General features: G+C 44.1%; 3 protein-coding genes across 4 annotated transcripts; 1 reads left to right on the forward strand and 2 right to left on the reverse strand.

Annotated features, from left to right (window-relative positions):
• Positions 1-4,584: 4,584 nt before the first annotated feature.
• Atpsckmt (ATP synthase c subunit lysine N-methyltransferase) lies at positions 4,585-20,603 on the reverse strand. Of its 2 annotated transcripts, none has more exons than XM_077795388.1 (5): positions 20,583-20,603; positions 15,553-15,842; positions 13,469-13,606; positions 12,243-12,293; positions 4,585-6,373 (listed from the first exon to the last, which is right to left on the reverse strand). In XM_077795388.1, exons 1-5 carry the CDS (start codon positions 20,593-20,595, stop codon positions 6,203-6,205), a joined length of 663 nt encoding a protein of 220 aa, XP_077651514.1. In that variant the 5' UTR covers positions 20,596-20,603; the 3' UTR covers positions 4,585-6,202. The 2 variants fall into 2 exon arrangements, with proteins under 2 accessions (XP_077651514.1, XP_077651518.1); XM_077795392.1 differs by having other exon boundaries at positions 6,257-6,373; positions 13,513-13,606.
• Positions 20,604-20,946: 343 nt separating this feature from the next.
• Cct5 (chaperonin containing TCP1 subunit 5) lies at positions 20,947-33,926 on the forward strand. The gene is made up of 11 exons (XM_026397064.2): positions 20,947-21,128; positions 24,588-24,648; positions 25,134-25,298; positions 26,725-26,923; positions 28,441-28,633; positions 28,715-28,864; positions 30,212-30,331; positions 30,967-31,152; positions 31,609-31,746; positions 32,196-32,376; positions 33,507-33,926. The coding sequence occupies exons 1-11, from the start codon at positions 21,024-21,026 to the stop codon at positions 33,632-33,634; spliced, it is 1,626 nt and encodes a 541-aa protein (XP_026252849.1). The 5' UTR covers positions 20,947-21,023; the 3' UTR covers positions 33,635-33,926.
• Positions 33,927-36,247: 2,321 nt separating this feature from the next.
• On the reverse strand, positions 36,248-54,408 carry Cmbl (carboxymethylenebutenolidase homolog). The gene is made up of 6 exons (XM_026397083.2): positions 54,239-54,408; positions 45,057-45,289; positions 43,100-43,207; positions 41,569-41,711; positions 38,326-38,417; positions 36,248-36,961 (listed from the first exon to the last, which is right to left on the reverse strand). Exons 2-6 carry the CDS (start codon positions 45,269-45,271, stop codon positions 36,782-36,784), a joined length of 738 nt encoding a protein of 245 aa, XP_026252868.2. The 5' UTR covers positions 45,272-45,289; positions 54,239-54,408; the 3' UTR covers positions 36,248-36,781.
• Between the last annotated feature and the right edge of the window lie 16,813 nt (positions 54,409-71,221).

Consider the following 71,221-nt stretch of genomic DNA (forward strand, 5'->3'; position numbering starts at 1 on the left):
TTATCACCTTGCCATTGCTGAAACTGGTTTTTTGAACTTGCAACAGCCTCCTGAGACGCTGGGATTACAGGCATGAGCCACCATGCCTGGCCCCTGTCCTTTTTTGTATTTTATTTAGGGTCAGGGTCTTACCAAGTTACTTAAGGTCTTGCTAAGTTGCTGAGGCTGGCTTTGAACTCATGATTCTCTTGCCCCAGCCTTCCAAGCCACTGGGATTACAGGTATGCATCACCACACCCAGCAAGTTTCTTGTGTTTAATACCTGATATGACAAATGGTATTTTTACTAGTTGTAAAATTAGCTGTTTTGTAAATGGAGTTCTTTGAGGAATAGGTTCATCGGCCTGATTAGACAAGGGAACAGGCTAGGACAGGCTAGGCTCAGCAATAGCTCTGCGGCTCTGCTCTGGGGTACCCAGGTTCCCTGGTCCATCTGTGGAGATGGAGAGTAGAGATGGGGAGCCGCTGGCCAGGGGAGCCTCTCAGGACAGAGGCTGGCTCGCTGAACTAAGAGAAGCCTGTTGTTCTCTCAATGTCTTGTGGCTACCACACCTCTCGCCTCAGCCTTGTGTCCTTAGTTTCTACTTCTCTGTTCCCAAACTGTTCCCTAGTTTAAATTCTCAGTATGTAATCCACATAGCTCATTTTATCTCTTCCTGACAGTTACTTTTTTTGGCCAGCTTACTGCCTGCCTTAGGCTCAGAAGCCCAACCCTAGTCAGATGAATTGGGGATGAATGGGGAAGGCACTTTGGTCCTCATAATGTTGTCCCTTGACAGGGTTATGGAGGGCAGTGCCACTCAAAAGAGCATGAGGTGCCATTAGTGACATATGCCTACCAGGGGCTTCTAGAACAGTCTCCTGGTCTCAATCAGTACTGAGTAAACACAACTATGTCCATTCTAGCTAAAGTGTCTGGAGTTTTCTAGATTCCAACTTTCCACTGAGAAATCACACTTCACAGCTGGGGTTCTGGTACAATTTATCTTCCTTTGTCAGCCTCCCAGTATTTTGACTTCTTTGTTTTGCAATACGACAGTAAAACACTGCCATAGCCTCCTTATGTTTGTGGGGATGCCAAGTTTGTCAGCAACATGTGAATCACCTCCATCATCAAAGGCTGCTTCAGTGCTACACAGACCTCGGAGTTCTACACAGACTCAGGCAACACCACTAGGGCTGGAAAACCCGTCCTCACTGCAGGTCATCCTGGGACTGCCGACTAGCAGGCAGATCCCTTCTGCAACATCTCCACCAAGTGGCTGTCCAGCCTCTGCTCCCCAGGAGCTTGCCAGCTGAAGGCAACACATTCCAGTTCTAACGTCTTACGACTGCACTTCTGGGGCTGGGGTGGTGGCTCAGTTGTAGAAAGCCTGCCTAGCACGTGTGAGGCACTGGGTTCACTTCTCAGCATCGCATATAAATAAATAAAATAAAGGTCCATCAACATCTAAAAAAATTTTTTTAAAAAGACTGCACTTCCTGTTGAACTTAAACTTTTTGTCCCCTTAGCATCTACCCAGTGACCCTGGTTTGCTGCCCAAAGCCAATCAGAACAGATTCCAGGTAAGCGACTGAACACCATAAAGGTCTTGTGCTCCTGTGTCAGGCTGTGACTGAGCGGGTTGGCAATAATGCCCCTTGGATTTAAAAACAACACATTGAAGACTGCACCACCTACCTGAGGATGATGGGAGGAAACAGTACACGGGGCTCCCTGGCACACAGTAACATCCGTCGCTTTCCTATCTTCTGCATGGCAACTGCCTCAAACATCCTCTCATCCAGAGCAGACATTTACAGCCTATTTAACTGTGTGGGGGAGAGGGGGTCACACATCCAGAATTCATTTCCATTTACTGATGAAGCTTCTTCTGTTGCACTTTCTATTTCTATTTTTTTACTTCATCCATCTAATCCATCATTCATGTGGGGACAGATCACAACAGAGGTATCCTCTGTGTGAGCCAGGAAGGAGCCCCAATGACCCAGGTGACCTCCCCATGCAGGCACAGTTCCAGCTGCACCCCCAACTGTCATCCAAAGGTATTGCAGGGGAACTTCTGGAACCCACTCAATGAACTCCCACTATCACTTCTGGGGGAGGTCTACCTTCCTTTCCAGCCAACCCACCAGAGACCGCCTCCCCCCTTGCAACTTGGCTCCCTCAATCCCCCTCCCTCCTGGGTGCCAAGGGAACATTAGCAGAGCAGGGAGAGCCAGGAGAGTGCCAGGTATGGCTCTTCTCAGTTACCAGTTCCTGCACTTGACAACACTACTGTCAGTGTAATAGTTAATTTGAATTGTCAACTTGATTGAATTAAGAGATGCCAATGATTAAGGGAGTTCTGAATTAGTCAATGAGGGTGTGTCTAGGAATGATTGGCATGTGGGATAACCAACTGAAGTGGAGACTCCCTAAGCGCGGGCAACATCCAAATGGCTTGGATGGAATAAAAGTTAGAATAACATGGGCTGGGACTGTAGCTCAGTGGCAAAGTGCTTGCCTAGCATGAGTGAGGCATTCGGTTCAATCCTCAGCACCACATAAAAATTAATAAAATAAAGGCATTCTGTCCATCTACAACTACAAAAACATTTTTTTAAGAAGTTGGAAGAACAAGGAAGCAGCAGCAGATGCAAGCTCAGTTCTTCTTGAATGGGCTCCTGATTGCTGCTGCAATCAATCATCTGAGGATATCAGACTCTCGCTTCTTCACTCTTCCAAAGCAGACTCTGCCAATGATTTTCCAGAGAGTTTCCAGAAGCCTTCAGTCTCAGACTGGGGTATAACTGTTGATCCCTCGTTCTGGGGCTTCAGCCTCTCGGACTGCACAGCTACTGGTTCTGCCAGCTCTCCAGCCTGCAGATGGCCATTATGGACTGTCCAGCTTCTAGCCAACCTAATAAATCCCCTTTTCATAATTCGACTTCCTGTTGATTCTATTCCCCTAGAGAACCCTAATACAGCCAGGCAGCACAGACCCAAGGTGATCTATTGCCTTCATTCCCCTAAGGGTCCCATGAAGGCCAGGACCAATGGCTTCACCTAAGATGATGCCTTGAGGTAGAAGGCTCAGGGTCAATTCACCGGTTCAGCAGCATCACCAGGACCAAATCTTCCTCAGTGGCCTTGCCTTTCATCTCCACATTCCCCCTCATGGTTACAGAATGGCAGCAAAGGCTCCAGCTATTCCTGCCTTATAGGGCGTGTGCAAAGCCAGGAAGGGTACCATCCTTGGAGAGGTACTTTAAGTAGACTCCAGTTGTGTACTCTGCAACGACAGAGGCCTTTCCTGGAATGTGCTCAGCCAGGGCGAGGCTAAGAATATGTCAGAGCACAGCTGAGAGGACTTCCAGCCCTCAGAACGCTCCTTCCTTCACAGCCAGGTCTTTGTACCTCCGGCCATCAGGAAAGGTACTGTGGCATACATGTGGTTTAAATGTCAGGAATCTTGCATTTCCTCTATTCTGTCTGGTATGACTTGCCACAGGGCACATCATCTCCCAGCAATGGTGGAAAAACAGGGAATGTGGAAGAGGGTCTCATTTCTTTACTTGGTTTTACCTGTACTTGGTGGAGCTGAACATTTGAGGAATTCTGAATGCCAGGACCTCAGAGTCTGAGGAGGTCCACCTGCCACACTTGGAGAACACAGAGGTCATGTCCTGGGCATCATGCTGCAGGAGAAAGATTTATTCAGATGTGTCACTGGAAATGACCAGTCTGTTCACCAAGGGGCCTGTTGAGGAGAATCACCCCCACACTGTATTCCTATTTTATTTATTTATTTAGCACTGTTGGAGATCAAACCCAGGGCCTCATACATTCATGCATGCTGGGCTAGTACTCGTATCATTGTGCTATCCACATTATTTCTTCCATAACTTTAAATTTTATCATGTTAGCACTGGCCCCTGGTTTCAGCACATACAGGCACTTATGAATCCTACTTTTGACAGCCAACATAGCAGCTCTCATTCCCAGTCTTGTGTCATGAGCAAATATAATCAGTGTCCTTATTCTAGTAACGGACAAAAATTCAGATCATCTAGAGAAGGCACAATAACCTCTATAGAAAAATTGTTATTGTACCATTTACTTAACAAGCCACAATTTAAAATTTTTTTAATTTTAAAAAAGCAAGATCTTACAGAATTATAACACTTCTATGAAATGGTCCATTTTACTCTGAGATTACAGGAACATTTGTGGATAGCTAAAGGAGAGACTCCAGAAACTGCAAATTGTAAGAGTCAGGCACTTCTAGAAATCCACCAGGAGTACATCAGAGGAGTGCTGAATACTCCCAAAGCTGTTCAAAATCCTGCCTTTGCCCACCGTGACTTCACGGGTCCTTCTCCAAGTATACCCAGAAAAATTATAGGACTGGCTAGAGTGGAAGGTGAAAATGAGAGCCAGACACCAAGAACTACCCTCCCACCAAAGCTACATACCTCAGGGAGAATTCCTTCTCATAGGACCCAGGGTTTGGGGAAGGGGGTGAATGCAGCAGTCAACAGATGTCCACCACTCCTACCCCTCATCCCAAACACACACAGAACTCTCAATACCTTCACAGCTTCTTTATTTCAGAGAATTTTACACACACTACATTTGCTTGCTTGCTTACTTGTCTGTTCCCCGCTTACAGAAGAGGAAGTCCATGAGGCCCAGGTCCAGCCCATCTAATCTCCATGGAATTGCAGGATTATCACAGTAGATGCTCAGTTCAAATATGTGGAATGAACAAATGACTACATGAATGTGTCCCCAGACAGCTCTCATTTAAATGAAAATTATCAAATGCTTCTATTTTTATCAGTTGAGTTAAAGATGCAACCATCTTTTTTATCAAATCTCCATTAAGATAGTTTAGCATTTTTGTTATGATGTGTGACTGGGAGTTTAATTCTTTTCTGTGATAAGCACAGATTATTCAAGCCACCATTCAATATTCATTTTTCAGATATATGAAGGTTGTCTACTCAGATTCAAAGGTTTTCTTTAACTTGTCTTTTATCTAAATCAGTCAAGTCTTTTCTCATAAATGAGAAATATTAAATAAATGGCTGATCTCATAAAATAAAGAAGCAACTAGCAGAAACTATCTGCAACTTCCATGAATAAGCTTTTCCTTAGTGCCTAAGATAATACATACCATTTGCAAACCAAAACTATGTGCTGTGAGCTTTACAAATCGGTCCCCAGTCCCTGTTCAGTGTGTTGTTATCCCAATGCCACAGGAGCACAGTAAGTGAAGGCTCAGAGGCAGCAAGTCACTGTCCATGGCCTCCTGACAAAGCAGAGCTCTGCACCCAGGTCAGGCCACACCAGTACTCACAATTAGTTATTTTACTACTAAGTCATTACCAGTTACTACAGTGCATCATGAATCCTCTCTGAATGTCATAGTTGATCAAATCTAAAATGCTATCAGTTGAAGTTAATGTATAACTTTAATTGGCTATACATTAACTTGAAGTTAATGTATAGCCAATTAAAGCTATGGAACACTTTCAATTGGAAAATATGTCAATTCCAGAAATGTTAAAATGTGTACATACATATATATACACCCATTCACACACACATGCACACATTATAGATTCAATGAAATGTAGCAATCCACTAGCCTAATAATCCAATAGCCAAATTATTCCTAAAAAATGTTATAAAATCTAAAAGCTTCTCTGAAACTTTAGAAAATAAATTTTGCCATAAAGAACAAAAAAGAGAAAAAGCTTAAGAATGAATTAAGCTACAGGAAACTTGCAAACATTTGTTAATACTCTTTAAGAATTGTTTCTCCTGATCTAAAGCAGTAAACCATATAGTTTATAATGTAAAAAGCTGTTAACATTTTTCCTACCAACAAACATGACCATTGCTTATTAATATTTTCATGCATCCAAGTACACAAAAAGGCAGTAAGTACATTTTTTAGAATATTCCATTAAAAGTGGATTTTAAGTCTACCTGTTTTTCTTAACTTCTATTTGTTTTATGTAAAAGCTAAGGAAAATAATACGAATTTCTCATTCCATACCAAAGAACAATATGCTCTGTTGCTAAAGATACTGCTGTAGGTCTCTATAGAATCAAAGACAACCAACGCTTTAAAAAAGCACTCTCAGAAGTCTCCTACTTGAACAACCAGAGAGGCATCGATTCTCATCGATTCTCAAACACATTGTGTTTTCAGGGCCTCTTTTCTCTTCCTCTAAAAGTGCTCACATCATAAACCCACACAGTGTCTATCCCCTCTCCGGTAACATGGTCTGGGATCCAGTGTGGAAAAGGGAATCGGCAAGCAATGACTCTTGCATCATCCTCAAGTTCAAGTTCAAGTTTCTTCTCCAACTGCGGCATCTGTGAAGAATAACAGCCATTATTTCAGTAAGCAGGTAGGCAAAAGAAGTGATTCCAGAACACCCTTTTTTATTCAAGAAGCCCTGAAAACACCTGTGAAAAAAGGTCACTTCAGGTATAAACACATCATCAAACAATCCATTAATACAGAAGACACATTAACCACACTTAAAAGAATATCTTCTAGTATCAATTATAAAATATCCATTTTTGGCAGACATATGTCATAGATTTCCAGTTTCTATCTAAAATTATGTTGTGGCAATAATCAAAACCAGCAACAGCTTCAAATTATTTACCTATTTAGACTTTTCCCCAATAAAAAAGGGTTTTATTATTTGCTAAAAGTATCAACATTTTAACTATATTAACAAAAAAAAAAGCTGCTTAGAAATTTATCTGTAGGTCCTAAAAATATAGTAATACCTCATGTCCTAAAAACAATTTTTTTCCTACTTTCTTCATTTAGCTTGTCATTTTAAGATAATTTTAAATTTACAGAAAATTTGCACTGGGCATAGTGGCACACGCCTATAATCCCAGCAGCTTGGGAGGCTGGGACAGGAGGATTTCGAGTTCAAAGCCAGCCTCAGCAAGCTAGCGAGGCTTTGACCAACTTAGCAAGACCTTACCTCTAAACAAAATATTAAAAAGAGCTGGAGATGTGGCTCAGTGGTTAAGTGTCCGTGGGATCAATCCCCAGTAGAAGGAAGGGAGGAAGGGAGGGATAAAGGAAGGAGGGAAAGGAAGGGAGGAAAGAAAGAAATTTTGCAAGAACAGAACAAGGAAGTCCTGTATTCCTCCCCAGGCACCAGTTTGAACATTCTGTCACGTGGGCTTCATCATGTTTGCTCTCTTCCTCTATGACATTCTTCCTAAATCATTTGAGAAGAAGCTGCATATAGCACACCCTTTTCCTCCTTAACACTTCAGTGTGTATTTTCTAAGAAAGTTTATCATCTTATACACTCACAGCAGCCACGGGATTCAGAAACCTTAACATCATATTCCCACAATAGTTCCAATAATACTCCAAATTTGTCATTGTCCCAGTAGTGTCCTATATCACATTTCCCCCAAGGCAGACTTCAGACCAGACACATTTTGTATTTAGCTCTAATGTTTGTTTGATCTCTTTTAATCTGGACTCGTTCCTATCTCTGTCTTTGATGACAATAAATCAAATGGTCCTCACCTCGGGCTGCTCAAGTTTGTTCCCAATGCCCCAGCTACAGGGATGTGAACTCATCAGGACTCCCCAGATGCTCTTGAGGGTAATGTTAATCACTGGATTAGGATGAAATCTGGGATCTCCACAGTATAGTTACCATTTTCCCTTTTACGACGAGTGAGTAGTATTGAGGGGGGAGACGCTGTGAGATGATCCAAACAAACTGTTGCTCATCAAACAACCTCTACCCTCGCGAAGTAGCACTTGTTGATGATTCTGACCTCACTAGGTTCCATTTTCACAAGTGTTGCAAAGTAGCAACTTGCTAATTCTGTCATTTTTTTCTAAATGTAGAATCAGCTTTCTACTTTAAGAATTTTCCAGATTTCCCCTTCTCCCTGTCTACAATTATCAGTAACTATGAACACCTATGATCTCATCCCATTCATTGAGTTATAATACATCACTGTCCTTGTTTATTCTAATGCTCAAATTGTCCTAATTTGATCACTGGAAGCCTCCCACAGCTGTTCTCTCTGTCTCTTGGACAAGCTCCCATTAAATATTCTGAGTACTTCCTTATATTCTGGCTCAACAAAATGTTCCAAGCTTTTGTATCTTCTCTTTTCCAGCCCCAGATCAGCCATTTCTCAAAGATTCCCAGTTCCTCTTAGTGAAAAATGATACTTGGAAACCAAGATCTGAGCAACAACTGCTTCCTTTAAAAGTAACCAACTATAGCAAGAAGAACAAATCAATAGTGCTTCCCTGAAGGTTTTATTGCTGATCTACATCTTATAAAAGTGACTTGGAATAACTCCTGCACAGGACTTATGGCTGGAGTAAGCCAAATCCTAACTTGTCATTAGAACCAATTCCAAGATAATAAAGGATAAGTCCCATTAGGGATGGGAGGTTTCTGTTCTTAAGAGCCAGTAAGGGTTTTGTTTTGTTTTGTTTTTTTAAAAAGTTTCATTTCTTGAAGGGAAAATTAAGTAAGCAAAGAATGAGACAATGTGTGTTTTTCCAAAATATCAGAGGTTTCTTATGGTAATTTTGCTCATCAAAAGGATAATTGCAAACTTATTCATATTACTATTATTCATTTCTCTTTTATAGTTTCTTTTATTTTCAAATGATTGTCATCTGCTAAGTCAAGATAAACCTAAAAATGAAAGGAGCTATTTCAATCATAAGAAATTAACTGACTAAATTACACATAAATATGCAATGAATCTGGCTCTTGATATCAAACACAAAGAGAAGCAGTGATGTGTCCTGCCTGTAGAATGGAATCCACAATTACTCATACAATTACAGGTTTCAAAGTGACACAAACTCATCTTATTCTAATTACACCTTTAAAACTTTAAACACAAGTTGAACTAGCTCAAAAGCATGAGACAGATCAGCCATGTCCAGCAGCAGCACAGATGTGCTGGACCTATCCCTGCTCTCTGGAGACACACTCCCCTTGCCCACTAGGGTGGGGAGCGCCTCTGCCACCAGGCTCCCTGGGGGGTCCTTGGCTGGTGGCCCTCGTATCCCAGACCTCAGATGTTGGAGTGCAGGGCTCAGGCCACGGTCGGCTCCTCCAGGTCACTTTAGCCTTCCTGGCTTCAGCACCTTCTGCACATTCAAGCCTCACACACTGCTTCCAGCCACTTCTCACCACCCAACCCACCCTGGTCCACACCTGAACCCATGGACACCTTCAAGAGCTCATGACCTAGAGGCCAGCTTCCACTGTGTACAAGTGTACACCACCCCTCCTTTAATTTCAGTTACTGCACAGCACTTATTCCCTTTAGGAACGATGTATTTTATGTATGTGTCTCATTTAATACCTATGCTCCCCACCAGCATAGAACCTCAGGGCAGGGGTGCTCTCTGTTGTTCACTAGATACTCCAAGGGATCAGAACAGAGCTAGGTACAAAGTGGCCATAACTGATGAACAGAGAGTAGAAGGATAGGCATTCAGTCATGAGCCGCTCTTCTTTATCAGAATCAATTCATAACAAAACAAATGAGTGGTTCTCTGAAGTTCACAGTTAGTAGCTTTCTGGGGAAAGTATAGATAATGGGTATGTTTACACCATATTCATTCACTCAACAAGTATTTATTGACAATTGCTCTGCCAAGAGATGATGAGCTGGAGGCATGTATCGAGGACAGCTGAGCCACACCCCTGAGGTCACTATACAGCGTATACACACAAACATGTAGAGCCAACAGACAAGGAGGTGCAGGATGCCTCCTCTGAGGACAGGGGAACAAGTGCTACAGAATGGAAGACAGAGTGCTACAGCTCACCTCAGGTGATCAGGACAGCTTTACAGAGGAAAGGACAACTGGCCCATGAGTGGCCAGGAGGTGCTCACTGGGGCCAGGGTGGAAAACATATAAGTGGAAAGGGATGGCCCCAGGATCTGGCAAGAGAAGCCCAGTGAAGTCCAGAGGCTGAAAGGATAGGGGCTGAACAGAGAGCTATGGGAAGCATGGTGCAAGCCAGGCTGGAGGTGAGCAGGGGCCACTCCAGGCCAACCTAAGGGACACGCACAGCATCCAGGCCTTATCTTGAAAAGCAGCAAGAATTCGGAATTACAGAAGGATGTGGCTGATCTGTTCTGGGTTTTGAAAAGACACACTTGGTGCATACGCTGGTGTTTCATGTGATCTCTGCAAACCTAGACTGAGTCAGCAGATCGGAATGAGAATCCTCATCCTATCAAGTGAGAAACACACTTGTGGGGAAATGCCACAACGGCCTGATGTTAAGCATAATCAGTCGCGCATCAGGAGCAGGGTCAAGGATCTATACAACCAGGTTTCCTCCCTCTGTACCTCTCCAAGGATTGCCCTCGCTCTCCCGTTAATACCTGTGCATCAGCTGCCACAGGAAATGTTTCATGGTGTGCTGGTTTGGCTGAGCCATCATCTGACCATGACTGGAATAATACCAGTGCTCAGAAAATGGGAATGCCTTTTAACAGAAGGACTCCTAGTCAGGCCAAGAGCCAACCTGGCCTCCAGCTTCCCAGTCAGACATTCCCCTTCCCCCAACTCCTCCACCTAGGCAGGGTTGGTGCAGGCTGAAAAGGTGAGGGTCCCACATGTGAAAATCAACCTTCTGGGCCAACAGAAGCCACCAGCACACGCTGCACCCCAATCAACACACTCACATGGGAAATGCAGGAAAGCTGAATCCTCTTACCACAGGGAAGGTTTCAGGAAGAGTGGAACACCACAGGCTCCTGGTTAACATTTCCTATGTACTGAAGATGGGGCAATAATTACAAAAGCACTTATTGAAGTAATAAGGCTCTTACTGCCTTTGAGTGAAGAGCTCCAAACACTGTTTATAATCAAACATGATAGGAAACCCCAGGAGCGGCTGCACAGGTCACACATGACAGTGGCCTTACCAAAGGCCACTGCTGCCCTCCACTGGGTCAAGGCTGCATGGCCTTGTAACCCACAGCTCAGCGCATCATCCCACCTCTCTGGACAGCATGGAATGCCCAGCAAATATTAACTTTCTATTTTTACAAAGTGTGGAATTCAACTTAAAGTTACATATCTCCAAAATGCTAATTATTCCATTAAAGAAGGAAAGCCCAAACATCATAATAAGGAGTGAAACACAATCAAAACTCTTCATCAAATATGACCCCAAATAGTTTTTTTAAATAGTCAGGAATCTGTCCTGCTACCTGGCTTCACTTTCAGAATAGAAGTGCAGAATCCCAAATTCAGTGTCAATTTTAGGTCTAATGAAAATCACAAACATATAAAATGCAGTCCTTTCAAGGATACGTGACAAAAACATTTCTAAATTGTCTTTAAAAATTAAAGAGCATGATGTTACACTGAAGGTTCTAATCGTAAGAATAAATTTCTCAAGCACTAAAACATCTTATTTTATATAAATCTGAATAAAATGACAAAAAAGCAAATTTCCCTTTTTTTAATTACAAGTGGTATCAGTTATATAGTGCCATTTCTGCAAACATCCAATTCCACCCAGATTATTATGGCTACAATTATAGACTTTGAAAAGTAAAAAGGGATTTCTTTCTCTGGTCTGTAAACCAGCAATTACAGCAGAAGCATCCCAGCCTGACCATCTTCTCCAGGGCTGAAGAGGACATTTTCAGGAGAATTCTATGGTATTTTCACTTTTGAAAGCACAAAATCAAAGTTCAATACTCAGTTCTTCAGCAAATCAGTCAATTGAGGTAAATTGAAACTAGTCAATGCTCATCCACCCTGAAAATTATCTTCCTGAAAAATGGGAAGAATGATCAACTCAAAGAGAACATCCCATTAACTTCCTCAACTGACTTCGGCTTGGTCTAAAGTGAGCAGCCATGAAAATCGTGAACTGCATTCCACACTGGGACCTCATAAGGAAGTTTTCAGACTGGAATTTTAAGACCCTGGTAGATCACTGAGATTTTTATCTCAAACAGAGGTTTAAAAATATGACTAAATCTTTTATGGTTAAATATAAGGGCCCTGAACTATTCTATTAAACCGATGAACTGAAATTCAATGTGCCCTAGAAGTCCCTGGAGGCCACCAATCTGCACATGGGTGAGTGGCCACATGCTGACTCTAGAAAGGCCTGTAGCATCCTCCACCCAAGACAGACAGGGGAGAGGGGTTACACTGACCATGGCGGGGTATACTCACCATCTGAGGCACACCGAAAATAACAACGTTTGAGTACGGTGAAAAGGTGACCTAAGTGAAACAGGAAACAACGGGTAGATTAATTCTGAAAAGTCAGACATTAAGCTTGCTTGTTGCATAGAAGGGAGTAGCAATTTGCCAAGCCATGGGCTTTCACAAGCTCCTGAAGAGTGGCCCACTAAGTACGCACAGTGAGCACCATGCTCCCACTTCCATTCATGCCAGTCCAACTCCTGAGTTCTCCAAATGCTCCCCCATAACTATGGCATCCTCAGGAACTCCATGCAGGGCACGCCCAGGGACTCTAAGGCCAGGGACTCCCAGGGTGGTCAAGCCTGGCACCTGGGCCACACATTCCCACTCCACTCTATCAGACACCAACCAGCTCAGCAGAACTCGAGGGATTTCAGAGCCAGAGAGTTTATGCTGAGCCATCATCAGAATTCTAACCCCTCCACCTCTCTAAAATACTATGGAGAAAGTTCAGTACGATGGCTTCTCAACAGCTGAAAACTGGGGGATGTGAGGGAGTGCTTTGCCAGTCAACATTCTATTGCTCAATAAAAACCTTATTTACTCTATGGAGGGAATGTTTAGTTATATATGGCGTGAAAAACAATGCCAGCAAAACTCTAGTGGATTTTTATAAGCTACTGATGAAGATATTACAATGGGAAACTCTTATTTAAGGCATTTTATGGAGCACTCTTACAGGAAAATTACAGGGCTCTTTCTAGAGTAAAAATAAATTTGGAAGTGCCTCACACTTTATGAGGACAAGAAGTAACCCTGACAGTATGGTTAGTGGAGTCTCTGTTCTCCTCATGGCCTAAGTACACATGTACACACACGCGCGCACACAACACACACACACACACACACACACACACACACACACACACACGTGCATGAGACAGACATTTATCAAGACAATTTATAGGATTTCCACAAGATGAAAAAATCTCATTATTCCATAACAAACAAAAGAGAACATTTTAATTTAGTCAATAAATTCTTGAAATTCACATGACCTATCATATTATAAACTTAAAGTTTCTGTTCTACTTGTAAAATTTGTTTAAAATACATCTAATTATGCCAAAATATTCATTGGATTTTAACTATTTTTTTCTTTTAAGACGTTTTCCAGTTGTTAGTCATGGTAATTACAATACAAAAGCTTTTGGTTGGATTTTTCTAGAACTATCCTCCACCACTTTACATACCTTCCATAAATCTGAAATATAAAATCTGGCAGAGCCGTGCACACCTTCTTGCCAAGCACGGTATCTGGAGTACCAAACCAGCCATGGATTCAGTTCATAACCAACAGCTGAAAATCCTTCCTTCGCAGCTGCTATCACCTGGAAAGAGGCCGAGATTTACTAAACAGAAGAAAAAGCTATGACATGTGGTCAAATTATAAATACTTTCTACTTAAGACTTAAAATTCTAAAACACTCCATCAAAAAGCTTTCTTCTTAATAAAAACACCATGTAAAAATGTGTCTCCAGAGTTATGAAACCTGTGGATTTGGTGATGGCCAACCCAGTGAACTCAAGTTTTCTGGCTTTCATCAAATATTTTAATATCAGAACAGACACTGAGGTTTGCTTCAGAAAACTGTGTAATTAAGTCTGGTCTAACCAACCCTAAGAAGCAGCTGCTGAGAACCTACCACCTCTTTCATTCCATCAGCGGGCTACACAGCAGCGTTAAGTGAACAAGCCTGGGAGGATAGTTTCGTGAACAAGTAATAACAATAAAATGACCTGCTGGTGAAGAATCTGCAATCAGTTACACATTTTCCTCGTATTTAACGATCATACAATTTAATTAAAACCAGGGGAAAAAGGTGCTGTGACACACACCTGTAATCTTGGGAGGCTGAGGCAAGAAGATTGCAAGTTCAATGCCAGCCTCAGAAATTTAGTGAGGCCCTAAGAAACTTAACAAGACTCTGTCTCAAAATAAAAAATTTTAAAAAGGACTGGGGATGTGGCTCAGTGGTTAAGCATCCCTAAGTTCAATCCCTGGTACCAAAAAATAAAAAACAAATAATAAAAACAGGGGAAATGAGTGAGTTTAAATAAAAAGTCAACTATGGAATCCTACTGGTTTCCCAAAGGCGGTAAGTATGGTGGAGGTCCTGGGATCTCTCTACCCAATATGCCTTGACCCCACTCTTCAAGGGAGCACCCTTACCAAGCTGTCTCATAAGGGAACTTCCCAAGTAACTACAGTGCCACAAGGCAACCACTTTCTTAGAAACCAGAAAGGTGCCCTTCACATATGTGAAGGATTCAATATGGACACAAACATTTCCTCCTAATTAATACACATCTCCCAATTTCTTAAACACTAGTGGTTGCCAGAAGTTGAAGGAAGTGAATAGGGAACTAGTGTTTAATATGCAGAGGTTCAGTTCTGTGAGACGAAGAGTGCTGCAGAGGGGCATGGTAATGGCTGAACAAGGAGAATGCTCTTGTGCCACTGGGTATACGTTTTTCAATGCTTAAGACGGTAAACGTATTTTATCACAATTTCTAATTTTTTAATTTAAAAAATAAAAAACAAGAGTGATTTCTTAAAGCCTTCCCAATACTCCCAGGTCATGATCACAGAACAACAGGATTTGGGTCTACTGGGCTGGTGAGATGTGTGTAGCCCTGCTGGTCTCCACACTACCTGCTTCTAGCACACCTCTCTGGTTCAGTCTTTCTCTCCAGTGCATCATCAGGATGAAGCCTAAGGACAGTGCCATCTTGCACACTGAAGGCTCATTTGCCAGTCAGTGGCCCTGTCTTTACTTACAAGTTCCACTGGGGTCAAGTTGAGCTGAAGTTGATAAAACCTGATCTTTAGCTAAATGAGATTCTCATTGACTCCTCCTTATTTTAACTCCATGTTACCCCATAGGAACTCAGATTTAAATATGAATAAATGCTGAGAAACACATAAGCAAACATCTGAGCAGCAAATAAGTATGAATTGTGAAACTCGATGATCAAACATGTTTCATCTAATTATGCCACCTTTACTGGCCAAAGAATTCTAACAATTTGATAAATTGTTCTTTTCTACCTGGCATGGTTACAGAGTTCTTCCTCCTTTAAGAAAAAAATAAATCTGAGAAAAATTTCAAACACATGCTAGTGGTCTAACAGTTTAGTCAAACAAACAAAAAATGAAACAACTACTCTCTCAACCTGACAGATCTGGTAAGTCTTTGCATAGGCCTCACAAGAAACATAAAGAGAAATTTTAACTATCCTCATTCCAAACTTAAAATACTGTGGCATAACTCACAATGCGTCCATCACCACTACCAATGTCTACCAGGGGTCCTCTTCTGCATCTCAACATCTTCACGACATTTTCAATCTGCTTTGAAGTTGCAGGCACAAAAGGTAAACAAATTTTCCGCAGGGCTGGTGTGATAAACGGTGTAGCCACAGCATACACAGCCACCAGTGCTCCACCTACAATCCCAGTAAGGAGGAACCCCCACGGGCTTCTCTTCACACTGCTGGCTTCTGAACTTGTGGGCAGAATGTGTCCCAACTTCCTTTCTTCTTTCAGTGCTTCTGGAAGTGTACCTACAGAGAGAAAGCAAAAAACCAAATCTGAAATCCAGGACTATACTGTTTTCTGATTTTTTTTTTTTTTTTAGTATCAGGAATTGAACCAAGATTTACTAAGCTACATCCCTAACTCTTTTTATTCTTTATTTTGAGACAGGGTCTTGCTAATTTGCCTTGAACTAGGGATCCTCCTGCTTCGGCCTCCAGAGTCACTGAGATTACAGGTGTGTGCCACTGTGCCTGGCCTGTAATTCTTATTGACAAATAAAGTAATGCTTTTTAAGAAAGGACAATTTGTCTGAACATAATCTAAATTACAAGGTTAAGACTCCACAATGAGTTCTAGATTTCATTGACAAAATTTAAGTGATTTAGAGAAAATTATCCAATAGAAATGGAGGACTAAAATCTTTTCTTCTCAACATATTGGTTTACTGATGTCTAGGAGTCACCTGAGAAAACAGTGTATTCAAACTTTGTATAGTAATTTATTAATTAAATATCCATTTCAATATCCATTAGTACATGCTTTTTATGTTCTGAACAAAGAAAGCCTCATAAACAAATACACATGAAAATGTCTAAATACTACCTAATTCAAGAAGGACAATTGGCCAGGCATCTATAATACATTTCACAAATGCAATTTTGAAGTAACAGAAGAGACAAATATCAGATTTTACCAAACTCGTAAGTATAGTAATAAATTTTTTAAAAAGCAGATCCAAAAAGAACAAAATAAGAGTCATTTCAATATTATCAGAGTAAAACAAACACCCTCCAATCACTGATCACAGAGATGAGTGTCACTTTAAACATCCTCAAGTTTTGTCCTTTAATGCTCTTAACAGGATGTAAAAGTGATATGGTTTTAAAAATGGTAAATGAGGAGCACAGCACAGGAGGGAGGAGTGTGTCTCCTCTGGAGCCCACTGACCCTGTGACACCAGCTGTCAATTTTCTTCGACCCTGAATCCCTCCTTTCTCATTGCTGAACCTCTGTTTCCTCCACTGTAGGGTGGGGGCCCTAGGTGACTGCAAGGATAAAATGAATGGAGGCAGGTAAAGCACACAGGACAGGGCTGGGCACACAGACAGCAGCTCACTGCATCACCAATCACCACCCTGCTGGAGACACCAAAGCCCACGGCGAACCAGACCATCTCTGCCCTCAAGTAGCTCCCCACGTTGCTCATAGCTATGGCCTAAAACACAAAAATCCAGAGGAAACAGGAAAAGGCAAGAGGGGGAACATCAGATTCTTGCCATTTACAGATGTGACTGTTCATAGCTTCATTATCAGTAAGCCAGTCAAAAGGCCCACTGCTTAGTTTGATAACTGCCCTAAGAAATCACCACACACTTAGTGGCTTGAAACAGCACACATTCATTCCCATGCAGTGCTGGAGCTCAGATGTCTATAAGGGGACAACAGGGCTGTGTTCCTCCTGGAGCCTGAAGGGTAGGATGGGTTCCCTCGGGTTTTCCAGCTTCCAGAGGCTTCCCATATTCCTTGGCTCTTGACCCCACATCACTCCAATCTGTTTCCATCTTGGAATCTTCTTATCTCACCTTCCTGTCTCCCTCTTTCTTTACAGGGATCCCAGTGAAAACACTGGGCCCACCTAGACAACTCAGGATAATCTCCATCTAGAGATCCTTTATTACATCTGCCCAGGTTAAAGTGATTACAGTGTGGACATTATTGGAGGAACCATTATTCTATCCGCTGCATCACGACACCATGTCACCATGAACTGGGAAGATGTATTCTGACCCCAAATGTTGGCATACACAGCAGTGGGTTCCACTTCAGGGAAGTTGGCCAACCACCAGGATTCCTAGCTCAGCATGGCTTTATTCTTCTTGACTTCCGAGGCCCCCTGAGGGGGAGGGAGTTTCAAAACTGGTTTCATAGTGAAAAACTAACTCAAGGGAAAAAAACAAGTCTCCTACTAGCACTAGTGATAGAGGTAAAATAAAATTAAGCTTGAGAAGGTGACAGTGTTTGATAGAAAGCAAATTCTTTAAATGATTTCAGATAAATTGTGGCATTGAATGGAAGAACTGACCCACTATACTTGTGCATTTTTTTACCTAGAGAGGTCAAGGTATGTTTGTCCTGCCCTTTATAGAGTCATGCTATGGGCACTCCAACTGTATAGTACAGTGGCTCAGAGGATTTGAGTCACACAATCTAGAGTTTCAGAACTTAAGTAGGGTAACATAAGGTAAACTGCTACTACAGCATGGTTTGCTTGCCAGTAAAATTGAGAAATAACTGTTATTCTTTTACCCCAATTCAAAATTGAGAAAGAAAAGACTTAATAATACCATCCCCATAGGGTTAGTGGAACAGCTAAATAAATAATACAGACGAAGACTTAGCACAGGCCTGAGAGACTGAGTAATGACTGTTAAACTGCTATTTTTATTCTCAAGACTATAACTTGGGGAAGGGAGCTCAATTTCTTAATAGCTTTACTGACATATACATAGAATTTGCCCACTTAACATTACAATTTCATATTCTATTTTGTATATTCATTGATAATGTGCAACCACCACCAATTTTTTAATATTTTCTTATTACAAAAAGTCTCTTATCCTGCAGCTACCATCCACCCCCACCACCCACCTCCCATCCTGCCCTAAGCTACCATTAATCCATTTCTGTCTCTAGAGTCCCCTATTATGAACTTAGTGGAGTGGAATCAAATCATACAGTGTCTTCAGTGACTACTTTCACTTAGCATAATGTCCTCAAGATTCACCCATGCTGGCTCTTGTATCAGTACGTCATTCCTTTTTATGGCTAATATTCAACCACATGACTATACCACATTTTGTTTACCCATCTGTAGTAAACACACACAAGTCAGTCAATCAAAATTCTACTTAACCTGTATAAACATAAACCTTTCCATGCAACCAGCAAAAGATACAATAAAGAGCTCCTGGTCTTCGGGACCTCCCAGTGGCCTGTGAGTATTAGTGTTGAGGTAGACAGGTGAGGTGGTGAAAAACACTGTAATATGCAGGAAATGCTGTGGAAATACAGGGTAGCAGGAGGGAAGACTGATCCCAATTATGAGACCAGTAAGGTATTGGCAGAGAAACAGAATTTGAGCTGGTGGGCAAATGAAACATACCTTGGAACCAAGGCGTGTGGAAGGTGGGGAAGTCCTGGCTGAGCAGAGTGGAAGATTAATAGGAAAGCAGGTGTTTGAATACAAGGATATGTTTATTTTATTACATGTGGACTAGATTGAAGTTTTTTGAGCAAAGCCACTACAATATTTGGGTTTTAATGGATTTTTAATCCTTTTTAATGGACCATGTTCAGATTCACAGGACTATTTACTAAAATGTAAATTCCAAGAGACTTCTGTCAGATATGCTGTTTTGAAACATCAAGCCATGGTATTAAAGAAGAGCTGTGGTGAGGACTTAAGAAAACTTTCTTAAAAATAGAAGACTGCACAAGGTTAACTTCTGTTCTGTCTCCAGGACCTGTCTACTCAGTGACTTCTGATACTGGTTGAAAAACACAATTTTCAAGGACAGATTCCGTAACTAATGACAGAGACAGGGACCAAGATGTACAAAAAGTTCAAGGAAAAAGGCCAGGAAGATCCTGCTTGTTTGGAATTGTGACCAGCCACATGTTTGAAACAGGGTTTGTATTTGAAGGTCACAAGACTTAGGGCTGCTCATTGTGTAACCACATATGCACACTAGTCTTATACTTATAAGGCTTATGTTCCTTTAGAGGCTTTTCTTGTCTTGGTCCAATGTCACTTGTGTCCTTTTTGCTGCGTATCAGCTATTGATTAGGAAAAATCCTCCAAAAATGCCTGTGTTTCAACAGGAAATAAATTACACAAAGGATGCTATTAGACATTTTCCATTCTTCACAACTATCTAATGAGCAAAATGAATTGCAGGCTTCACCAGTGTGAACAAGGAAGCACCAACTCGGCAGAAATGAGACCCTACTACAAAATCTAAAATGCCCTTGATGTATCACCCTAAGTCTAGACAAAAGGTGGGCCAAGCATTAAAAGAGGTTAATGGACCACCAACCATTCCAAATGTTATAATATATGCATTTATTTCAACGTTCAAGACCTAATAAAAATTGGTAGTAATTAACAGGAGCAAACCCTTGTCCTATAGTAGATGGGGTGAAGAAAACTGGAAACCCACAACAAATAAATCTACCTATAGGTTGCGATTTAGGGATAAGGTACCATCTATTTAAGATTAACAAGAAATATATTTCTGAGGCAGCAGGATCCTGAGCAACAGGCTGTTTAACTTTGCCTCTTAACTAGCTTCTAACTTTGTGCGGGTTACTAGATTATATGTGCAAAATGTGTATTTATTTAGCAAACACTTAAACACCGCGTGCAAAGGACTAGACACTTCTCCTTGTACCCCTACAGCAGCCCTATGAAAGGTAGATATGACTGACATTACAGCCATTTTCGCAGACAGGGAAACTGAGGTACAAAGGCACCAAACGGGCAGTGCAAAGACGCGGCTCGTAAGCGGCAGGGTGACCGCGCTGAGGGCTGAGGCACGTGCCCCACGGCGCTCGCAACAGCCCCCGGCACACAGCGCCGGCCGACCACTGGGGCCCACGACCCCAGCACGGGGACAGAACAGGGCACCCGACTTTTGCTGCCCTCGAGCTCCACAGAGCAGCCAGTCCCACACCAGAAAGGAAGTACCGCGCCGCTCCGGCCTCACCTCCTCCCTCCATCGCGAGACTTCCTGCGGGATGCAGAGAGAGGAAGTGGATCCTACCATGTCCTCCCAGTCGGGGGGGGGGGACTCAGAAAATGATTTAAGTAAATGAGTTTCTCGTTGGGACCCACCGCTCGGAAACTCTATATCGTAAATCTTCAAAGAAGTGACTAAATTTGTCCTACTCTTGGCTCGTGTTTCTAAAAGTCCCCGTCAGTGTCTTCGCACTGCCCCCCTCAACTTTCCTGGATGATAGAAGTTTCCAAAGGCCACTGATTCCAGAAGTTACTGTCTGGCGTAAAACTAGTCTCGGTTGAAAAATAAATCTCCAGCGGTCGCTCTACGCATGCGCGAGGTGTTGAGCCCTCCCGCGAGAGGAAGGCGCGTTCTCAGTTCCGGAGCGGTCTCCATCGGCAGTGGGAAAGTAACTCCTGTGGCTGAATCATGGCGTCCGTGGGGACCCTCGCATTCGATGAATATGGGCGCCCCTTCCTCATCATCAAGGATCAGGACCGCAAGTCTCGGCTTATGGGACTTGAGGCCCTCAAGGTAACGGCTCGGGACACGCATGCGGTGGAATAAGGGAGGGCGGCGGGAGCTGTGGCTCTGCGCCTGCGCAGGCTTAGGCGCGGTGGTGCCATGTGCCGGCCGGAAAGTGGAGACCCTCATCTTCAGGCAGCCCTTCTCGGCCCCGGCCGCGCACCCCGCTTTCTGCGCTCGGGAAAGGCTGCCAGACATCGCCGTTGCTTTCGTGGGGGCTGGGGCGGGCCTCCAGCGCCCCCGGAGCTGGGCGGCGGCCCCAGGTCAGCCCGCGCGGGGAGCAGAACCGCTTTTCGGCCGGCTCTGCAGCCCCCAGAGCTCGCTGACTGCTGGGCGGGGCCACCCGTCTGGTTAAGGCTGTGTGTCCAGCTCTCAGCTGGTGTACCCGCAACAGCCCGAAAGAAACAAGCTGGTTTTCTTTGTCACTCGTAAAGGTTTAGTCGCAGTATTCCACTTCTGGGTGCTTTTATGTGTGCGGCGTCGTGGAAACTTGAAAGAGCGAAAAATAGACAGATATCTATAATTCAGGATGGTGTGTGATTAGAAGGGAGCCCTGCAAACATTTGATAACGGCATGGCATTTGTTCAGGGATTGGATGATACACCGTAGAAGGCAACGTTTTGAGCTAGACTGAACAGAATAAGGCAGAATAAAGAAGTTTTAAGGAAATCAGGGCAAGAATCCAAGTTAGAAAGGATCATCTGAATTGACTACAGATAGTAGCAGAGAAAATGTATAGGAAGGGACATTTTGGGGTGGGGCCCTTTAGGCGTTTTATGTGGGTAAAGCATGGCACCAGGTTCACATAGTTTCTTGTCATTTAAATAATACAGTTCTGACTGTTGGACTTAAGTTACACAGCCTCTCTGGACTGGTTTCCCAGCCGGGCTAATTACTGCCTGAGGATTTGACAGGTATTGAAATAGTGTTATGAAGCCTCAGTGCTTGATCCATGCTGGGTACTCAGAGTTATTTTCTTTCTTAAAAAAAAAAAAAATTTTTTTTAAAGGTACTCATATTACATATTCAGTTCCACTTTTCACCTAAAGGAAACTGCAGATAAAGTAACATCCAGCTCACCATAAATTTAACAATACAATTAAAGGTACAGATTATTTTGTATCAACCATTTTGTGCTAACTATATGGAGTTTTTTGTGTAGTCTTCACCCTATGGGATAGGTACAGTTTTACAGAACTGGAAATTTAGGACCAGAGAAATTGCCCATGTACATAGCTACTAAAGAGCACCACTTTCACCCTTGGTATTGTTGACATTTGGGTGTAGGTCATTCTTTGGTGTGGAGCCCTACACTGTGTAGGGAGACCTAGCAGTTTACCTGATCTCAACTCACTACATGGCAGTAACATTGCCTATCCAGATTTTGTTGGGGGCAGCAGGACTTGTTTCTGTTATTGCGGTACTGAAGGAATTGTATTCTAAAGGTGCATAACCTAAAACAAGGGCCTTGCACACATGCTAGGCAAGCACTATACCACTAAGCCCTCGTTTTTTATTTTGAGACAGGATCTCACCAAGTTGCCCAGTCTAGCCTTGAACTTGCAAACTCCTGCCTCTTGTCTCAGTAGCTATGATAACAGTTGTGCACCACTATATCCAGCCCCCTCTCCAATTTTGATGGCCTAAAACATATTCAGATATTGTCAGGTGTATCCTGGGAGATAAAACTGCTCCCAGTTAAGAACCTCTTCCCTATGATGGTTATCTTTTTAAAATTTTATAAAGACATACCTTTCAAAATGTATTTTAAGGGCTTCCAGTGTTTTCACAGACTGAATGAACTTTATATCTTTTGTAACATGCCAGGTTGACTGAAAAGGTTTTACTGAACATGTGCATTTGAACTGCTTTAAAGAGTAGCGGGGATTTTGATGGGAGGAGGGCTTTCTATGCATGGACACCTTAGAGATTGAAAATGTTTTTAGAGAACAAGCAGAGATCATTTTCACAGAAGGAAGTTGAGTTTCAGATTGTGAAGGGCTTTGAAGAACAAACTGAAACTTTTAACTTGCATGTTGAGGCACTGGAAGTTATTTAATGTTTTGGAAGTATTAAGTAGCTGTTTTGGGAAAATTAATTTAGTTGGGTATGGAATGAACTAAGGGCTAGAAGGCAATATGAGACTTTGAAATTCTGTAGGGAGCTTTGAATCTGAGTTAGGTTGTTAAAGCAAGAAAACAAAAAAAGAAAGGAAACAGCCTTTGGAGGAAATGTGAGCTTAATTAAGTGTAGGGATAGGGAGGGGTATTTACAAGCTTTGGTTATCTTAGCATTCTCATGTCATTGGCATAAGTTTTATTTGCAGAGGGGTGGGAGTCAGCTAGGAAGATTGTTTGCTGTAACTAACACCTCTGAGTTCCAAGGATTTCTCTGCAAATTAATAAACCTGTCCAGATGTTACAGCAAGGCATGTTATTTATTTTCCTAAAATGTAGAAACAAAAACCTAAGGCTTATTTAAACCAGTAACATTAAGTCTTTTAAGAATTTAGAAGCTCTGATTCTGCACACTTTGAGGCTCTTCAGTTTGAGGGTGTGTACCTTGAATCCTCTGATCTCATATAACATCTAGTTGACTTAAGAGAGAACCAAAATGGGAAAGAATAAAGGAAATGTCATTAGCCATAACATTTTCATGGGTAAAGGTTACAAACTCTTTTTCCCTTGTTATTTAAAGCCTTAAAGTTAATTAGTATTTTGTTGAAATTCTTTGGTTGTATAACACGTTGCTGTATAACAGTTTGCCTTAAAAATGCAGGGTAGTTGGCTTAGGAAGGAATTGTATTCTAAAGGTGCATAACCTAAAACAAAGCATGCTAAGTTCTTAGTTCAGCCACCAAAATCCTGTTTAGTCTACAATGTAACTGAATCATGGTGCCTTAAGGTTTATATTTTTCTCTCTGGAAACACAACTGGAAGGTTAAGGAAGAAGAAAGTTTAAACAGGTTAAAATAGAGCAGCCTACCCAATTATGTGCCTCCACAGAATCACTATTACCAAGTTCTTAACCACTATTCAGAACTTTTTCTCTTTGAATTATCTTTCTTAAAACCTTTGACAGGCAAGGGTAACTCCTCTGTTTGGGTTATATGTTATATGTAGAACCCACAGGAATATTTTCACAGTAGACCACAGTATGAAAGTTCAATATGTTGCATGTCTGTAGTTGGACTCCAGGCCCTGGCTGGTGAGAGAATTGACTCATTGACATGTCGAGGGTTAAATGGGATAACAGAAAGCAGTCAAATTCTGTTTCTACTTTCTTTGCCTGCTAAAGCCAGTAATCATAATTGTTAACACACTTAGTATTAGACCTGTCAATAGCCTCTTAAATGTAGAAGCTGCCAGAAGACAGACAGGCAGAGACGGGTGTTTTTTGGAAATCATCACCTCTGCTTCTAACTCTTGAAATGGTTTGTAACTGGGTGTCTTTTCTGTTTTATTTAGTCCCATATAATGGCTGCAAAGGCTGTAGCAAATACAATGAGAACATCTCTTGGACCAAATGGTAAGAGTCTTAACAAATCTGTATTCTTTAGCAAAAGTTTTAAATGAAAGTCAATGTGATATCTTTAGAAAACTGTAGTATAGTGTCTCATACCCTTACACAGCCCAAATGTTTTAGTGTGTTCCAGATTTCTTAAACATGGTTCTGTTAATTGTGTGTGCAGTTTTACATCACACTTTTTTTTCACTTATTATCACTTCTTAGTATTTTCCAAATTATATCTGTTATCTTTTGAAATTCATATATTTAGTGGTGGTCCATAATTTTTTTTCTATTTCTCTGGTTTTAGCCACTTAGATCTGTTTTTCAGTGTGATGTTGCTTTAGGTTAGCCAATCTAAAAATGTCTTCATACAGTATTTTATGTATGTTGAATTATTTGTTTTCTAATAAATTGTATTAATAAAAAGAGCTCCGAGTTGGTATTGGGTTCCCCCTTCTCCAAAAAAAAAAAAAAAGGCCTTCTAAGCATTATTTTCTTTCTAGGACTGGATAAGATGATGGTAGATAAGGATGGCGATGTGACTGTAACTAATGATGGGGCCACCATTTTAAGTATGATGGATGTTGATCATCAGATTGCCAAGTTGATGGTTGAACTATCCAAATCCCAGGATGATGAAATTGGAGATGGAACCACAGGAGTGGTTGGTAAGAAAAGATAGCTTATCCTTTCTCGTGTAAGAGGTTTGAAATCAATCACAGGGCTAACATGCCTTCTGAAAATACTTGCTCTGGATCAAGTCATGAGCAAACAGTGGAATCTAAGCTGAGCATGCCACAAGTGTCCCATGCTTTTTAAAAATTCAGTATCACTGTGGGCTGGAGTTGTGGCTCAGTGGTAGAGTGCTTGCCTGGTATGCATGAGGCCCTGGATTCAGTCCTCAGCACCACGTATAAATAAATAAAACAAGAGATCCATTGACAACTAAAAAAAACCGAGTGTCACAAAAGAACAGAAAGAGGGTAGGAGGACACTCAAGAATGTGAAAGAACAGACAGCTGTAGTGTGTGGCCTTTATTGTGGCTGGCTTTGGGGGGGGGGTGTAAAGGATATTTAGGACAAGCGGGGGATTTAATTATAGATCATATAAAAAATAATGGTATTGTGTCAGGATTCGTGTTTTGTTGTTGTTGCTTGTTGTTTTGCTTTGCTTTGCTTCCTGGATTCAACTAGGGGGCACTCAACCACTGAACCACATCCCCAGTCCTATTGTGTTTCTTTGGAGAGTAGTCTTGCCTAGTTGCTTAGTACCTGGCCATTGCTGAGGCTGGCTTTGAACTCCTGCCTCACTCCCAAGCTGCTGGGATTACAGGCGCCCTGCTCTCTGTTGTGTTATTTTTGTTTGCTTGTGTATTTTTTGTTGTTTTGTACTGGGGATTGAACCCAGGCGTGCTTAAGCACTGAGCCACGTCCCCAGCCTTTTTTTAATATTTTTATTTAGAGACAGGGTCTCACTAAGTTGTTGTAGCGGGCTTTGAACCCTCTATCCTCCTGCCTCACCCTTGTAGCCTCTGGGATATAGGCGTGCACCACCACCACACCTGCAGGATTAAGTTTCTTGACGGTTACATTGGAGTTTTATAGGAAAATGTCTTGGTTCTTGGCCAGATGCTAAAATATAGAATTGTGGCATCATGATTTCTACAACTGATTTTCAAGGACTTGGACAGAAAAAGAGGGTGTATGCATATCAAAATGTTAAGTGAACAGGTGTTCACTTTACTGTTCTTGCATTTGTTTTTCCCCTGACAGTTTAGGCATTTATAGTTTTTTAAAGAAAGAGTTGGAAAAGATTGAAGAGATTAAAAATCTTTCTATCTCCTTATGAAAATAAAAACGTTCTTGCATTTTGTTCTTTATTTGCATTCTTCACATCACTGAGGTTTGAACATTGCTCTGTAAGGAGAGACATGCATGCTATAACTTTGCAAGGACCAAAACAAGGCCTCCCTTTCAAAAATAGCCCAGCTTCTAAGATCATATCCACCTTAATTCTGGGACTATCTTTGATAATTTTACTATACTAAAAGTTTTAACGTTTTCCCAGTCTGACTGTCACTGTCCTGTTTGCAGTCCTGGCTGGTGCGTTGCTGGAAGAAGCCGAGCAGTTGCTAGACCGAGGCATTCACCCCATCAGGATTGCTGACGGCTACGAGCAGGCTGCTCGCATTGCTATTGAGCACCTGGACAAGATCAGTGATCGTGTCCTCGTTGACATAAAGAACCCTGAACCACTGATTCAGACTGCAAAAACCACTCTGGGCTCTAAAGTGTGCGTGTTATGTTGGTAGAATGTTTCCCTGTTTCTAAAGGCAACAGTATGATGGCCAGTTTGTTACTGATTTGATAAAGTTTTCTGTTTAGTTTTGCTTCTATTTAGTGTGGATATAGACATAGGCATCTTGTGTTGTAATTAGAAACTAAATTTCCCAGTTCAGTTGCTAAATTTTGACAATGTTTGTGAAATATATAGTCCTTTAATTTAGCAGGATAGGCTGATTTGAAATCAACCTAAAAGGGTCTTACTTCTATCATTTCTTTGTTAGGAAACTGGAGAAAGGGAGTTTCTAGTTTTCATTTAGCAAGCAAGCAAATTTACTAGTCCAGAATTTTAATTTAGTAAGGAGGATCAGTCGTGAAATTGACTCACCAGGTGTTCGTATAATGCCTTCTATTTGACAGGCTTACTGCTAAGTATTGTAAGCACAAACACAGTTTTTTGAACAATAACAGAAACATGGTTGATTGCCATAATGTAGAATAAAAATCTAGTGTAAGGTCCTTTATTACACTTTTTATTTAACTCATAACAATGCAAGAGGCGGCTATACTTTAATATGTGAGAAAACAATGTTTCAATTTTCTGTATGTGTGGTAGTTTAAGCAAAAAGGAAGTGGTCTCAGTACAGAGGGGTCAGGGGAAATGCAGCCCCTGTCTGCTGCCTTCTCTCCAGGGAAGACATCCTGGCAGCTGAGAATAGCTTCTTGACAAGGTGCTGGCTGCCTTGGGTGGCCCCCTCCATGGCCTATCATGATTTTCTCATGAAAGGAAGACAGTTGTGTGACCTGAACTATATAAACCTTACTTAATTGTTGCTTTATAAGTTGAACTTGTTCAAGTGTGTATGGTTTTTTACTACAAATGCTTAAATGGACTGATGGTAGCCAAATATAAAGCAGAATATTGTAAGTTACCTACTTAGGATACTAACATTTTCAGTTTCATGGTTCTCTTATGACTTGGATTTCAGACACTATTTGTAGTATTGAATTTCTCTTGTGGTTTTTTCTAGCCTCTTAAGTTTATTGACCAGTCTTTAAGTATTTCACAGCTTTCAAAAAGATGACATCCCCCATCTGTAACTGATGCTGTAGAGGGAATTCTCATAAAAGTAGACTGCCCCATCTAGGCTTTTCACTTCTCAGTAGGTGCCCGACTCTCAGGGATAAGATTTATTACTTTTCCTGGGTGATTTATCTTTCCCATTCTACTTTGAACTTCTAAAGTAGCCATACATTTTTTAAAAGTAGTGCACTCTGAAAAGTCTCAGTGCCATACTACAGTGGTCTTTTATGTGCATTCGTAGTGGAAGGAAATAGTAAATTTTAGTGAAAATAAAGATGCACATTTTCCCCCATGCAACTTTATGGTCCCCTTTGGAGTCTATGAATCCCAGGCTGAGAACCTGCCCCAGATGGAAATGAGGTTATAATGGCATTCCTTTCTAGAAAACTCTAAACAACATGAGTTTTGAAATCATTGTGAAAAAGTTCTGTTGTTTTCTTCAGTGTTAACAGCTGTCATCGACAAATGGCTGAGATTGCTGTGAATGCTGTCCTCACCGTGGCAGATATGGACAGGAGAGATGTTGACTTTGAGCTCATCAAAGTAGAAGGCAAAGTGGGTGGGAGGCTGGAGGACACCAAACTTATTAAGGGTGTGATCGTGGACAAGGATTTCAGTCACCCCCAGATGCCAAAAGTAAGTCGTTGCTTTTAAAGCTTCACACCATGTTTTAACTCTTAAATCTGCCAATTTAAATGTTTTTATTTTTCCCCATAGAAAGTGGAAAATGCTAAAATTGCAATTCTCACATGTCCATTTGAACCACCTAAACCAAAGACAAAGCACAAGCTGGATGTAACCTCTGTGGAAGATTTTAAAGCCCTTCAAAAATATGAAAAGGAGAAGTTTGAAGAGATGATTCAACAAGTAAGTCTTTATATAAACTGTTATGAAATTTAAACTCTCAAAGGATGGAATTAATTAAGTATGGTTAATAAAATACATGTGGAATTGACCTGAATTATCCTTTGATATATTGATATAATCAAGGTAATTATCAATTACCTTGATACTCCATTATGTGGCTACAAATAATGTATAACATAGTATTTGTTCAGTTTTACTTCATAAAAATAATAAACACAGAAAAAAGCCAAATGTCATATAGAAAGACATAAAATGAAATGGTTAGTGTGTTTTGAAGAGTAAGCACCATTACCTAGAGCTGTACTTTTGATTGTGCTATTTTCTCTCCTGGGACATTTCATGTAATTTTTAGATGAAAGTTGCTCAGTCAAGTCAGTATGAGTTTGTAAATATCTTAATGTTTTCCCCTGGCCCCTGATAATGAAGTGTGCATGTTACCTGTCAACAGTTTTTGGTGACAACATTGATAAACTCCAGGGTGGCCAAGGGAATGCTGGATGAGGTGTGCTGGAAAAGACAAAAACCAATATAGATGATTTGGTCATTTGCAGGCTGCTAAGATGAATAGAATGGTGTTAGGGCTAGAGACTAAAATGTTAAAGAATGAGAGTGACCTAAGAGGAACATCATAGGCTACTGTGAGAAGCAAAAGGGACTCTCTTCCCATTTTGAGCACATCTTAAGGAAAAATCGCCTCCTCTTAAAGAGGAATGCAGGCATTTTAAAACAGACAGTCTGTTCACAGCAGATGTGACAGAAACATTGCATACGTAGTCTACTCTTGATGACCCAACTTCCACAGAGGGAGGGAAAAGAGATGGATAACCAAGGAGTGGTGGGTGGTCTGAGAGGCTTTGGTCAAAATGGGACCTTGGAGGAATGGTTTGTTGTGTCCTTTCCTTCTTGAGAAAAGGTACTCAGGTGTTTATTTACATGCTTTCTAGAGCAGAATTGCCTTTTTGGGCCCCTAAATTTTCTGTTGATCCTCAGATTATCCGCTCAAATGAGACAAGCAAAGAATATAGATGAGTGTGTGTTGTAACATTTGGGTCTTGTCCAGGTACACAAATGAAACCACTTCATGGGTATTTATGCCAGGGTAGAGCTATTAACCTTTGGGAGAGGTTAATATTGGTCTTTTGGCAAGTCTTGTTTTGCTTCACTCTTAACAGTGGGATTCAGCATAAATTATAGATTGTGGTTTCAAAGCACAGTATGAAAAATGAGGTGATTACTATAGATACTTGTAGTGACATTCATGTAGTTCCTTATTAGTTTTCTGTGTTACTTGTTTTTGGTTTTGTAATACCTACTTTTTACTAGTATAACTGGTATTTCTTTTTCTAGATTAAAGAAACTGGTGCTAACCTAGCCATTTGCCAGTGGGGCTTTGATGATGAAGCAAATCATTTACTTCTTCAGAATAACCTGCCTGCGGTGCGCTGGGTAGGAGGACCTGAAATTGAGGTAGGAAATCCCATGCCAAGAGCTTTCCCTGTACGTAGGGGTTGAGCTTGCAATGTATTTAGAGGCTGTTTTGGTAGGAGTTGCTTTAAATAACCACATTATGCCAAGGATCCACCAATTAGAAGAGAATGAGCTGGGGGAAAGGAAAGTGCTAGAATCCTTTTTGATTGGATAATGGTTCTGTGTATTTCTTGTGTTTCATGCCATATTGAAATGCTTTTCCCTGGTTATTTCACTTGCTTCTCATTGACTTTCCGAGGCAGGAAGACTGGGCTCATCCCTTTCTGTGTTAGCCTGATACCAACAGCTGTCCCAAGCCCTGTTGTGCACAGCAGATATGCACTGTCTCTGTGGTCCTCCCTTTCCTCCACTGCAGTACACATTCCCGGAAGAAAGACAGGAACCCTGCCTGGGTTGTTATAGCCACGTAGCAGCAGAACCAGACCAAGAATCCCAGGTCTTCAGAACCTATTCATTCTAGCAGGGCACTTTGCATTGAACTTGAAATTATTTGTCCAAAGAGGTGCAGCAATTCTAGTGAAGAAGGTGGTTCTAGGTTACATTTAGCTCTTTTTTGGTCCAGTTTGCCAACATTGACCTGTGTTGTCTTTGCCTCCCTGGTGCACCCCAATTAGCTGATTGCCATTGCAACAGGAGGACGGATTGTCCCTCGATTCTCAGAACTCACAGTTGAGAAGTTGGGCTTCGCTGGTCTGGTACAGGAGATCTCATTTGGCACGACTAAAGACAAAATGCTGGTCATTGAGCAGTGTAAGAATTCCAGAGCCGTAACCATCTTCATTAGAGGAGGAAATAAGATGGTAAGAGTCAGGTTGTTTGTCCTGGATTTCCTGATTTTGGTACATGGTTTGGCTTTTTTTTTTTTTTTTCCAACTAATACCATTACCATTAATCATTATGCTCAGTTACAGTGGTGAAAAATTACTAAATGACAGTGTTAACAAGGTACAAAGGCCTTTTTGCTGTCCCTTTGGTGGGAACAAGAAACCTATATAAATAACCATTAACAAATCTCTGTTCTTCAAGAATAAATTTTTAGCACGTTGTGATAAATGCAAATCAATATGTTTTACCTCATAAAAGAGTATCTGAATATGATAACATACCCTCACCATGTGTTTTAACCTGGATGGCTCTAATAAGGAACTGTTAAGACATATTTCAGTACCCAGCAAACTCTTATTAAGCAAAACTAGATATTTGGCTCTAAATGAATAGACCTTGATCCCATTAATTGACACAGAACTTTTCCCTAGATCATTGAAGAAGCAAAACGGTCTCTCCATGATGCTTTGTGTGTCATCCGGAACCTCATCCGTGATAACCGTGTGGTGTATGGAGGAGGTGCTGCTGAAATATCTTGTGCTTTGGCAGTTAGCCAAGAAGCAGATAAGGTAAAAGACACAAAAGATTTAAACTAGAGGTTTGTGGTATGCGTAAGAGTAAGGCTGTGGAACAGAAGCATCGTGAGCTTCATGAGTGTTTAACCTTAGTTCATTCACAGGACTTTCTTACAAGCTCCAACTCACATCACCATAACACTAGCATTACTTGGCCATTTTCAATCATTACAAATCAGTATTTCTAACTTAAAAATAAAGCAGTGAGACCTGCTTCGTTGTAAAAACATTTCTCAGACATGTGTTTTATAATCTCCACTCTTATTCTGTAAAACCTTCTATTCTGGTCAGTGAAAAAAAAAATCAAGACAACTTATTCAACTCTTTAAAAGTAGTCTTTTCAAAGTATATAATAATATAATTGTTTGCAGATTACTGCTGGATGGTGTTGGTTGGGTCTGGTTTTTCCCAAATGCACTTACTATACCCTTGTGCCCTTCCAGTGCCCAACCTTGGAGCAGTATGCCATGAGAGCTTTTGCAGATGCATTGGAGGTCATCCCCATGGCCCTTTCTGAAAACAGTGGCATGAATCCCATCCAGACCATGACTGAAGTCCGAGCTAAACAAGTAAAGGAGAAGAACCCTGCTCTTGGAATTGACTGTTTGCACAAGGGTACAAATGGTAAGGAACTGTCATGATTCTTTGTGTGGAGCTTTAAGTTGAAGAATAATGTTACTGTTCAGTATGTTATATATGCTATGAGATTTATCATCTCTTTAAAAACTTAAACACGCTTTGGCTATTAGTCCTGGATTTTAGAATGTTTTAAACTGTAAGAGTTGGTTAGCCCTAGCAACGTGAAACTCATTACAGTAACCATAAGATACTATATGGAATTTCTAAGGATGGCATATCTTAATCTCTGCTTTTAAAAAATAATTGCCTTCCTTTTTAACACAAATGTCTTATCAGTGAGTTCTGGATGTCATAAAACAGCTCTGAAATGGACTTTTAGTTCACAGCTTACTGTGTGGTTATATGCCCTTAGACAAGTGAATGTTTTGTAAACCAGTGCACGGGAACTTCTCTTGCTGTTGAACAGATGGAGAACTTTAGCTTGTTGCATCATTGGTCTCATGATTTCTGTCTAATCAGGCCATAACTGGATTCTTGCAAACAGTCCCAACCACATAATGTGACAGTTTTTACATAGAAGTGTAGGTATATTTCTGTTTTTCAGGTTCAACATGCCAGGGATTTTAGTAACAATAACTCCTTGACAGACAAGTATTTAATGTTTTTAACTTGAAGGACTGTGTGTATTAATATAAGCATTTCTAGGAAACATTTCAGATACCTTCAAGATGTACTAAGTTGGGTTGTGGATGCTTTGTAGGATGCAGTGTTGCTGATGATTTGTTTTCAGTAAGTTACTGAGAATCCTCTCCCCTTGCAACTGTTAACCAGATTCAAATTCCAGAATGTCCTTGGGAGTAATGAAATTCATCTGAAAATTAACTGAGATTAATGACCACTTGGGCACCACAGTTTGATTTGGATTTTTTTGTTCTTGTTTTGTTCCATTTGGTTGAGTTTGATTTTGAGATGAGGTCTCGCTGTGTACAGCCCACTAGGCCTCAAACTTTTGAAGTCAGGGGATCCTCCTATTTCAGCCTCCCACTAGCTGAGACTGCAAATGTACAGCACCACACCAGCTGTATTTAAGTTTCACTGTGATTTCATAAATTTAAGCTGCTTATTGATTGGCTATGTATGCTGTTTTGGGGTAATTGATTTACTTTATTTTTCAGATATGCAACAACAACATGTCATAGAAACCTTGATTGGCAAAAAGCAACAGATATCTCTTGCAACACAGATGGTTAGAATGATTTTGAAGATTGATGACATCCGTAAGCCTGGAGAATCTGAAGAATAAAAATTTTAAAAGTTTAGAATAAAATGTAGTAGCAAGATTTACTACTGTGATTAAATAAATGGGTGTCTTGTGATGCAGCTACAGTTATTTATTATTACTTCCCTTTTTCAGATACTGTAGATGCTATAATAAAAATAGTTGTTTGGTAACCATGGTTTCACTTGTTCAGAGCTGTGTAATTGTAGGGATACTGTCTCACAAGCTTTTGTATTCATTAAAGAGATCTCTTTAAACATAATCTTAATTTTCTTCAAGAAACATTTAGTGTACCATTAATTAAAAGCTGCCTTAATTGAAGGGGTTTGAGTATATTTTTTCCCCAAAGAAGCTGTAGAAATTGTTTCAAGGAGTTTAAACATTGCATTTGTTCTTGGGATACATTACAGCATTAAGACGAGTGTGGGCTTGATCTCATTCCTCATCGTAGATGAGTATTCCAGCATCTAAAGTCCTGTTAACTGGGTTACAGTAGCACAAGTGGATACTTTTTCATGGTGCTGATAAGACCAGTGGTAAAGGATTTAATGCTCTTGTTGTCCCCTTTGCTTGATTTTGGTCCTGGTCACACTCCAGCATGCAAAATCAGAACCAGTGTGGGCAGTTGTACCACCAGCAGAGGCTTAGAAGACAGTTCAGATCCAATTGTTTTCTTCTTAAAAAGGAGCAAAATTAATTGAGATTAGGACTCTTTGGCTCTAGTGAGCCTTGCAATTACCAGGTATAATAGACTGGTATTAATTCTGCTTTGTAACAACAGCCACAGCCCTTCATAAGGACTAGGCCTTGATCTGAGAATTTCACCTGGGTTGTCTCAGCTCTCAACCCAGTCTTTGCTGTTCACATCTCAGGTGAGTTGGTGTTCTGCTGCATCTCATTGCAAATAGGAGAGGCAGTCTGTTTAAAGTTCCCATCTTATCCCCTATTTTGTTCCTACTTGTATTTGGTTCCCATATGGTAAGAGTTTACTTATATGCCACCAGTGGGAGAGAATATGCTGAATTAAATCCCATAGAATTAAACTGGATTCCTAAATGGCCTAAGTAACATTCAGGTTTGTGAGCCCAGACACTAGCTATTGGGTGTTCTCTCTATTAAGGACTTTTAGTACTTGGCTAAATAATCTGTGGATTTAGGAATAAGTGTTAGCATTCATAAGTTTGGTGTGTAGAACTGCAGTTGGATATTAAAAGCATTATTAAAACTTGCACCACACATTCTGGGTACACACTGGAATGCAAATCAAATCAGACCTGCCTAGCAATCAAATTTTCGTATACTAATCATGGAGACTCAACTACCTGCCCACATACTCACCAGGTACCTTGACAGGTATTAACAAACCAGCATATCTCAGGTCCTGGGAGACTGGATGAATGAGAAAGGTGTCCTAAGCACCCTGTGTGTAAGGCTGTAACTAAGTGCAAACAGCCTGTGCTCTGACTTTAATGCTCAACCTAATGCAAAATGTTTTCTCATCCCCATTTGGTAAGATGTAAAACAGGCCCAGAAAAGTCAAGTGTAGTGAACTTAGGATTTTATGTTGTCTCCACATCTGCTCCGTGTAGATTCAATAATCAACCAGAAGCCAGGCTGAGTTGCTTTTGACAATTTCTAGTGCTTCATCCCCTGGTTCCTCAGGGTGGTCATTCTGGACTTAATCTCACACAATCACCTCCTGGTGACCAGCTCCCTATGGGACACCTAGAAACCTATGTGACACCTCACTGACTCCTACACCCCATGTGAACTGTGCACATGTGCCAGTAAGCTGTCAGTCAAAATTTTACCCCACACAACTCAAGCCTGTTTGCTCTAAATCCACCAGTTAGAATTCCCTGTGAGAAGCTGCTTGGGTAACACTGGAACCCCGTGAAGTCTTCAGCCCACCGGCTCTTGTGATCTGCACTGGTTGGCTGGGCATGTATGTCCTGGACGGCTCCCCACTGCCTTCCGCTGAGAAGCATGCTACCCCTGTTGCAGGATCTGTTGGTAATGCTGCTTCTGCTATCCAGTGCTTTACTGAACAGTTCATTGCCTCTGTCATCTACTGACTGAGCCTAACTGCCCTCCGGATCAGCACTCTCCTTCCTAGAGGAACACCATCTCAGTAGTAAGCAGCAGGACACATGTGAGAGCCCAAGAACACAGGTCAGACAGGTATGCATGAGGTCATCCTGCAAGGGCACAGGAACCTATCTGAAGTCCCTACTACTACAGGCTGAGACAAGATGATCACCTGAGCCCAGGAGTTCAAGGCCAGCCTGGGCAACATAGGAAAACCCTGTTCCCACCCCACCCCCCCAAAAAAGTGCCCTGTGAAAGGCACACTGAAAACATCTGTGACCAAGACCTCTGGAGCTGGGTAGAGTTTATTGCCACTTCCATGAAAGAGACCCAAGACCAAATTAGAAAACAACCCAACATGTCATTTGCCCTAAGTCATAACAGTCCTGAGGAGGAGCAAGTACACACTAGGGACTTCACTCTCCACCATCACAGTAAGCCCCAGCCCCAGCCCCAGGGTCGGGAAACCACTGCCTAGAAAACTGCAGGATGGTTACTCTACTCCATCATTCTGTTTAGAAATAAACTAGGCACAGAGAATCAAGAGTCTAAAGCCAGCCTCTGCAACCCAGAGACATCAAAGTCAGTTTATTAGCTTGATATAGTTCGATCCATGGGAACATTTTAATTATAACACTTCTCATTACAACATAAATGTGACAAATTCAGTTCTCTTAAGACAAAGTCCAAGTGTATCTTACTCTGCCCCAGCTCACAGTTAAGTTTCTTCACACCTTAGTCATTTTAAAGGATGTGTTCAGTTAAAGACCAGAGAGGCCACACTTGTGCTCTCAGCTGGTTCCCTGGAGAGCCCAGGTGTTTTCTAATAGCTAGGGTATTGATCATTCAGATTCTCCAGGTACAGAACTTTTTTTTATTTCTTTTTTTTTATTTCATTTTTATTTTTTATTTAAACATGTTAAAATTATTTTCATATATTAACATTTTCCATTGAATGTATTTTAGATTATATAAAATAAATGTTGGAATCTTGAAATTATTTAAAGTAAAAAAAATCAAATGGTAAGTATTGGAAGGCAACCGTTTGGATGAGTCTTGTTTTGAGAGTGTACCTGTTCACTACTAAATGTACTTGTTCAGCCACTCAATTAAATTCCTTCTCGCCTCATCAATGTAAGGCTTGTCAGCAGGTAGACAATCTTCTTTCTTGCGATGCACAAAACCATGGGTTTGCCCAGAAAATGTTTTAATTTGATATTCAACCTTGCAGTGTTCTTTCAACTTCTGCGTCAGCAAAGAGACCTGGTATGCAAAACATTTTTGTGATGACGTGATTTTAACTTGTTAGCAACATTTTTCATTCTCTAAATCTTCAGTGAGTGTTCATAAAAGAGATTTTAACATCAATTCTTTAAATTGTAAATGGGTTCCACAGCTATTCTAAATTTTAACTATAATTTATAATCAACACAATTCTTGCTGCTGGCAAAGATTTTGGAGCAATATAAATATGATACAACAGCAATTACAGGCTTATATGGAATCATGTCCAAATAAACACATCATGAATTGAAAATGTGGGAGGCTAGGGGTAGAGTACAATGGTGAAGTAATGCCTGGGTTCAATGTCCAGCATTAACCCCCCCCACCTCAAAAAAATGCATTGAGTACACCTGACCTGATGCCCAGCCTGTCTTAGCAACACAGGGCACACCACGCAGTGTTGCTCTTTCCCGCCTCTTGACTGCAGGGCTAACCGTCCCTGTCTACCCTTACAGAGGATCATGCCACATATTGCTAGCCCGGAAAAAGATCAAAGAACAGGTTGTCATTTTCACACCATCTTGAGTTGAAAATTCCTAAGGGAGACCACCATGAGTCAGGGACCATCTGCATCTAAAATCACTTGCATTAACATATCAGTTACTACTAATAATTGGCAAATGACGGCTTTTGAATCATACTTCTCTTCTGCTTTTTCTTTATCAATTTACTGGATCTAACACATCCATCTTTAAGGTAAAATACCTTATGGTGACTCAAGGGTCACCATGGAGTGGTCAGAGGCAGGACCCATTTCTTTGTCCAATGACCAGGCCATCTGAGAACACTTGATGTCATGTTAAATAAGCATATTTAAGGAAGTTACAATTAATCCTACTCGTGTGTGTGTGTGTGTGTGTGTGTGTGTTGGGGAGGGTGTACTGGAGATTGAGCTCAGTAGCACTCAACCACTGCGACACACCCCCAGTCCTTTTTTGTATTTTATTTAGAGACAGGGTCTCATTGAGTTGCTTAGCTCCTCAAAGTTGCTGAGGCTGGCTTTGAACTCACAATCCTTCTGCCTTAGTCCTCCTTAGCCACTGGGATTTCAGGTGAGCATCACCACACCTGGCATAATTCTACTCTTTTTTTTTTTTTTTTTTTTTTTTTTTTGGTGTTAGGGATTGAACCCAGGGCCTTGTGCTTGTGGGGCAAGCACTCTACCAACTGAGCTATATCCCCACACCCACTACTCTTAATCTCTGGTAAAACTCATCTTTTAAAAATGTCTATGTTGGAAAACATCTGGAACAGCAATTAATGAATGCTTTGAGACTTCTCCCTCAAAATGTCAAGACCTGCTCTTAAACACACAAGTGAGAAGAGGAAAGGTGCCAACTTACTTGCTCCAGGGGAATCACAGCATCATTTTCAGCAAAAATGAACAACGTGGGGTTCTTCAAACTGTAAACATCTTCAGAATCCTTGACGATGCCTGAAAGATGGGTTCAGGGGCATGACACTATGATTTCCACAGTCACGCCCCAGAAAACTGCCTCAATTTGGTTTGATTATTCAAAGTAAAAATGTACTTGGGGGGCTTTGTTTATTTTTTGGCAGTTCCACAGTAGTGGCCTGGCCTACAATTAGTGTAACAGCCAGACCTGGCCCTCTGGCTCACTCACTAGAAGTGAAGCCATCAAGGTGAGAAATCAGGCCTTGCAGGCTGCTCCGTGAAGACGCAGAGGGTCTAACGAGTATCCCTCCTGGGATATTCTTGCACAGAAGTGAGAGCTGCCAAACCACTGTTCTGGAAGTTTCCCTCTGCCCACCCAAGTCCCACAGGTTCTGACTTCAATGCACCCGGTGGTTTAGAATGGGCCTTTACGCTCAGACAAGCCCACAGCCTGCGACCGCCTGGTCCTAGCAAGTCATTCTCTGAAAAATTAGTTTCCCCCCTTGACTCGGAAGGTTAGAGACTGATCAGTCAGAAACATGCTCCGCCCAGCCCAGGGGTTCTAGACAACCCTCAGGAACGCCCACTTCTGTGGAGAAAGAAGTCAACCTAAGTTATCATTTTAAAAGAGAAAAAAATAATCTTTTTCAACTTCGTGACAGCAGCACAGCAAAGCTATGTGGCTGGACAGCAGCTGAAAGTCCCCTGGACTCGCCCCCACCAGGCTCAGCAGCTCACGGTAACTCACAGCAGCAGCCAGGAGGTGGCGCCAGTGAGGCGTCCACACAGGCACCTTCTGCTAATTCACACAAAGGCACCTTTGGGCCTAACAAGAGGTGGCCCGGTGCTCTAGCCCAACTGGTCATTTACTGAGTCTGCTTTCTTTCGTAGAAGTTAATATTTAAAGAGTTTTTTTTTAATGCCAAATGTAGGTGAAAATACTACAGTGAGGAACCATTAAGCCAAATAAGAATCGTTGGTACAGGTATTACTTCATGACACTCTGATGTAAAGAACTTGGTGACACACTAGTATAATTTGATGACTTACTAGTCAAATTTCCTTGTGTCTTTATATTTTTTTTTTCCAAAATGTTTTAGTCTCAATGCTTTTTTGGGTAGGAGTGGGGGACAGGTACTAGGAATTGAACTCAGGGGTGCTTTACCACTGAGTTACATATCCAATCCTTTTTTTATTTCATTTTGAAACACAGCCTCACTGAGTTGTTGAGGGTCCCAGGAAGTAGCTCAAGCTAGCCTTGAATTTTCTTTTTTTTTTCTCTCTCTCTCTCTCTCCTTTTTCTTTTTTTCTTCTTTTAGTACTGGGAATTGAACTCTGAGCCACATCCCCAGCCATTTTTATTTTTTGATTTTTGAGACAGGGTCTCACTAAGTTGCTCAGGGCCTTGTGAAGTTGCTGAGGCTGGCTTTGAACTTGTGAGCTTCCTATCTCAGCCTTCTCAGCCGCTGGGATTACAGGTGTGTACCACCGCACCCCACTTGGCCTTGAACTTTCTATCAGTCTCCCAAGTCACTGGGATCCCAAGCATGCACCACACACCCCGTCCGTTCTGAGTGCTTCTGTAGCACATACTTGGTGTGTAGTGTCTACATACAGACACAATGCTTTCATTTCCTTGCTATGATGACTCTGGTTTGTTTTGACTAAAATGTAGAAGCTGCTGGGTCAAATGGCGGTTCCATTCCCAATTTTCTTAGGAACTCCACACTGCTTTCCATAGTGGTTGCACCAATTTGCAGTCCCACCAGCAACGTACGAGTGCACCTTTTCTCCACACCCTCACCAACATTTATTGTTGCCTGTATTCTTGATGATTGCCATTCTGACAGGAGTTGAGATGAGATCTTAGAGTGGAATGCAGGATGCTCACTCCCCAGGATACCTGTGGTTACCATATTACAAACCTACAACCTCCAAAATTATTTTCAAATTTCTAAAGGTTTTTTTTTTTGAGGCAAGGTCTTGCCATGTTACCTAATCTATATATATTTATATATCTATATCTACATACAGATAGACATAGAGATATAGATAGATATAGAGATATAGATATAGGTATATAGTGGGTAGACACAACACTTTGTTTTTATATTTTTACATGCAGTGCTGAGGATGGAACCCAGTGCCTCCCACGTGCCAGGCAAGTGCTGCACCCCTGAGCCGCAGCCCCTGCCCAGCCCCTACCTCTGCCCAGCCCCTGCCCAGCCCCTGCCCAGCCCCAGCCCCTGCCCTGCCCAGCCCCTGCCCCAGCCCCTGCCCCTGCCCCAGCCCCAGCCCTGCCCCAGCCCAGCCCCTGCCCAGCTCCTGGCCCAGCCCCTGCCCAGCCCCTGCCCTGCCCAGCCCCAGCCCCAGCCCCAGCCCAGCCCCAGCCCCTGCCCCTGCCCCAGCCCCTGCCCCAGCACCAGCCCCTGCCCAGCCCCTGCCCCAGCCCCTGCCCAGCCCCTGCCCCAGCCCCTGCCCCAGCCCCAGCCCAGCCCCAGCCCTGCCCCTGCCCCAGCCCCAGCCCTGCCCAGCCCCTGCCCCAGCCCTGCCCCTGCCCCAGCTCCTGCCCCAGCCCCTGCCCCAGCCCCAGCCCAGCCCCTGCCCAGCCCAGCCCCAGCCCCTGCCCCAGCCCCAGCCCTGCCCCTGCCCCTGCCCCAGCCCCAGCCCTGCCCCTGCCCCAGCCCCTGCCCCAGCCCCTGCCCCAGCCCAGCCCCTGCCCCAGCCCCTGCCCCAGCCCCTGCCCCTGCCCCAGCCCCTGCCCCAGCCCCTGCCCTGCCCCTGCCCTGCCCCTGCCCTGCCCCTGCCCCAGCCCCTGCCCCAGCCCCTGCCCGAGCCCAGCCCCTGCCCCAGCCCCTGCCCCTGCCCCTGCCCCAGCCCCTGCCCCTGCCCCTGCCCCAGCCCCTGCCCCAGCCCCTGCCCCTGCCCCTGCCCCAGCCCCTGCCCCTGCCCCTGCCCCTGCCCCAGCCCCTGCCCGTCTTCACCCCTGAACCGAGCGCTCCTCCCACCTCAGGCCCACGGTCAGCACCGGGCACCGCCTGCCCATCTCAAAGCCCATGCCTCCACGGGCCTGGCCTCGCACCACGGGTTCTGGGCTGCCCCCGGGGAGGGGCCTGTGGCGACCGGGGCTCACCCAGCGCCCTGAGGGCACAGGAGCGCGCCACCGTCCCGCACACCGAGGCGGACTCACCGTAGACGGACACCCCCGCCCTGAGCTCTGGGTACGTCATCATCACGTGGTGCACGGCGACGCCGCCCCAGCAGAAGCCCACGACGCCGACCCTCCGGGCCTGGCACTGCTGCTTCAGGTACCGCAGGACAGCGTCCAACTCCCTGGAACCGAGAGAAGCGCTCAGGGCCGGGCGGGGGTGAGCGGGCAGCTTCGGCCACTGTCACCTGAAGTTGTCATCTGAAGTTGCCCAGGGTCCCCGCTCCCGAGCCCCAGCCTCAGCCCCTCCAGCGTGCACCTCCCCGGCGCCCCCAGCCCAGCCAGGCCGGTGCACTGTCCCCCAGACACACGGCGCCCTTCCCGGCCTCGGGAGAGAGAGAAGCTGCTGTGTCCCCCCATCTCCCCTCAGGGAGGTGCTGGTCTGACTGAGCCGGTCCCACGGGCTCTCTGATCCTTTCCTAAGACCCATCGCTCTGCGTCGCCCCTGCCTCCTCTGCCCAAAGAGCCGAGCTCCATTTGGAAAGCCACCAGGGCTATTGAAGAGGGCCCTGTCTTGCAATGGTTCATTTACAAAGTGCAGCTCGGGGTCCAAGGCCAGCCCAGAAAGTTCTATCGGATCTGATGGGAAGAAGTGCTATATATTTATGATTTTTTAAAAAACAAAAGAACAAAGCAGCTCTGTCACCGCATTCTTTTAAACACAACGTATGTTTGAGCACATTTAAACCAACGCGTGACAGCCTGCTGTGTGCATTCAGTGGTCTTCATAACATGACAAGAGCAGTAATGAAGTGATTCTGCAAAATAAAATATCACAAGAACAGTTGGGGCCCTTCAGGTTTTTTACTTTCTTGAATGCTTTCATTTTAGGAATGAATGCCTTCATTTGGGGAGATGAGAAGGAAGGCATTTCTATAAATATTCTTCTACTTGGGTGAACACTGGATGCTTCTTGCTGCTTAAGAATCCAGCTGTGGATGAAGTACCCCTCCATCCACACACATTAGAGGGCTCTGCCCTCGGTTCCAGGAGTAGAATAGGTGAGTCATCTCCACAGCAGAGCAAACTCCTGGCCACAGTGATTACTTGGAGGAAGACCTTCTGATCCAGTCATAACCCAAGAGACAAAATGAGGCTTGCTGGGTTGTTGGGAGAGAAGCAATGGAAGGTTAGAGCTGCTGCAGCCACTTTGCCACCCAGAGGCAAGAGCTACCTGAGAATGAAGCCAATGCCTACCTTTTCTCAGTTCTATAAAACAGTAACTCTCATGACTGCTGAAGCATTCAGGATGGGTTTGTGATGGATGTAAATGAACACCTGATGGGACACAAAGCTTCTGCCCACCCCTTCCAATCCTCCCTCTGAGAAGGAAGCCCCTGCACCAGCTCACACACTGCAGCAGATCCAACCTTCTGCCTTTATGCTGTAGGACGGACCCTCTGGGCCAGTCACGGAGGTCCTCCGGGGAGGAGGGAGGACTCGAGGCCTCTGAGGTGAAGCCAGGCCCCTCTCCCCTCCCGCTGCCCCGTGCGCCGTGCCTGCGGCGACTCACCTATTGATCTTCCTGGCATTTCTTGTTTTCAGCCACTCGGGGAAGGTGGCCCAGTCACCAGTGGGGCTCCACGGCTCTTGCCCCACAAAGAAGTCGGGGACGATGGTTCTGTGAAAGGTGGACGTCAGTCAGCCCTGGGTTCACAGTGGCCTGGACACAGCATTTGTTTACGTCTCTCTAGCCACTTGCTCAGGTGGCAGCTCTGGTCACAGAGAAGGCAAACTGGTGGCCACAAAGGCCAACTTTGATGGCAGCAAAAAAGGCAACTGGTGCCAAGTCCCAGTGTCTCAGATTTCACAACCGCAGGCACTTGGCCTCCCGTCGGGGAGCCACCCGCCCCGGGCAGGACAGGATTGGGCACTCCCCTGGGACACTCCAGCACTAGACATGAGGGCCTGTGGCTGGCAGCTGGGGGGGGGGCTCCTGTCCCCACCCCCAGGGCTGCACCTCTCTGCAGGGCCAGGAGCCCCCTGGACTCTCCCACTGGCCTGGGACACGTGGACCGCATGGCCAGTCACTATGAGCAAGCAACTTCCCAGGCCTCCACCCAGGCTCCAACAGGACACAGTTTCCTGCCCAGAGAGTAAGGTCCACCACGGGTTCTAGAAGAGGCCAGGCAGGGAGAACAAGCCAGGTTCCAGAGTCCAGGTCGTTCCCCCCCATCAAGCCAGGAGGGACGGAGCCCTTCCCAAAGTCGGGAGGTGGCCGTGGGGAGGAACCCAGCCCCTCCCGCAGAGGAGGCACAGCCCCAAAACCTGGCTCAGGAAAGTCCCACTCGGGTGTGACCCACCCACTATGGTGTGACCCCAAGTCACTGGGCCACTCTCAGCCTCTCTCTCTTGATGGACCAATGGACGGCACCCTGTGCCCAGCCTCTGAGGAGAGCCTTGAGGGTGGAGTGAGTGGGGTAAATGCCAAGGTGCCTTGAAGTCACAGACAGACAGCCTCGCTGCTCCGACTCCAGCCAAGGACACCCTCGGGACTCCAGGAGCCCCGAGCCCACTGGGCCCCGTCCGCTGGCTCTGGCATCAGGGTGCCCATGACTGCAAACCTCCATCTACGCCCTGGTTTCCTGAGCTGCCAAATGGCCAGGGGACAGTCCTCCTCCAAGGGCTGCTGGCAGGACTGGGGGCCCCCGCTCCCAGTCACGCCTGTGGCACTTGTGCCTAAGCCAGAGGCATCAGGACTGGCCGCTTATTGTCGGTCTTGCCCTAAAAATCGAGGTGGCTTCATCCTCCAGGGAGTCTGGGGACATGAACGGTGACATCTTTTCATGCCCCAGCAGCTGTGGTTCCTTTTAGTCAGTTTCTCTACTGAGGAAAACAAGGTAGGTTCCCGTCAGCTCTGCAGCCTCTCCTTTAGAGAAGACAAAGCCATCTCATGGTGACCCCAGCTCAGGGCCACTGGGCTTTCCGCTCTCTGAAGCGGGAGGAGAAGGATGGTTCTACTCATCTGCATACTTTCCTGAAGCTTCTACCAAGGGTGGCCATGGCGTAAACGCAGAGCGATGAGCCCAGTCTCGCTGTGCTCTTTCTGGAACCCAGTCTAATTCGGATACAGCCAGGAGGGGACACGCTGGGATCAGGATGAGCCAGGGGTACCTCCTGTCCACATGAAATCTGACCCAAGGCTGACATGCTTCAGGGGCCAAAAAATGGGTCCATTTGAGAGCTGGGGATGTGTGCAAAGGTGTCCTGTCCTGTGTGTGGTGAGAGGACCCTGTCCCAGAGTCTATAGGGCCAGGAACCCCCAGGAGGACCAAGGCCCAGGGCCTGGGGTGTCTTCCACGAGGCAGCTGTTCAGGACCCCTTGGCAGCTCCCCTCCCCTCCACCACAGGGAGGGGAGGAAGCAGAGAGAGTGAGGAGAAGGATTTCGCTTTTGTTTCTCTTTCTGAAGAACAAAATGGACCACAGAAATTTACATGAATTAAGCCAAGGAACAGGATTTTGTACTCACGTGTATCCGTTTCCTGCAATCAGGTCAGCCATGTACCTGGTGTTGGGCAGCTGCCACCCAAATATGTCTTGAATGACAATCACGGCTTTGCCGGCATCGACTGGGGATCTGGTGACATAAGCCTTGATGTGTTCGACTTGGACTTCCTGCCCCATGCCTCCATACTCCAGTCTGTGACCAATGTCACAGGGGCAGGGATGAGCTTCGTTAGCCATCGGAGACCTCAAAGTCAGCTACAGAGAAAACACACAGTGTCGGCTGGATGGTTCAGATCTAAAGATCACAAATAGTAAACGATAATCAAGAGTATTGGAAACAACCAGGCATGGTGGTGCACCCTGTAATCCCAGAGGATGGGGAGGCTGAGGCAGGAGGATTGCAAATTCAATACCAGCCTCAACAGCTTAGTAAGGCTCTAAAGCAATTTAGCGAGACTCTGTCTCTAAATGAAATAATAAAAAGGGCTAGGGATGTGACTCAGTGGTAAAGGGCCCCTGGGTTCAATACCTGGTACCAAAAAAAAAAAAAAAAAAGAAAGAAAGAAATTACTGGAAAACATTATTTTAAATCCATCTGTGGTATTTACTGTAAAAGAAATTGATGCTGCTGGGTGTAGCGGCACACCCCTGAATTCCCAGTAGCTCAGGAGGCTAAGACAGGAGGATCACGGGTTCAAAGCCAGCCTCAACAACAGCGAGGCGCTCAGCAATTCAGTGAGACTCTGTCTCTAAATGAAATACAAACACAAGGGCTGGGGATGTGGCTCAGTGGTTGAAAAAAAAGGAAGAAATTGATGGTAATTCTGGCTCTGGCAACATAGAAGATGAGGGCCCAGGAGGAGCCATCCCCACTGCAGACAGGAGAAATGCCAGATTGAATATAAACACTAATAACGATAAAAATGGCAGAGCTCACAGGAAAAGGGGTCCCGGGGGCCAGGGGTGGAGAGGAAACTGAAAGTCACACAGCAGATGGTAAAGCAGCACAGTGATGGCAGGCACAGAGCCAGACAATCAGGGGCTTAGGATTGGTGTCCAGTGAGGCCCAGGACCACCCCAGATGGGAATCTGTAGCCAGGACACACCTCTGCAAGGTCAAGCCCTGGAAGTTCACAGGGCCGGGGGGGGGGGTCTCAAAACAAAACAAGAAAAGCTCTATCAACCAGGATCAGAAAGGCAGACTAGAAGCTCATCTCACCTTCAGCTCTGAGTGGAAGGGGACAAGCACCCCCACACTAGACGGGACTTGCAAAGCAGGCATACTTAGCAGCCTGAGAAACGAAGGTGACAGTGGCCCTGGGTCAGGAAGCCGCTGGAGAACCTGGCAGAAGCACACCAGACCCACTTCACCGTAGGACGGCCACGGTCCAGGCCGAAGAGCATTGCCCTGTCCAGGAGGGGAGCTCCGTAAATACCACCCACAGAAGCCATCCAAAGAAATAAAGACCAGAGAGAACAGCCCAGTGAGAGGGGGTTTGAGAGGAGAGCAGACCCTCAAAGCTTAAAGAACAAAACAGAAAACTCGCTCACCACCACAGTATGGAATTATGTAGCTGAAAGAATCCAAATAAATGTAAACATGTTAACTCACTCATCGAGACAGATTCTCATGCTGGATTTTTAAAAATTTAGTGTTCCATCAGAAAGAGGGAGCTAGGAACACTTAACCCAAAGATATACGTAGGCCCGTCACTAACAATTAGCCAGCAAAGCCTCTCCAAGCAGATGTGAACACTTAGCAAACTACCTGCATACTAACCACCAAGCCACATCCCCAGACCTTTTTTGTATTTTATTTAGAGACAGGGTCTCACTGAGTTGCTTAGGACCTCACTAAGTTGCTGAGGCTGGCTTTGAACTCATAATCCTCCTGCCTCAGCCTCCTGAGCCACCGGGATGATAGGGTGTACCATGGTGCCTGGCCAAAATGCAAGTTTCAACAATGATTTTACATAAAAAAATGTTCTACATGTATAAGGAAATCATAATAGGAAGTCAAAAGGCCTAGAACTGAATTACAAAGAAAATACTACATAGCAAAAAATGATAAAAATTAATACTTAGAGAAGTCTTTACAATGTAGATGGCATATATTAGACAAGAGGAAAAAAATGAAAATAAACTAAGCATCAAGAAGTTAAGAAGTGGTGCATGCCTGTAATCCCAGTGGCTAGGGAGCCTGAGGCAGGAGGATCATGAGTTCAAAGCCAGTCTCAGCTACTTAGCAAGGCCCTAAACAACATAGCAAGACCCTGTCTCAAAAAAATAAAAAGGCTAGGGATATGGCTCAGTGGTTAAGTGCCCCTCGGTTCAATCCCCAATCCCCCCCCCAAAAAAAAATGAGTTAAGGAAAATAATTGAATAAACCCTGTCTTCGTGTATTCATCTTGTAACAAAATACAACTACATGACTCATAAACTGAGGCGTGGTTCTCCCAGTTCTGGAGGCTGAGAAGCCAAGAACAAGATGAAGGCAGGCTCAGGTCTGGTGGGGGGCACTTTTTGTCTCACAGTGGGTGCCTTCTCCTGTGTCCTCACACCACGGAGGGAGGAGGCAGCTCCCTGGGACCCCTTTTAGGAGGGCACTAATCCCCATCATGAGCTCTCCACCCTCACGACCTCTGCACCTCCCAGAGGCCTCACCTCCCAATATCATCATCACCCGAGGACAAGGGGTCCACACATGAACTGGGGGGATACCAGCATGCAGACCACAGCAAGCCCGACACAGAGAAAACGAGGACATGAAGACATGCACTGGGGAAAACCCAAAAAGATTAAAATTGGCTTCCTTGAAGAGTCATGAACTAGGCACAGCTCCAGCCCCACGAGTTAATCCAAAGGAAACAATGAAAAACACATGGCAACCAGAAACCAGGTCCCAAAGGAAAGGTATCTGAAGATGCTCCGTTTAGCTGGGACACCCAGCTCAGGGGCAGAGCACAGGCCCAGCAAGGCCTGGCCCTGGGTTCCGTTTATTTACGTAAGTAAATGGATACATAAGATTTTTCTCCTGTGGGGGCTGGGGTTGTAGCTCAGTGGTAGAGCACTGGCCTAGCCTGTGTGAGGCCCTGGGTTTGATTGTCAGCACCACACACAAATAAATAAAGTTCTATCAACTACTAAAAAAATAAAATAAAAAGGATTTGTCTCAGAAAAATATTACTATGAACAACTTTAGGCTAATAAATTTGAAAACACAAAATTGATTAATTGGTAGCATAACAAATATGGGAATATTTCTCACCTGTTTTATATGCCTAACACCAAAACTCAAAATGTAAAAAGAAAAAAAGGCAGTGAGACAGTTCTAGATTAAGAGACACAAAAGAAAAACAAATTCACCTAGGTCGTGGTTCAGAATTAAGAACAGCTATAAGAGACACACAAAGACAAGCAGGAAAGTGAATTTGGATGACAGCTCTCATCACTTTATACTATGCATTAGTACCCATTTTATTTTTATTTGTTTGTTTTGTACTAGAGATTGAACCCCTGGGCACTTAACCACCGAGCCACATCCCCAGCCCTTGTTTGTATTTTACTTAGAGACAGGGTCTCACTGAGTTGCTCAGGGCCTTGCTAAATTGCTGAGGCTGGCCTTGAGCTCTCAATCCTCCTGCTTTGGCCTCCTGAGCCATGGTGCCCATCTTGGTATCAGTTTTATAAGGTGTGATTAAGGTGCGGTGACCGTGGTTATATACAGGAATGTTCCCACTTTAAGAAAATGTTTGCTCTTAGAACTAAGAAGCAGAGTCAGCCGCTCAGGGTGAGAGTGGGACTGGACCTGGAGAAGGGAGAGGCAGAGATCCAAGGCCCAGAGAGAGCACGTTCCCCAGCCAGGGCCGCCGTGGGGCCAGACTCTGTGGGTTCTGAGAGTCCTTCCAGGAAGCCAGAGGGCACTGTGGATCCACAGTGGGAGGGTGGACTGGCCAAGGCCACAGCGCACAGCTGCGAAAACAAATCACAAAGGATTCCAGCCAACCGCAGCCAGCAAACCTGTTGGAGGTCAGAAACCTAAGCAGGAAAGAACTGAACTGTTGGGAGGAGATGTAGGAGAACTCCTCTTTGTTCAACCGTGAAGTGAGGCCCAATTTCTTAAAGGAGCCCAAAATAACATATGCCATAAAGGAAAGGATTATTTCTTTTAAGTAAGATATTGTAGAAAATTGAATACTGATGACCACAGAAGGACCCTGGGAACTATCGCCAGCCGTGGCAGGGAGGAGGCTGGTGGGAGCTACGCTGCAGGGTCCTTGTCTGTTGTAGATACATCATCGTGATGAACGGGCAGCTCTCTGGGATCTGCCTCCAGTGGGGTGGGGGCGGGGAGGTGATGCCCGAGTGCTGATAGTGAGGCCAGGAGCATCCCCCCCAAACTTGAGATCTTTCATCACCACAAAAAAAAAAAAAAGCTTTGTAAATTTTCATCTTGATAACTAAGACAATGAGGTGAATAAGACAATAACAGTTACAACAAGATAAAAGACTTCCTAAACAAATTGGAAAAACAACATAGACTAGGATAAAATATTACTTTTAAAAAACAGGAGACTTAGGGCTGGGGTTGTAGCTCAGTGGTAGGGCACTTGTCTAGTCTGTGTGAGGCACTGAATTCAATTCTCAGCACTGCACATCAATAGTAAAAATAAAGGTCCATCAACAACTAAAAATATTTTTTTAAAAAAAGGAGACTTAGAATAGAGATAAAATACACGAGGTCTTTTTAGCAAGGCATGGTGGTACATGCTTTTAATCCCAGCCATGTGGGAGGCTAAGACAGGAGGATGGAGGCCAGCCTCCACAACTTAGCAAGGTCCTAAGCAACTTAATGAGACACGGCCTCAAAATAAAAAATAAAAAAAGGGTTGGGGATGTGGTTCAGTGGTTAAGCACCCTGGGCTCAGTCCCTAATACCAAAATCAAAGGAAAAAGAAAGGGTAATCTGGACACAGAATCACACTGGAGAGAAGGCCATTTTAAGACGGCGATAGAGTGGAGAGAGGTGTCTACCGCTCAAGAAATACCAAGGACTGCTGCGTTGAAACTGACAGAGGCAAGGGAGTGCTCTCCCCTATGGGTGTCAGAGACAGCATGGCCCTGCTGGATGGACTTCCAGCCTCCAGAACTGAGAGAATGCACTTCTATCCTCTGTTTTGAGGAAATTTGTTACAGCTGCCCAGGAAATAAATCACATGTCAGAATGAATGAACTGCATTTATATTTACCAATATGGTGTCTCAAAAACAAGGCTATGTAAGAAGATAACAGGTATTTTGATGCTAAGTAAATGTTAATGACAAAACAATGTATATATTATTAATAAATATACTGTAATAAAAATGTCATGCACAGGAAAGAAACCAAGTGGTTGCTAGGCAGGAATTATACTTGCTACATTGTATCTCCTTAAAAAGCTTTGACTTGAAGTCCACAAGACAAGATGGTATCTTTTAAATCTGGGTGAAATGAAAATGGGTGGCTGTTTTATTATTCCCTGCATTCATTTTCCTGAACATTCTCAGTGTTTCATAATTACAAATGGGATACTTTTTTTTTTTTTTTTTTTTTTGGTACCAGGAATTAAAGAGGCACTTAACCACTGAGCCACATTCCCAGTCCATTTTATTTTTTTATTTTGAGATGAGATTTCACAAAGTCATTCTGGGCCTGGCTGAGTTGCTGAGGCTGCCTTTGAACTTGCGATCCTCCTACCTCAGCCTCTCAAGCTGCTGGGATTCGAGGTATGCACCTCCGGCTGTGGTAACTAGATTTTACAAGAAAATAAATTAATAAGCAGTTATTCAACCAAGGAAAAATTGCCTCTTGTTTTCTCGGTTTTGATTTTCCACAAGCTCCTATGGAACTATTATTAGGAAGAGATGTCTCAACAGTTGAGCAGCAGCCCAGTGCACATGGGCTGAGTTCTCACCTGAGCTATCCTGTGAGGACCTAGGACGACGGGAAACACCGGCTGTTCCAAAGCAGACTCTGATATGAATCGTTTGCTGATCTTCAGTTGTTGTCCACGTTCCAGAAGAAATTTTTAAAGCCAAAGAGTGGCCTTCTAGATGGGTACTTCAAGTTGACTATTTCTCAGAAGGGGCAGCAGCCGGGAGAGGGCTAGGTGTGCCAACTGTGGCAGGCTGGACTCTGGCCCAGACCTTTCACAGCTGCTAGCCCGAGCCCATGTGTTGGGGCCAAGTCCTGTAGCAGAGTTGCTGTGGACTGGCCTGCCTGGAGTCCCAGCAAGTCCCAGGGAACATGCCCTTGACTGTCCGCTAATTGTATGATAAGTACATTTTTCTGTATATGCCTTCCAGGATTTTTGCCTCCCCCCATGATTAATTTCTGAAAAGATAATTTCCAGAAAAAATATGAAACCGTCACTCTCATACAGATGGTCAAGCTGGGTTCGGTAGTGGATACCTGTAATCCCAGTAGCTTGGGAGGCTGAGGCAGAAGGATCATGAGTTCAAAGCCAGCCTCAGCTACTTAATGAGGCCCTCAGCAACTCAGAGAAACTCTGTCTCTAAATAAAATACAAAAAAAAAAAAAAAAAAAGAGGACTGGGGATGTGGCTCAGTGGTTGAGCACTACTGGGTTCAATCCCTAATGCAAAAAAAAAAAAAATCAAGATCACAAATTTATATGCAAATAGAGACAAAACAGTCTTCCAGAGGAGGAAGTCAATCAATTCTCTACAAGTCAAGACAGATTTTACAAAATCTATCAGTCTATCAGTTACACATGACCTAGAAAGAGTTGTGAAATGATCTGAGTACAATGAGCAGGTCTAGAATCAGATAGCCCAGGAGGGTAAGCATAAATGGTGATACTTTTCCACTGAAGCAGTTTCTCCTAGATGTTACAGGGTCTTCATAGGAGCGATGTGGCCAGTACAGGGCCAGGACTGTAGCCCTGACATACACAGTGGGGCCCTCAGTATGACAGTCCTCAGGTAAGACAAGGAAGACGTCTCTACTGCATGCAGGTGTGTTTGGGGCCACACCCTAACCACCCTGATATCAGCTCTGTGGTCTCCACTGGCAAAGCCTACAGGAGTTAGGGCACTCTTGGTAGCACCAGGGATGGCTAGGACATGCCCCTACAGAGGACACCTTATTGCACATTCTTTGGCAAGGTCCCCATGGCTGGCTGCAGAAAACACATGATTTTCCCATAAACATTCATGCAAGATGCCGCATAGATGTGAATGATCACAGGCCCACTCACCCACAGAGTGGTTCCTGTGGCCCCTTCATCTCTGCCTCACACAGTTCCTTCCTCAAAAGTACAAGTCAAAATCCACGGGGATCTCTGTTGAGGGTGTGATCTGCAATCGCCTGGGCTCCAGGTTCTCCTCCCTCCTCCCTCCTCCTCCTCCTCCTCCTCCTCCTCCTCCTCCCCCTCCTCCCCCCTCCTCCTCCTCCCCCCCTCCTCCCCCCCTCCTCCTCCTTCCCCCCCTCCTCCTCCCCCCCTCCTCCTCCCCCCCCTCCTCCTCCTGTACCTTCCTGGGGCATCCCTGATCCACATACATTTGCACTTCTTGACTTCTTTCTTGAACTAGTTAAGACATCTACCTGTTTCCCTATTTAGTGAATATGAATAAAATACAGTCTTCACCTGTGCTGCCTTTTATAGCTGTATGGAAAAGTCATAGATTTTATCTTTTGCTGAAAATTATCTTTCAACAGTGTAACCAAACACCAGTGGAAATCAGAAACGGGTAGTAAAGAATGGTCAGCATGTGCTTTTCCTGCCATGGTACCCCAAGGATTTAAGTAACTCAGAAGTCAAACTTCCTCACATAATGAACAACAGAAATAGAGAACAAAAGATTTTTTTTTTTTTTGGTGGGGTGGTGGTTACTGGGGATTGAATTCAGAGGCGCTTGACCACTGAGCCATATTCCCAACCCTATTTCGTATTTTATTTAGAGACAAGGTTTCACTGAGTTGCTTAGCACCTTGCTTTTTCTGAGGCTGGCTTTGAACTCACAATCCTCCTGCGTCAGCCCCCTGAGCCACTGGGATGACAGGCATGTGCCATGGCACCTGGCTAGAAAACGGATATTTTTACCAACAAAAATGAGACTGTAACAAGCAAAGAACTCAAGAAATGAAGTGCTGGGCATTTTAGAAATTGAGAAACAGAAGCCAAGTGTGCTGCAGAAATTGAGAAACAGAAGCCAAGTGTGCTGCCACAGGGAAGCAGGATTCACGAGGACATGGGAAGATAATACAGAAAGGCAGAGTCCAACAGGGAAGGGCTGGTGTCTTACTAGTTGAACATTGTAGGAACTTGCAGGGCAACTGATTTCCAATCTTTCAGGGGCAGGGCAGGGCAGGGCAGGGCCAATACTTATCCTTAGGTGACTGTATGAAAGTCAACTCCTCCAGGTATGGACTTGTTCAGTAATCGCTCTTGTATTTTGCTTAGGGTATGTGATTTCCAGGCATGGATTAGAAAGCTACAGGGGCTGAGAACACACCGGCCTCAGACCTGCCTTTTCTCTCGCTGTTCCCAGGCCTAGACAGGCTTCCTCAGTTATGTGCAGGGCTCATTTCTGACCACCTTATTTTACATGGGCTCTGAAAACAACAGGTGGCCGTTTCCATCAGCAAGTGGACATAGAGGGCAGTACCCAATGTTGGCACGGCCTGGGTCTCACCCAGGGTGTGCACTGTACTATCTTTTCTGTCCAGACCTATCCAGTACACACGATGTCCGCGCCTCCTCCTTTGTGCGCACGTGAAGGAAACATGGATAGTGAGTCCACGCAAATACGCTGTTTCTCCAGTTTTATATTCATAAAAACCATACGACCAAAATGTCCAACCTCAGGGAAATAGCTGCAAAAACAGCATTCAGCGGCACAGAGGAGCAACCACTGACGCTGTCTTCAATGGCAATAACCAACACGAGTTGGTAAACAGTGTGATTTCCCTGCGTTTAGGTGTAGGGCCAGCCACCTATGGGAAATGTGTCGCCGGTGACGGCGGGTTTAGGGCGCTGCTTCTTTGGAGGGACAACGTGCCACTTTAAGGAGAACCCGCTTATGAAATGCACTTTGGTAAGGTCCCCACCTGCGCTCCGCGAAGCCCTCTGCCACAATGCAAACCCACCGCGAGTCCAGCGGACTCTGTCCCCGGGGATTCTGTCCCCAGCGACGGCACCTACCTGGCGGCGCGGCCTGAGAACTGCCCTGCACCCGAGAGACCGCAGCAGGAGCCGGAGCCCAGGGAGCCGAGGCGGGAGAGCCAGCGCCGGGACGGGGAGGAGCCTCGGCCCCGCGGGAGGCCGACGCGGTGACGGAGGGCGCCGGCCTCCCGGCGGGGCCGAGGCTCGACCCGGATTCGTGGGCTCCAGGGACAGCCCGAGCCGAGGGAGGGGACAGGCGGGAGTCCGGGGGCACCCGAGCGGGTGGGGGGAGTCGGGGGAAGAGCGTTGTGCAGGCAGGGGGAGGGGCGCGGGCAGCGACACGGGGCGTGGGGGGGCGACAAGGTGTCCCCAGGGCGGGAGGCGGGGAGGCCCGGGAGTTGGGAAGTGCGTCCCCAGAGCAGGTGGGAGGGAGGAGGTCGGGAGGCCCGGAGGAGGAGAGAGACTGACAGCCAGGGACGTTTAGGTAGTGCCCAGCTCCTGAGACCTGTAACTTCTCAGTTGTAACTCAAAATCAGCGGTGCACTCCTGTAATCCCAGCTGCTCTGGAGGCTGAGGCAGGAGGATTGCAAGTTTAAAGCCAGCCTCAGCGATTTAGCGAGGCCCTAACCAAGTTGGCGGAACTCTGTCTTTAAAAATAGATGATAGATAGATAGATTAAAAAAAAGAGCTGGAAATGTGCCCCTGTGTCCCTGTGTGCAATCCCTGCCACATACTTGGGTGTCAACATGACTCATATACAAACAAAGATACGAAAAATTGTGCTCTATATGTGTATTAAGAATTGTAATGCAAAAAAAAGAACATGTATAAAGGCATAAATTGGCGTGAACATACTTTATATACAGAGATACGAAAAATTGTGCTCTATATGTGTAATAAGAATTGTAATGCATTCCACTGCTATCGTGTATTTTAAAAAATAATAAAACCAATAAAAGATTTTTTAAAAAGAAAGAAAAAGAAAATAGAAAGAAGAAAAGTAAGTTAACAGTGCAAAAAAAAAAAAAATAAGGAGCAACTTCCCGATGCCATAAGAATTTCACCCAAAATCTTGTGGTCCTAGGTGGTGAAGCCATATTAACTTAGCTATGCTTAACAGGAAGAGCTGTGGATCCAGGCTGAGACCTTTCCCTGGGGACTCTTGTCCTGAGAAGGGTGGCAAGCAGGTTAATAACAGCAGAGACCAGGGGTAAGGTGTGTGATACTTAATCACAGTTCCATAGGGTACTTTTCACAGAAAGCTGGAATCATAACCCTTATCATCTCCTGTGTACCTCCTGGAAGGGCGGAATTGCTTCTCTGTTGATTAAGTGCAAGCTGCAAAGTTGCCCAATCCTTGGAAGAGAACAGCACAGCAGGTGTTGTTCTAGGCAAGCGCAGTTTTCTACTAAAACCAAACTATTTCTATGACTGTTTTTAAACATCTTTTGTTGTTGCTGTTGTTATTGTTGTTTTGGTACTGGGGATTAAATCCAGGGACAGTTTACCACAGAGCCATATCCCCAGCCCTTTTTATTTTTGAGATAGGGTTTCACTGAGTTCCTTAGGGCCTTGCTAAATTGCTGAGGCTGGCCTTGAACTTGCAATCCTTCTGCCTCAGCCCCACTAACCCCTGGGATTACAGGAGAGTATCATAGTGCCCAGTGATCTTTCAGCATCTTTAAAGCTCCATTTATGTGGAAAGAATAGATATGACTAGTTACATATCATTTTTCTGTATTTGCTAAATTTAGCTCCCTAAGCATCATTACTAACTTCTTATTTAATAACACTGTTATTAATAGAAGGGAGTTTATATTCACCAGGCTCTGCCTTGCTGCAGTTTGCTAACCTAGTATTAAATTTATGCATGTACTTTTTTAAAAGGTCAGGACTGCTTGAGAAGGAGATCCCGGCTGAGTAGGGTATGACCAGAGGAGAAACTGTCACCTATAACTGGGCCACTGAATCTGGTTAATGAAAGTCTGTTTTTCACAAGTTATATAGCCTGAGGTTTCTCAAAACAGGGGCTGTTTAGTATTTGCCTTCATGAGTAGATGCCTCCTATTTCCATTCTTTTCATTACCTCCAAAGACATGTAGCTTCTCTTTAGCCTATTTCCTTAAAAATGAGGCAATTACTGGATTAGGCTTGAGCATGCATCAGAATCCCTGTAGGGTTTGTTAAACCCCAGGGTGCTGAACCTAACCACAGAGACTCTCATTCAGGAAGCCCAGGGACCTGGGAAACTGAACCCCTAGGAGATCTGTCCACATGTGTGTGTGTATAGGTGTATGCATACACACACAGACTGTTTACTACAGGGAATCCGTTTACATAACTTAGAGGCTGGTTAGACAGTCTCCCTAAGCCTCTGTATCCAGTGTTGAAGGTCAAAGTTCCCAGGTAGGTGAACAATCAGGAAAGATCGTGAGCCAGCTGGAACCTCATGAGCAAGCCCTGGAAATTTCCAGAAACAGATCCATCTGTGTCTATCCCTGTGGCCTCTGATCTTGACAATGAGAGTGTCCTGCAAAATTCCAAAGCTCTCCCTCATGGAGCCAAACTCCCACACCTGGCCCAGGAGTCAGAGAAGCGGAAGGAAGCACCAGGGACAAGTAAAGCAATTGCTGGCCCAGCTAACTGCTGGGTGAGTCAGCAGATCAGGAACCACACAGCCAGAGTGGCTTCTAGCTCCCTTCCACCTCTCCCAGGAACACCTCTCCAGGGCTGGGAGGTGGCTCAGTGATACAGCACTCGCCTATTGCACAGCAGGCCCTGGGTTCAATTCCTGGCTCTGTCACAGTTCACACAAACTGGAAACACACCAGAAAGGGGGATTCTGGGAAATTTAGCTCCACCTGGATTGGTGCAGGGGACAGACATTATCAAGCCTCATATCATGATGAACATACTTCCTGTCCTTCTCACTGCAAATGTGTTGGTATGGTCTGAATGTTTGTGTTCTCCCGAAATTCATATGTTGAAATCCTAAGTCCCAATGTGACCATATTAGAAGATGGAGCCTTTGTGAGATGCTGAGGTCAGGAGGGTAGAGGCTCAGTGAACAGGATTAATAAGAAGAGAACCAGCTTGCCTAGCACACACAAGGCCCTGGGTACAATTTCCAGCACCACAAAAACAAACAAAAAGGAGAGAAGGGGCAGAAGAATATGCTGCTTCATCATTAACCCACAAGGCACATGCCAAGAACCCGCTTCTGCAGGTACCCTGACCTCTCAGACTTCCAGCTGTGGGAAACTTTGTTAAGACACAGGCCATGGTGTTTTGTTGTAGCGACCCAAACATCTAAGACAGCCATCCTGCTGACCGCAAAAGCAGGGTCTTTCTCCCAAATGCCGGCCCAATAACAAGACAAGGTTTTGAGAAAGAGAGGGAAGTTTTACTGCCTTATTAGCAAAGGAGAATATACAATGGACTCCTGCCCCAGAAGCTAATTCTGCCAGGGGAAACAGGGGGGCTTTTGAACAGGGGACTCAAGGTTGCACTCCAGCTGTGCCATGACAGGAGTCAGACTTCATCTGTTTCTAGATCCACAGGTATCAGCCTCCAAGTCTGGGGTCCTCCATTCCTCTGGTCTGTGAACTAAAGGACAGATAATGCAGCCTAGGATAGGAAGAAGGTCATTCTTGCTTCCTGGGGTAGAGGGAGAAGAGGAAGGGGTTGGGGGGAGTCAGTTTTAAAATAAGCCTCAATGACAGAGCAGCAAGGTTTGTATTCAAAGCAGGAAGTCTGCCCTAGAGATGTCCCAGTTGACCTTCAAACATAGGGCATCACATCCCAATCCAAACTGTCTGTGGTTCATTATTTACTGCCTTGGGATTTCTCCAAGAAAATGGATAGGGTTTGGTTTTATTTGTTTATTACATCTTAATAACTAAAAAAGTCCCTGAAGAAGTGTCTACACCCAGAGCAAATTGAGGACCAGTTCTGAACACAAACTCTTTTTTAAAAATACCTTTGTTTTATTTATTTTTATATGGTGCTGAGTATCGAAACCCAGGGCCTTGCATGAGCTAGGCGAGCACTCTACCGCTGAGCCACAACCCCAGCCCTGAACACAAACACTTGCCATCCAAAAAACATATGCCAACTGCTAACAATGCCCAAAATGTCAGATTAACCAATTTTAGGTACACTGGAAAATTCATCACGCTAGTGAATCTTGAACATTAAAACTTTCATTCTTTTAGGAACTTTCAGTGTTGGTGAGCCCTAAGATTTCATGACTTTTCTTAAAGTGTAGGAACAGTCATAGAGCAGTCACAAGGGTTTACTCTTCCCAAGTTGTTTTTACTTTTTATTATGAAAGAAGAAACGAAATTCCAGGAACAGAATGAGTCCAAGCTGAATTAACAAAGAGGGCAAGGGCAAAGTTAAACAGAAGTGCTGACTCTGCTCAGGGTCCTGCGATTAGCACTGACCTTGACAAGCAAGGTCAGCCCAAGAATTTTGTGAAACTGCTTCTCCAAAGAAACTCTGGAACAAAATCAGAAGCAGCCTGGTGTTTCAGAACATGTCAAAATAATACCTGAGGGAGAACACTCTCCTCCTCATCTGTGGCCATTTCCTGGCCACACTGTGACTCAGCCCTACCCCTGGGTGCAGCTGCAGGGAGCCAGCTGGGAAAGCCCTGAGCCCATGTGCAGGGCAGGCCTGGCTGTTGACAACAGGGCAAAGTCTCAGTGCAGAAGAAGGAAGATGGTTTCTAGAAGATTTTCAGGCCAGTAAGCCATTTTGTTATCCCAGACAGAAATCCTATATTCACCTCTTTTTATTTTTCTACTTTTTATTATGAAAATGTACAAATATATGAAAAACTAAAAAGAGTGTAATCCACTTCAATCTACCCCAGACCTAGATATAATTATTGTTAATATTTTACTAAATCTGCTTCATCCATTTTTTTCTCTTAAGTATGGTTATTATAAATGTGACATTTTACCCCTTTTAGTAATTCTGCTGTAATCAGCCTCCAAGAGAAACCATAACACTCCTGCCTTGGGGAGTTCATAGCCCAGTCTAGTTCCCTCCTGTCACTTGGTCTTTGGGGGCAGTAGAATGCAGAAGGAGTGATGGTATGGCTCTTTGGACATTCTGTTACGAAACACTGCCTCTTCCCTCTGAATTCATCTGTTTTCTGTTGCTAGAGCCAATTATCCGAGGCTGGGTATTTCATAAAGAAGAGTCGTAGCTGTCTCACAACTCTTGTGTCTGGAGGACCCAAACAACAGTTAGCCAGGGTCTGGCGAGGATCTTTTGCCTGCACCACGACTTGGCAGAGAAACAGAAAGAGAACTGGCCGGATGCAGAAAGAGATTGAGCACATGGCTGGCCTTGCTTCAACCAACTCTTGAGGGAGTACTTGGGTCTCTCTCTCTCTCTTTGACAAAGTCAGCTGCCGTGCCTTGTTTCCCCCATGGAGAGGCCCATGTGGCAGAAAAAGCCTCTGACCCACATCCCTGTGACTGGGCTGACTCAGACACAAGTCCTCTAGTCCCAGTAAGTGTCCAATGCATGCAACCCCAGCTCACTTTTTTTTTTTTTGTACTGGAGATTGAACCCAGCGGGGTGCTTTACCACTGAGGGACATTCCCAGTCTATATATATATATATATATATATATATATATATATATAGAGAGAGAGAGAGAGAGAGAGAGAGAGAGAGAGACTGAGGTTGGCTTCAAACTTGCAATCCTACTGCCTCAGCCTCCTAAATCCTTAGGATTACAGGTGTGTGCCACCACGGCCAGCCCAGCTGACATCATGATGGTAACACCCTGAGAGATGCCGAGTCAGCACCATCCGGCCAAATCACTCTGATTCCTGACCATCACAAATATTCAAGACAGGTTTGTTGTTTTAAGCTGCTAAATCTGGGGCTAAATTGTTACACAGTGATGGTGAATGGATGCAGATGTTGATACCTGGAAGTGGGGGCTGCTGTGACAAACCCCACCAGTGTAGGAATGGCTTTGGAACTGGGCAGTGGACTTTGCTGAGAATGTCCACAAAAGCCTGAAGTGGTCTGGATAGGGTGTAAGGAAAAGGCCCAAGCCTTATCGGTTATAGGTCAGTGCTTGCAGGGAAGCAAAGTGGGTAGTATTAGAAATGAGAAGGGAGCCCTGTTACACGGCAGCAGAAAGTTGGGTGATGCTGTTGCCCACAGTCATAGGGAGAAGCAAACATACTGGGTGCTCCAGTGAGGTTTTGAGTCAGTGCTGCCAGTTTCCTCCAGTTGCTTCTAGTAAGATGCTAGAGGAGAGAGATCAATGAAAGTAAGGACTGTTAAAGAAAAAGGAGCTAGGAGTGGATGCTTTTGAAAATGCTCAGCCTTCCCAGATGGCAAATCATGCACGATGAAGAAATGGTTTCCAAGCCAAGATGAGATGCAGAGTTCTGCCAGGAAAGCTGCCCTGCAGAGAGCCGGGGAGTGAGGGTGACATACATTGTCTAAGATTTCAGGAAGATAAAAGGGGTGCCTTAGAGTAGTGTCTGCCAGACAAAAGGCCCTCCCTACAGATAAGGGCGCCCCTCACCGACCCTCCCCATAAAGGATGGTGCTTCTAGGAAGTTCAAGAGCATTGTCCCTCAGCCATCTGCAGAACCCAAGGTCGAGAAGGAACCTCAGAGAGATTTGCGTTGTCTAGTGGACCTGTTTTCATCACTGTGGTCATCACTGTGATCCAAATACCCGAGGAGAACAACTTAGAGGCAGAAAAGTTTATTTTGGCTCATGGTTTCAGAGGATTCAATCCATGGTGACCAGCTCCATTTCTCTGGGCCTGAATGAAGCAGAACATCATGGCACAGGATGTGGCAGAGGAAAGATGCTCAGCGATGACAGCTAGGAAGCAGAGAGAAAAAGAGAGGGCAGGAGAGAGAGGAGCCAGGGACAGGATAGAGTCCCCAAGGCCACGCCTTCAATGACACCAGTCATACCTGCCTGCCTATAATTACCACTCAGTCATCCATTCAAATTATTAATCCATAAAGTGGATTAATCCACTAATAAGGTTACAACCCCCCCCCATCCAATGATTGCCTAAAAGTCCCGCCTCTGATGCTTTGGGGTCCATGCTTCTAAAACATAAGCTTTTGCAGGGACATTCCAAATCTAAGCCATAACAAGACCCCAATAGGAGTCACAGAAAATCCATAATGTTTTTAAGAGAATTGCATGTTTAGAAACCATACCAGCCTGGACTGAAAAGGACAGAGATAGTACAACATGAAAAGAGGCCTTTGGTTCTCCCAAAATTCTGCACCAGGAAGCAGATTGAGGATACTGCTTAGTCACAAACACATTATCCGTTTTCCTCCCTGTCTGAATAGGAGTCTAGAGTGGATGTTCCACACATCTGCCACAGTCAGGGACAGGAGAGGGGCCGATGACTTCATGTAGAATGGTACTGGAGAAACTGTATTTAAGGTAGTCACATAGGACCTGAGTTAGATTCTGACAGCACATTGAGCTGCAGATACTGCATTGTGAATGTGGGAAAGATATGAATTTTTGAGGACCAGAAGAGGGACTGTGGTATCCACAGGCTGGTCTATATTGATTCCCATCTCCTGGTCCACACCTCCTATGCCTCATTGTGCCACCGTTGGTCTGTGAGACCATCTGCACACAGCAGAAATAATGGCATGCCACTTATGATATTGCCTATTTTTGTAAACATGTTTTTCATCTTGATGCTTTCCTCTCTCAGTCCCCACCACCACTAAGTCTATTTGCTTGCTCTAGAAGAGGAAGCAGCCCATGTGGTGAAGAACTGAGGCTGCTGGCCAAATCCAATAATGAACCAGAGCTTCTCTTCAGCAGCCGCCTGGTCGTCCATCTGAGACACAGATCATCTAGCACCAGAGAAGTTCCAGTGGACTGCAGCTCTGGACAACATCTTGATGGGAAGTTCCTGAGAGACCCAGAGCCAGAACTGCTCAGCTAAGCCACCCTCAGCGTCTTGACCCCCAGAGACCACATGAACTACGAAATGCTTTTGTTTTGAGTCACTAAGTGAATTAGCCGCGTGTTCCTGATGCTTTGACAGCTGGGGCCTTGCTGGCCCTGAAGAGGCTGTGCCTCCCAGGGCTGGCCAGTAGAGAAAGTGCATTCCTTTTATCTGCAACCAGCCTGAGCCCAAGCCCATCCCCCTCCTTTATCAGCTCTCACTGGGCTCCCACACTGTGGGGCCCTCCACCTGCCCTAATCACTCCAGGGCCAGGTGCCAGACAACCAGAGGCAGCCTCCATGCCCAGAGTCGTCTGGAATTATTCAAACAAGCCTCCTAAACCTGCATACCCCGCCTAGCCCACTCCTTCTTTCAGAAACCAATGTAGGCTCTTTCTTGCTCACGTTTCTCCTCTACCTGGACCTCCCGGCAGACTCTGGCGCTTCCCTGCGTGGCTGCCCATTCTGCCACATGCCTCTTGGGGTCTATGAATTTAACAAACTCTCTTTACTGGCAGTCATCTCCTGACCCTTTGGCCTGGACATGCCTGAATAACAAACCTACTGAACACACTACGATTTGGGGTAATAGTCAAGCACATTACTAGAAAACTAGCATGCTTAAACACTTGTACTTTTTCCTTCATTACCACAATGTCATGGTCACACCTGATAACATTAGCCATCATTCCTTCAAATCATCAAATGCTTCCATTTCATAAAGGTCCTGCCTCTCCCTAAAAATGTCTATATATGAGTTTGTTGGAGAACAGAATCCAAATAAGGTCTGCATGTTGCATTGGATGTTATTATTTCAAGTTTCTTTTCAAAGTAGAATTTTTCAAAAAAGGCAAAATCCGAAACTACAGTAGTCATACAGCAACTAGGTACAAAATATTTTACCTATTCATGAGGGAAACTGGTTGGATGGTAAACTGGTTAAAAGAAACTGAGATATATGGTGTTGGGAAGTGATTGCTAAGTTAGATTTTTTAAAAACTGCTTAATAACCTCCGATAATAAATTGTTACCTATTTAGTTGTCTTGGCCACCAGACAGAAATCGAGTGCATCTGTACCTGGTATCATATTTTTTACTAATGGAATCAAACAAGAACAATTCGGAGATTCAACTGATGAACCTGGATAAGGTTCATCTTGGCTGCCATCAGGCAGAAGTCACCAGCGTCACTATCGGTTTGTCTACGTTGTCATCTGCCCTCACAGAGTTGTGAAATATCAGGATTTATCTTTTTTTTTTTTTTTTTTGTACTCGGGTTAAACCCAGTCCTTTTTACTTTTTGTTTTGAGACAGGGTCTTGCAAAGTTGCCCAGGCAGGTCTGAAACTCGTGATCTTCCTGACTCAACCTCCCGAACCTCTGGGATTACAGATGTGTACCACCTCGCCTGGCTCGGGATTCATTTTAAGTATTCTGAGATGAATGTGCACACTGTAGGTGTGTTGGCAACAACGCGAGCGACGTGGCAGGACAGGAGTCCACATCACCTTTCTCCAATTCCAAGTTCGTTTTGCTTGTTTACCTTACCCTTCTTCTAGTCTAGAATAGTCCGCCAAGCAGTTGTTATTCTTTTTTATTTGTATTTTATTTTATTTATTTTTTAAGTAGATTTTTTATTTTTAATCGTTGATAGACTTTTATTTCATGTATTTATATGCAGTGCTGAAAATCAAACCCAGTGCCTCACACATGCCAGGCAAGTGCGCTACCACTGAGCCACAATCCCAACCCCTGGAGTTGTTATTCTTTAGAATAGAATGTACCACATTCTGGATTCATCTGTTCACTTCCCTCATGTATTTGAATCAAATGTGGTTTTTAAGTCAATAGTTGCTAAAAAAATAAAAATAAAAATATGCCGCAGGTTATTAGTGATGAGGTTTTCCGGTCAGATTCATTAAATCATTATAGGGTGTTAGAATAATGTTTTATTGACTTATTCATTTTAATCATTCACCTCAAATTATAATATTTAAGATTCCCATTGGGGTCTCTAAGGCAGAAGCTTTGGGCTTGGTTCCTAGCATGCAGTCTCCCCCACTCCTCCCAGGAGCTCAGGAGTCTGGTTCTTTGGGAACACTGGGTGGGAGGGGGGATGGGAACTCTCTGCCCCCACCTACACACCCTCCCCCTTCTTCCTTCGAAGTCTTTCTCTGAAGGTTTTGGAACTTGTGCCTTTTCTAGGACACTAGCTTTTCTCTTTGACATGAATCTGTTCTGCTTCTCCATGTCCCATTGTCTGCAGGGTGGCTCTTTGCCTGGTTGGGCAGGGGCAGCCCCACGTGGGCACCAGGTACTTCTTCCTGTGCCCCCTGCAGGGAGAGCTTGCCTGGAGGTCCAGCTGGTACCACTGACAGCAACTTAAAAGTTCTTCTCATTTTCCTTATGGGCAAACCAAGGATAGCAACTTGATTCCTCAGGCTTGGATTTGAGAACCCCACCCCAAATTTCAGCCCAAATTATATTAATCTCGTCTATTATGTTGAAAAATTCTAGAAGTATAAAAAAGTAGAAAGTTATTACAATAAACATCCATTTACTCTTCACTGACATTCAAGTGTTAGTATTTTGACTTCTTTGCTTTCTTTCTCCTTTTTTCTTGACCTGTTCAAAAATAAATTGTAGGCGTGAATTTTACTCTGAATACTCTGTGTCCTCCAAAAACTAGGGCACTGTTCTTCCACCTCACCACAAGGCCCTAGCATAGCCATGAGAATCATCACTAATTCCCCAAGGTCATCTAATATTTACTACTTAGTCAGATTTTCCCAGTTGTTCCAAAAAATGTTTTTTGGCTTTTTTTTTTTTTTTTTTTTTTTTTTTTGCTTTTTTTAAAATCAAGATTGAATCAGGTTTCACTTATCCCTTTTGGTTGTTTTATCCCCATAGCTGACCCCAGGGGTGATTTTAAAATATGCCCAGAAATGCTCCAGTTCAAAAGATGGACCTTCCTGATGGATGGACCATTCTATTCCTGTAGGATGAGGCAGAAGTGACAGCTTATGCCTTCTGAGTCTGGCTCATTAAAAGCTCGGTGGCTTTCTCTGGCTGTCCCTTGGAGAAAGGACATGATTTGCTGTTGTTTTACATTTTGGAGTGCAGATGCTCCATGCCCATGATGAGGGTACACCCTGATAAACCTGGTAAGTCGGAAGTATGAAGTCGGAATACAGCTGCCTACAGAACCCCAAGTGGGGCCTCACAGTGCGCTGCAGAGAGCCTGCTGCTGTCCCTCCAATGGCAGGGCTGACTGGGAGCTGCAGCTCACAGCTGCTGTCCAGCACGGCCAGAGTATTGCACTGCGTGTCTCTAGCTTGGGGAGAGAGCTAAATTCAAAGTCCAGTTCCCAGTGCACACATGTTGCTTTAGCACCATGGCAGAGTTAAAATATCAGATGTCGGTGGTGCCATCATCCGTTGGAGACTGCCTGCAGCTTGTTACTCCACGACAGATAATTAACACAGCACCATTAGGTTGTTCCTCTACCACCCCTGCTCTTTACTGTGGATTAGAAGTTTAGTCTCCAGGCTTGCTTAAACCCATTCTGCTCCATTGTCCTCTATATAGGACACCCAGAAAAGCTTAAATTGAATAATTTCATAGGTGTCCTATTTATAAGAGAATGGTACATAATGGAACTTCGGGTGAAGCATTTTTAGCCAGCGTTTTTAGAGCTTGTTTTATGAACTTCTTGGTACATTATGTTAGATGCCCTACCATAGTGGTGTTAAGTTTGCTCACTTGGTTCCATCACTAAAGATCTGACTCCACACAGTGGAGCGTTGCTCAGACACCCTCTCCCATCAACCCCATTCCCACAGGAGGAGTATTTTTCTCACACCACTGTACTGGGTCCAACCATGGGACTTGCTTTGGCCAACTGATGTCAGTAGTGTGCTCATGTGTTCACTCTTGCCCCCCTGGACTGCCACTGTCACCAAGAAAAGAGCTTCTCCCCAAGAGCTGCCCTCTCCTCCTGACCCTGAGCCTCAGCTGAAGTCGTCCTTCCAAGCAGGGCCATGCACCAAGTCCTAGATCAGCTGGTCTGTAGGCCCATTAAAGTGAATCATTCCTAGGGGGCTGGGGATATAGCTCAGCTGGTAGAGTGCTTGCCTTGCATGCACAAGGCCCTGGGTTCTATCCCCAGCACCGCAAAAAAAAAAAAAAAAAAAAAAAAAAAAAAAAAAAAATTACTATTTTTCCAAGCCATTCTGGGTTGTTTTGTAGGCAGCATTTTTTGTGGGGACACTAACTGAATGGCAGAGCCAAGCAAGATGACTGCTACAGACATCACAAACAATCTTCTTTTCTCAGAATCAGCCTCCCAACCCACAGGCATGGCCACCTGGCAGATTTAGGTTGTAAGATTCTGCCCCCAGGTTCCTGATGGACCAAACCAGGTTGGGTGCCTGCCCCAAGCTAGGCCTTTGGTTTGGGGGAGAGAGAAAACTAGCTACTTCGCCAGAATATGGCTGGGAAAGCCATGCATAGATGCAGGCCCTGTGGGGTGGCCATAGAGTGTGATAGAAGCAGGTCTGAGGTGAGAAACTGAAGCAGATACAAAGCCAAGAAGAGTGTCCCCCCTGGACCAGGGCCTGCCTTCATCCCTTTCTGAGACCCAGAATCTTTCCTGACCTTCAGTTCTAGAAAACTAGTATCCTTAAAACAAGTGCCTCTTTTGTGCTGAAGAAGGTGTCACTGGGTTTCCATTTTGGCAACTCAAGAGTCTCCATGCCCCTACCTGGCCCTACCTCATTGGATGGCGGCACCGAACGTACCTGTAGGAGCTTCCTGTGGCTTCCATAGCAAATTACCCCACCCTGGCACCTAGAGGCCACAGAAATGTGTTCTCTCTCGGTTCTGAAGACCAAAAGTCTGGCAGGGTGTGCTCCCCCTGACAGTCCTGGGGAGGACCCCTCCTTGCCTCTTCCAGTTTCCCAAAGCTGCAGCTTTCCGTGGCTTGTGGCAGCCGCGCTGCAGTGTCCGCCTCCATCCCATTTCACCCTGCTCCTCTGTGCCGCCGACTCCCTGCTCTCTCTTATAGGTACCCTTGCTGGATTGAAGGCCCAACCAGAGAGATTTCATCTCCAAGTCCTTAATTTAATTGCCTCCACAAAGCCCTTTTTCCAAATAAGGTCACATTCACAGATTCTAGGTATTAGGACATGGGCCACATACTCACACAGGCTTCTGACCAGGCCTCTGCCTGTAGAATGCCTCATATATTGGTGTCTGTGTGATACCCAGAATTAAACTGGATAGCAGTTTACACATCCTTAAAAGTTGCATGTTGTCTGAGAAAATAAAGCAAGATTCTGACAAGGTTACAATTCTTCCATGTTGAAAGGTATATGTACTTACATGTTTTAGGATCCCTGCTAAAGCAAAAGGTACTTGGATTAAGCAAGGTGTATAGCTGAAGTATAGGAATGTGAGCAAGCGACATGCCTTCTTGAGATCATGGTGGCCTCAAGAGTGTGGAAAGGACTCCCTGTGGTTGTCAGGCAGGGAGAAAATCTATTCTGGATTTCTGCAGCATCAGGACTCAGGTTTGCCCAAAGTCTCTGGCCCTAGTAACCTCAGTTACCTGACATGGTAAATATCCTCTTCTCTGGGCAGGTATTTTTCAGTCAGGGTGGACTTATAATTAAGTACTGAGAACTTTATAAGAAATTTTAAACCACAGTGTTAATGTGAAATTTGTTTCATGGATTATATGCATGTTTAATATTTTATATTCTTGAAATAGTAAAGAAAATTGACCTATTTGAAGATCAGGCATGTAATACCATTTAAAATGTGTAATTAAATAGTTGGTTGCACTTGTGATTTAAGGATGAAGTCTCACTATGTTTATTTAACATATGGAAACATTTAAAATAGGAGTTGGGTTTTGCTTTCTTGGCCAATTCAACTTATTGGATCTCCTATAATTGTTTGGCATTCAGAAATGGTTTTTGTTGTTATTAATTCAGACAATGAAAATATTTTAAAAGGAAATCAGTTATATTAAATTTAGTTTGTAGTTTAAAATATTTGAAGATGATTAATTAACTAAGTTAGTGAATGGAACCAAGTATGAACCCAAAACCCACTTAAATCTGATTCCTGATTTTTCTAGATGTATAAAAGGAATGAGATTTGTAAACCAAATTTTAATAAGCAGTGAAGGAACAAGCATTTAGAATTTATAAATTTCACACATTGGAAATTAATATGTGAAGCCAAAATAAATATCTGTATCATTCTTTCTGTACCCAAAAAAACTACACTCAAGGATGCCAAAAGTCCTACAAATAACATGCTGTCTCTGTCCTGTCTGTCTGCCAACCTACAGAAGACTTTCTAAGATTCAATTAAACTATATCGAGTAAAAGTTGATTAAATTTCCATCTTCAGATCATCTATAAAATTGCCCTGTTCCAATCCACCATCTTACTTTATTGGTACCTCTTGTATGGACAGCCTCTCTTTGTCCTAAGTTGCTGGTTTGTGAAATCGTGTTGAGCCGTGGGAGGTAAGTGGCAGAACTCTTTGGAGCTGGACTGCCCGGTGCAAGCCACAGCTCCACCTCTGTGTTTAGCTTCCAGCCTCACTGGCTTATCTGCCAGGGGTGTAAACCGTCCCTACCCCAGCTGCCTTTTCAAGGATTAGTCATGTGATATCAAGTGCTTAGAACTGTGCCTCATACCTGATACACGCTTAATAAATGAACAGTGTGTGCCTAGTAGTCTGTGGAGTTTGTGAACTTCACACCACCTCACAAACCACAAGCTCCTTGTGCGAACAGCTCGATCCTTCTGTGAGAGCTGGAGGTGTCGTCCTCTACAGCAAGGTGGCCAAGTTCAAAGCAATGGATTCTGGCCCCCCAGCTCCTTCAGACAGTAACCTTGATGGACCAGCCGAAGACAGTGCCCTTCCTTATAAACTAGTTTCCGTCTATGTGTGTGCAGCAAGGTGACAAAGGGCAGCAACGTGGGGCAAGCTCTTACTCCATTCCCAATGAGATCACTTCTAAAATCCGACAATCACTAAAATTCGGCAATCAGTGTCATGGTTGATTTTATGTCAGCTTAGGCTACAGTGCCTAGTGGTTTGTCCAAGCTTAGTCTAGAGGTTGCTGTGAGGTGGTGATAACATTTAAATCAGTTGATTTTATTGGTTGATTAATTGCTTGACTGTTGAGCAAGAGTCCTGCTATATTGCCCAAGCTGGCCTTGAACTCCTGGGCTCAAGCAATCCTCCTGCCTCAGTTTCATAAATGGATGGGACTGCAGAGGTCACCGCTGCATCAGCTTTACATAGATCCCCCTTTGGGCTGGGGATATAGCTCAGTTGATAGAGTGCTGGCCTTGCAAGGCAACTGGGTTACATCCCCATCACCACACACTCATACAAAAAGGAACTTCCTCTGGATAATATGGGAGGCCCTAGTCCCATCAGTTGAAGGTCTTCAGAGCAAAAACTGAGGTTCCTCAGAGATAAGCAATTCTCCCTCAAGAGAGTGACATAGAAATCCTGTCTGCTGAAGAGTGAAGCAGGTGGCATCACTATACCAGAACTTAAACTATACTACAGAACAATAGTAACGAAATCAGCATGGTTTGGGCACCAAAACAGACTGGTAGACCAATGGGTACAGAATAGAAGACACAGAGACTGATCCACAAAATTACAATTATCTTATATTAGACAAAGATGCCAAAAAACATGCATTGGAGAAAAGATAGCCTCTTCAACAAATGGTTTTGGGAAAACTGGAAATTCATATGCAACAAAATGAAATTAAACACCTATCTCTCACCATGCACAAAACTCAACTCAAAGTAGATCAAGGACCTAGGAATTAAACCAGAGACCCTGCATCTAATAGAAGAAAAAGTAGGCCCTAATCTTCATCATGTGGGATTAGGCCCCAACTTCCTTAATAAGACTCCTGTGACACGGAATTAAAATCAAGAATCAATAAATGGGATGGACTCAAACTAAAAAGTTTCTTCTCAGCAAAAGAAACAATCTGTGAGGTGAACAGAGAGCCTACATCTTGGGAGCAAATCTTTACCCCTCACACATCAGATAGAGCACTAATCTCTAGGGCATATAAAGCACTCAAAAAGCTAAGTACCGAAAAAACAAACAACCCAAACAATAGGGCCAAGGACCTGAACAGACATTTCTCAGAAAATGATATACAATCAATCAACAAATACATGAAAAAAGTTCATCATCACTAGCAATTAGAGAAATGCAAATCTAAGATTTCACCTCACTCCAGTCAGAATGGCAGCTATTATGAAGACAAACAACAATAAGTGTTGGCAAGGATGAGGGGGAAAAGGTACACTCATACACTGCTGGTGGGACTGCAAATTGGTTCAGCCAATATGGAAAGCAGTATGAAGATTTCTTGGAAAATTGGGAATGGAACCACCATTTGACTCAGCTATCCCTCTCCTCAGTCTATACCCAAAGGACTTCTAAACAGTGTACTACAGGGACACAGCCACATCAATGTTTATAGCAGCACAATTCACAATAGCTAAACTGTGGAGCCAACCTAGATGCCCTTCAATAGATGAATGGATAAAAAAAATGTGGCATATATACACAATGGACTATTACTCAGCAATAAAAAAGATTAAAATTATGTCATTTGCAGGTAAATAGATGGAGTTAGGGAAGATAATGCTAAGTGAAGTTAGCCAATCCCAAAAAAACAAATGCTGAACATTTTCTCTGATATAAGGAGGCTGATTCATAGTGGGGTAGGGAGGGGGAACATGGGAGGAATAGACAAACTCTAGATAGGGCAGAGGGGTGGGAGGGGAAGGGGGGGATATGGGGTTAGAAATGATGGTGGAATGTGATGGATATTGTTATCCAAAGTACATGTATGAATACACGAATTGGTGTGAATATACTTCATATACAATCAGAGATATGAAAAATTGACTCTATCTGTGTAACAAGAATTGTAATGCATTCTGCTGTCATATATAAATTTAAAAAAAAAAAAAGAAATCCT

This window comes from Urocitellus parryii, chromosome 1 (genome assembly GCF_045843805.1).
Source record: "Urocitellus parryii isolate mUroPar1 chromosome 1, mUroPar1.hap1, whole genome shotgun sequence".
Classification (NCBI taxonomy): Eukaryota; Metazoa; Chordata; class Mammalia; order Rodentia; family Sciuridae; genus Urocitellus; species Urocitellus parryii.

Coding starts and splice junctions, on each gene's coding strand:
- Cct5 (XM_026397064.2), top strand. CDS start 21,024: ATGGCGTCCGTGGGGACCCTCGCATTCGATGAATATGGGCGCCCCTTC. Junction 26,924..28,440: donor ACCACTCTGGGCTCTAAAGT/GTGCGTGTTATG, acceptor TGTTTTCTTCAG/TGTTAACAGCTGTCATCGAC. Junction 31,747..32,195: donor TTAGCCAAGAAGCAGATAAG/GTAAAAGACACA, acceptor GTGCCCTTCCAG/TGCCCAACCTTGGAGCAGTA.
- Atpsckmt (XM_077795388.1), bottom strand. Junction 13,607..15,552: donor GTAGTGGTGATGGACGCATT/GTGAGTTATGCC, acceptor GCCTCTTTCCAG/GTGATAGCAGCTGCGAAGGA. Junction 12,294..13,468: donor ATATTTCAGATTTATGGAAG/GTATGTAAAGTG, acceptor TGTTTCACTTAG/GTCACCTTTTCACCGTACTC.
- Cmbl (XM_026397083.2), bottom strand. CDS start 45,271: ATGGCTAACGAAGCTCATCCCTGCCCCTGTGACATTGGTCACAGACTG. Junction 43,208..45,056: donor ATTGCAGGAAACGGATACAC/GTGAGTACAAAA, acceptor CACCTTTCACAG/AACCATCGTCCCCGACTTCT. Junction 41,712..43,099: donor AATGCCAGGAAGATCAATAG/GTGAGTCGCCGC, acceptor TCTCGGTTCCAG/GGAGTTGGACGCTGTCCTGC.